We start from the raw sequence: 63,143 nt of genomic DNA on the forward strand, positions 1-63,143 counted from the left end.
CAAGCTACGGTTGCAGAGATGGGTTAATGCATTCCTTTAGGTACGAGTCATGTGAAAACTGGCTCCACATGTGCTCCATTATTCACTTGATCAATAAAAGACAGCAGGTGACTATTTTACAAGGAGGGAGAAACATTACAGAGCTATAAAGAAAACCACAATTGTGATTTAAAGGGTGAAAGTAAATTTGTGAGGAAGCCTCCAACAGGCAATCTCTGACACCTAATACAATGAGCTCATCAAAAGTTACCAAGAGGTTGTTCGATTAATTAGCTTGGGGGGTAGGTAGAGTAGGAAAAGGCTCTTTGATCTGGCAGGGAGATAAATGTAGAAATAAAATCAATGGCTGGGGGCTGCCCAGAAAATGTGTTCTTGTCAAAAAAGCTCTGCTCACTCCAGAAGAGAAGGGGAACTCACGCGCTACGTGGGATGCCAGAACAGAGCCGGTGGTCTCTCTAAGCTGGGCACTGCAAGTCCTCCAGGAGCAGGCTCCACCACACCCCTGACGCTTGGCGCTGCAGCCAGTTCAGGCCAGGCTAGTTAGTGATGCTGAAGAAACCACGTCATCTGACATCTAAAAATCCTGCAGGATTTCCCACAAGGCACGCAGGAGAGAAAGCAGCAGCAGAAGGAACACAGACCAACAGTGCACTGCATCCCGGACAAGGCAGCACGCTGCCCAGAGCCCGCATCACACCTCATCCATTACCCTCGAGGCAACTCGCTGCAGCTGGTGTACACCAAACCTTGCGAACAGCAGCAACAGCAAGTTTACTCAACTTCCCTTCTTTGCTAAGAATTTAGGTTTTTAATTAAAAACTGGAGGAAATCAGTCTTGTCCTTTTAAGTCCACAGTCCCAACAACACCGTACTTTTAAGGCTAACCTCACTTGAGGTACACTCAAGCAGAGAAGTGCACGTCCTCCCACATGCGTGCCACTGGAAACTGCTGCCGCAACACAAGCCCCGGCCCTTCGCCACCCTGGCCCAAGCCAGGACACTCCTCTGGTGAGAGGCTCCTGTATTTAAGGGCAATAGATATGTTAAAACTCCAGGAGCAGATCTAAATCCAACCCTCTTGTTTAAAAACGTGCCTCTGGTGCCTGTAGCTTAGACAAATCCAAACCAAGAATTTGTGGGTTTCCAGAACAATTTATTTATCTAAGTCAGGTCCTCTGATAGCAGTAGTGTATACGTGGTGATAAACCGACACTGAGAAGATTTAACAATTTCTTCATTTAATAAGTGATTTTTCACTACATGGTATTGTACACTGTTATCTGTTCAAAAAAGATTAACAGTTTTTAAAAAACAAGGTTCTGTGAGAGATTTATATAAACCGGCGACAGAGACCAACACCTCTGGCTGGCTTACCAAGCTATGTTCCAGGTTTCTTTGTAGAACAAAGTCTTTAGGCTAAAACACACAAAACTGTCCGGGCAGACCTAGAACCACCGCCGCAACTTCCAGCTTCGACACTGGCTGCCACTGGGTTGATGCCGCCGGAGAACGGTCCCCTTGAGTGACCGTACGGAAACTGTACAAAAATGTGTGTTTACTTTGACTATGAATAAAATAAACAGCACAGCATTTCTACTTGCTATTTCAAGTCAGGACTTCCTTTTATCTCCAAGAGGAAGGCGTCAGTGGAAGGCCCTGCCAACTCAGTATGGTGGGTCGTGTACAAACAGTTTTCTAAGCGAACTTTGGCTTCAGGAAAGAGACACAAACACTTAAAATAATGGCTTTAATTGTCATTTGAAGTATACGGAGGGGGATGTGTCTGAATTAAATATACATCATACCAGTGATGCTGGCGGGGCTGAAGGTTATTTCTAATGCTGACAGCAATAAAACCAACGTGTACATGACAAGACATTAAAGGAAAAGCAATCCCTTTTAAACAAAATTTAACGTAAAAAAAGTTCACAGTGGTTTGTATAAACAGTATGTAATTTCTGACAGTACAAATTTCTACTCTCACAGCACACTAGTGCCCTCTTTAGATCCTAAAGAAGAAAACAAGCATTTACACTACTCATTGTACAGATTCCGAAAGTCAGTTGTACAATTACCCAGAACAACAGGATAAGATGCTGTGGAGTGTACAGCTGTAACACCAACGAAAGGTAAGTTTAAAACTCTTTTCCTGGGAGTGAGAAAAGTCTGTCATTCGCTGTTACAACCAGCAAATGCCATTCATCAAATCAAAAGGAAAACCACAAACACATTATCTATTTTGAGCAAGCTGAACAGTACACATTACAGTTTTAAAAATGGAGGTTATATACTATAATACAAGTCCCAACAAGGCAGCGCCAAAGCGACTATTTCTTTGCTTGTTTTGTGATCATACCCCTGGGAGGCGTTACAGGTCTGCTGGAATTGGGCTTCTTTTTCTCTGCAGGTTTCAAAATCTGAAAAGATAGTTCCGTCATTTAGCAAAAAGTTTTAGCTTTCTTCCAATTAATTCACTAGTGAAGGTATTATACAGGTCATCTGGACGAGTCACCAATGTGCCAAGAAATAAATGTGTTTCCTACTCAGAGCTATGACAGAGCAGCTGATCTGAGCACCCATGCCAGTGGGAGCAGGCTAACAGCTAGTAGCTCTGCTCGGATGATTTAATTCCAGGGTAAACCAGCTCATCTACTCACACCAGCACGGGCTTATCAGATTTTTGAAGACCTGAGCGCACTCACAGAACCCTGTCTGCATACAGTATCTGTAAATACCTGAAACAAGCATTATGGCTTTGTAATAGTCAAGCATCCATTCAAAACAGAGCAAATTTAAAGTATGACTACTCTTAACTAGGAGGTGAAACCTTCAGATACCATACCTGAAAGGAGCACATTAGAGTTTCATCCACACTCATCATGGCACCCGCATTATCAAATTCTCCACAGTAATTTGGGGCAGAAAAGAGAGTTACCAATTGCCTTTTTGCAAAAAACTCGTATCCATCTTCAACAACCTTTAGAGAGGAAGCAGAAACATTAGACTGGACAACTTCTTCCTGCCAAGGTGCAAAGCAGCTTTAACAGAGCCAGCAGCTGAAAAACTGGCTCCATCTAAGGAACAAAAGTTCCAAACTTTTACACCAAAACAGGAAGACCATCGCAGGATCCAGTTCAGCAACAGAGCCCATTAGCAATGAGAAAACCAGGATTCTGCAAGGTTCAAGACAATCTTGTTCTGGAATCAGAGCCACAATTTTTATGTCTTAAGAAAAATAACGGTCATTACATGGCTTGTTGAACATTGGAACAAGCTGTTCAGAGATAGTGTAACCTCAGTCCTTGCAGATGTTTAAGACTTAGCTGGACAAGATCCTCAGCAACTCAGGCTTACACTGGTTTGTCTGGTGTTGAGTACACGTGTGTAGGGTTGAACCAGACAACCACCTCCGGTCCCTCCAAACCTAAATCATTCTATGGTTTACCATACAAAATTGAAATACCTGATGAGCTCTACATATGAGATCCAGGTCATGTTTATGGAGAAACTTAGCAACCACTTCAGCTCCAAATGTGAAGGACACTCCTCTATCATTTTCACCCCAGCCTAAGACATCCTTGTCAGGGTCAGACCACAAGAGATCACAAAGTAGACCTTGATCTGGTACATCAGTGGGGCGCATAATTCGTCTTATCTGTTCCATTGACTGAAGGTCTGGTGACAAACCTGTTCAAAGTTAAGACATGGGCAGTTCACGTTTTAGCCCAACTTTGCTCTCCAAGACTGAGGTATTAATTAAAGACAAAACAATTTGTATTCAAACTGATTCACCATTGCAATTTTGCATAGTTCAATAGCAATATTAACTGACATTTTTTTAATCCAGCATTTGTTTTAAAGCTTTTGTAACAGAAGACAAGTCACTTTCTAGAAGATTTACTGGAAGCAAGATAAGCAAAGCCATTTCCACATTTTACAGGATTACAAGAATCTCACTAATATTTTGCAAGTGCCTGTTAAAAGAGCTGTTAAGTAAAAGAAGCAATAATACTAGAAATCACAGGGTATGTTTATTTTAACAATCAGGCCTAGCAAAATGAAATACAGTATCAAACAGACTTCATACTATTTTTCACTGATAGGTCTCCTCAGGCAACTGTAATTACTTGCAAGTGATAAAACATTTAAAGTGCAGTTTGTATTTTCTTACTTCGAAAAGTTGCACAAAGCAGGTATCACAGAGTAAGAGAGCCAGTTTCTACAACTGAAACTCCAAACTCCTCATGTTGGATGGGGCTTTGAGCAACCTGATCTAGTGAAAGATGTCCCTGCCCATGGCAGTGGGGGATTCTACTAAGCAATCTTTAAAGGTGCCTTCCAACCCAAACCATTCTATGATTCTATGAAAACATGAATGTTTTCAGAATGTACATAAAACTCCTAGTCATGTAAGCCTCAAAAAAACCTCTACAAGGATTCTGTACACAAAAGGAAAGGCTATTCAATAGGCCTTCTGGTACTGAAGTTACAAAGCTGCCAGCTCAACAGTTCATAGAACTGATAGTCATCAAACTCAACCCTACCTCACAGAGGAACCAAGGCAGAGAAAAATCCCTACAGTTTTGAAGCCTCAGCAACATAAACATGAAATTGCCCTGACAGATACTAGAGTATTACAGTTTCTCAGATATCAACTAAGGAACTGTTACTTACCTCCGTGACAGCAGAATATTTTCTCGTCCACAATAGCTGCGATTGGTAAACAGTTAAAACAGTCTGTGAAGGTTTTCCACAGCTTAATATTGTATCTTCTCTTACCTAGAAGACATTTTGGAGAAAAAACAATCAATATGCTTTTCTAACACAACTATAACCAAGCTAACACGGCTGCCTTAAGTCTGCTAAGTCTTGCAAAAAGTTAGCATTAAAGCCTAGATACAGTTTATCTTCTATGATACCCACTGACATACTTTATTGCCTCTAACAAAGTCGCAAAGGTCTCTTCCAGTGTTGCAGAGTACTCTGAGGTGGCTCTGAGGACAGCACAGGTCTGTTCAACAGAATGATATTCCACTGTTGGCAGCCAGACTCTCCAGTCTCAACTTTACTTTGGAAAATTACCTCTTGGAGAAGTTGATCCATTTCAGAAAATCTTGCCATTTGCTGTTGTCTTCAGGGGAAGACAGCAATTCTTAGAAAGCATATTTTCTGTGAAGTTCTGCTAGTGCTTTACCACATAAAGTCTCTCTAGGCAAAGAAACAGGACTGAAAAATGAAAGCGCTGCAGTTTTACTTTCAAAGGGACTCTCCCAACAGATATGAACCTTGAACATTTGTGATATATGACTAAACCTGTGATTAATCTCCAAGGAGTCAACTCTGAAATACCACACATCTTTGTTTCCTCATTGAAGGGGAACAAGACATGGAGAGTACATCTTGTAAGCTACAAGCCAAGTATGTCCCACAACACAAGTTGTGGGAATGCTTCAGAGCACAAATTAACAGTTTAATAAATCCCGATAATGTAGAAGAGATTAAGTCACATCCTTTGAAACATGAACATACACTTCCACTTCACAGCAAAATTACTTGCTCTGTTAGTGTAAGGTCTACATATAGTCTGTCATAACAGACCTTAACGCACTCCACAGTGACTGAGCGGACACATTAACTACCTACTAACACTGTGTTTGTTCTAAAGACATGCTCATGGTGCCACATGAATACACGCACATTTCTTCATTAAAAGGCTGATGCACTGGTTCAAGTAACAACTTCTGCAGCTGAAGCCACCTACTGAAAGAACAAGTATCTGGTGCTCAACCCAAGCACACATCACATGAAGGCTTCACACACTTTGCCCCATTTGTGAAAGGAAGTTTCTGCCAAAGTAACAGCACACAATACAGCAGGACTGCACCCAGAGAAGGGCAAAGTTGGTTTTTTTGGTTTTTTTTTTTTTTTTTTAAATTACAGAGTTACAGGTCTTAATATGAAGTAGGCTGGAAGCACTGTAACATAACCACAGTAAAGACCAGCCCATTCACCAAGTTCAGTTACAACAGAGGTGAACTTCTGTAAAGCACATCAAGTAAAATCTCCTATGAGATGACCTTATCTTAAGAACTTCAACAACAGGAACCAGTGAGAACTGTTAGTTAACACAGCAGCCAATAAACAAAACTACCCACTTACATGCTGCTTTGTACTGTGAGGATCAGACTCCAACAGGATCAGGGAAGGGACACGTTTCCCTTCCTAAAATAGGCCAAGGGCCCCCTGAAGTGCACAAAGGGAACTGTGAGGGAAGAATCCCCTAACACTGCAACACTAGCACCTCCTACAATGCTTTCCCAGGCCAAATATGCACACATCTGTATTACTTACATTCATCATAAAACCCATAAATTCTGTTGATGCTGGCACACTCATGGTTCCCTCTGAGAAGGAAAAAATTCTCTGGGTATTTAATTTTGTAGGCCAATAGAAGACATATAGTTTCTAAAGACTGCTTTCCTCTGTCAACATAATCACCAAGGAACAGGTAGTTGCTTTCTGGTGGAAAACCTCCATATTCAAAGAGTCGAAGCAAGTCATAGTACTGTCCGTGGATGTCACCTGTAAAGAGTAGTCAGAAACAACATGTAAGTGACCCTTTGCTACATTCTTTGATTGATGTGAGAGAAAAAACAAATGAATGATGCTTCAGAAAGTAAGAGACTTGTTAGATACTGCCTACAACATACTTAAAAATTAGTTCATGTATATAAAATTATCACATTCTCAAGTTTGATGTCTATGTAAAGCAACGGTTAACTGCACTAATATGAAAGTATGTAGCTACTTAAAAATACTGACACATGTAAAACAAAACCAAGATGCCAAGAAACCAACTGCATATTCAAATGAAAATCTGACATCCAGTTAAATCCTTTACTTGACTAGTGGCTCTGAGATCAGGAACCTTTACCTCATTCTTCAAATTTCCACACAGCATTAGTAATACTGACGGAAAACTGGCCACTTGGGGAACGTGCTCTCCTTTGTACCAGCTGCGGTGTTTTCTTGAAACACTCAGTAATTCAAATTCTAGCAGTAGTCGTATTGAAAATGAAGTTGGTATTTCTGCCCTAGGTTTAAATCATGGTTTTGTTTCTGACAAGCAGAACACTGCATCATGATTTTAGACTACCAATGTTATAAATATTGAACAAGGTACTTCAATTTGAAGTAAATCCTCAGTGTTAGAGGAGGATAAAATACTGTTTGCTGGAAGCTTTTAGAAGTGCATTTATTGAGGCTTTTATTTTGACAAAACTAGACATGTACACGTGTGCAAAATGAGCATCACTGCATACAAGTACGGTGAAACCAAACTAGAGAGCAATTCCAAGAAACTGGGGAGAAATTTAAGTTTCCAGCAGGATTATTTTAAAATACTGTCAAACCACTGTTCAACTCTGAACAGCAGCTACAATAAACTACTGTAGTTCTCCTTTGTTTCCTGTTGTTCACAGTCATGACTGGCCCAAATATTTCACTGATTCAAAAATTCCTTTCCAAAACTTTGTATGAATCACCTCCCCGAGACAGCTAACAAAACTAGGCCAGTTACTTTTTGGGTTTGCATAATTTTGGTCCCCACTTCAATTCCTACATTTGTTACCTCCTCCCAGTCCTCTGCCCTAAGCATCCAGCAAGGTTTTATTTTTCCTTTTGCTACAATAATTTATTAGTTCCACTCTTAATAAGTGAAAGCAGCATCTGGCATTTGTTCTCTGCTTAAGGTCTGCATTTATCTGACACCCACCCTTAGAGCATTCAAATCAAAATCACAGTACTCACCGCATATTTTCAGTGGAGCTTCAAGTTCTAGTAGAATAGGCTGACTCAGAAAGATTTCCCTGGATTTTAAGCACAGTCCCTCTAATTTCATGTTTCTTGCAGTTGGACATTTTTGCCTGGTTTTGATCCTCGCACTGTCAGAAGGAGCCAGAAGTCAGTTACCAAAATCAACAATATCCCTGGTGTTCTTTTAAGAGCCTGACTAAATGCCAGTTTAATACAGAATGAGAAGATAACAGGGTAGTATCAGTCTGCTGAGGTAAAACTGCACTGCTGTTACCAGAGAAAGGGTGGCATGTTCTGTTTCAGTTGTATGTTACTTTCATTTAACAGAAGTCATGGCTTAACACTTCCCCCATTAAATGTCACATTTAAAATAGCATCCATTTAGTTCTATTTAGTTATAAAACCCATCTTGGACAATGTGACTGGATTTTTTTGATTTTTTTTTTTTAAATGAAGCAGCTCTACACTTGTTCTCTGGAAAGCTGTCTGAACTTGAGAAAAGGAAGTCCCCCATTTAATCATCAATATCATAGCTCAAACATGTCGGCTTCCCTAAACTATCACATAACCTTGCCCGACAGATTATCTAAAACAAGACTACAGTCCCAATAAATACTGTGCTGCCCCCCATCCTACACTGCAGTTCGCACACATGGAAGAAAAATAAGCCTATGATTGGCAGGTCAGAACTATACGTAAGGAAACATTTTTGGATCACAACAAAACAGCTCTGATCATTGCCTCTGAGCATAGCAAAAACAAGCTAGTAAGAGAGCTACACCTCCCAGTCTCAGACCATTTCCCTGCCCCACCATCACCACTTCAATCTCCCCCACTGCAACAACTCACAGTAATGGGTTCCGTTAAACATCCATCAAAGTTTTCTTTCCCAGCCTGGACAAGGACACCAGCTTGGCTTGAACAAGTTCCTACAGCTACCAGCACAGCTTTCCCTCCACTTATCTATCACTTTCCGATTTATGTTGTCCAGAAATACAAAGCACATTTCTATAGCAGCAATGCTGTAACTATGACTAAATTGCATGCAACAGCATTTAACAGGGTTAGAATAAGACTAAATTAAAAATTGTGACTATGCCATTATTGGTGAGGCTTATTATATTTTTATTTGGTGTCAAAACCAGTGACAACATGCAGCCATCTACAACATAACCCATTTGTTAGCCATATCAAAGCCTCAGAACTTTAGCCTCAGATACCTGGAAACACTCTGGCAACACCTCCAGAAACAGAATCACTACACCGGTAGTTGCCTAGTTAGGTAACTTACTGTATACAACTCATATGGCACTGAGACTTAAGAATCTATACTCTTACCCACAACGGCTTGATCTTTAGTTTCAAAAAAGCAAGCAACAAGCCCCAAATGCTTTCAAATACAAGAACCTTCCTGAATTCCTAAAGAACCTTTTAGATACCATTTCAGTCTAATTCCCTTGACACTGTTTAACCTTAGAGTGAGAAATGTGGAAGCCACCAATGACTCAAATCTCTGTACTGTCACTGTGGGACTTATATGAAATCAAGTGAGAACTGCAGTAGGAAAGGCTGGGGGTGGGTCGGACAGGGGGAATCCTTTGGGAAGGGAAGAAAAAGGTTGTGTTCCAAAGGGATTACAATTTCTCGTTAGTACAGAAGACTCCTACTTTTGTGCAAGCTTCTGATCCAAGAGTGGGAAACACTGTTCAGTTACAGTGAATCTGATCTAGACCAAGAATAAAACAATGATTGGGTAACATCCATCCACAAAATCAAGTGACACTGGATGCAATTTCTGCCAGCACTTACAGTGTCACTACCAAAACAATTCTACCCTGCACACTGACTCCCAGAGACCCTAGCCATGGCAGCACAGGCTGCCCAACAAAATAATTGACAATATCCTAAACCACACAACCTTTCCTCAAACAAGCTTCAAAATTAAACTTCAGTTCAAATTACAATGTATACTGACTGTGACATTAAGTTAATGGTAGGTCAAAAGTCATGGCTTTAACAATGTTATCTTTCAAACAGTACATGCTCCTTTATTATTCACTGCCTACGTATTATTACTCAAGACTGACATTACATGGCAACACTGGAAATACCACTAAACTTCATGTCTTCCATTAAAATATTCGAAGTAATGAAGCATATAAACGAAAGTTAAATCTTTGTCACAGCAGTTTATCATGCATGAGGCTTTTCATCCACACAGTAATTTTTTCATCCATACAGTAATTTTCCAAACGCTCCTGAGCAATGAGCAAGTTACTCGAAATACCAAATACCCCAAAGCAATAAAGAACAGCAACTTATAGAATAAAGCTATCAGCTGGCTGAATTATAAATGTTAAATTTTCCCTTACTCTTAAATTTTACAATTCACCTTTGTTTTTGAGATAATATATTTGTATTTAGTTTTCTGAGAAGCCAAAAATCTAACCTTCCACGATTTGGTCTTGTTAGAAATTGCTAAAACCAAACCCAGTATCTTGCATCCATAAATTAAAAAGTATTAAATATTATACAGCCTATGTAATGCACTGAGTCACTAAAGCTCATGAATAAAGCATGAGCATTCATTTTTGCTGAAGATTAAATTAAAATCTGAAAACTGACTGTTTCATATACAAGCTTCCTATGTTTCTCCAATGTATTTTCATTGAACCAGTATAATCTCCATGCAGTTTTAGTCATCCGCTTGTAGAAAAAACAGATGAAAGTGCTTTGGTGCTCACAAACTCACTTGCACAGACACCAGAAGGATGAAGGAACAGGACAATTTGATTCAATTCCATGGCACGCTGCTGGCCAATGACATTTTGACTACTTTCGTCCAACATGGAATGAGCACAGAATAAATGGGTGTGTCTGGAGTCTTCTAACACTGACCTATATATCCTGAAAAGCTAGAAATATTATTTTTAGCTTAAGAAGAATCAATATGCAGAAGTGCATGTTGGTTTGAGAAATCTGTGTTTTTAGTGCAAGGATTTTCTCATCCATGATGAAAGAGCTGGCAAGGAAACACAAGATGTTCAGTCTGAATGACTTCTTAAAAGGTTTCTCCGAGTCTTCAAGTTACTTAGGCCCACTAAGAAAGGCAAAAATAATCTACTTTGAAAAATATGTTGTGTCTACAGTTTTTCCCTGCTTTGGGCCAAACCAAGGCAGCCTGTAGATACCAGACAGTATAATATTAATTGGCAGCATGGTCTTCCAAAGAGGGTCCCCCGTGGAGAGTCGGCCAAGTCACGACAATCACACCAATATCAATATGGCTACATGCCGTGCTCACTTTATTAAACAGGTCATATTTATAACTTAAACCAACCGCTCACCCGACTTTACACACAGGTGATCGGATAAAAGTCTCTGGGCCATGTGGGGGTCCGTGTCGCTGATTGGTGGGCATGCTGCAGGCGCCTGATCAGAGTGTGCCGATGAGAGTGTGTTGATTTCGTGGTTCCCAGGACTTGCTCTGCACCTGGTTTCTTGTTTGTGCATAGCTTATTTCCTTCTCCCACTGCTTGTTCCCAGGACAATTTAAAGATGCTTTGCAGCTTCAACTAACAGGCCTGGGTTGTCCAACCCGGACAATGGTAACATATGTGCTCAGTCCTTTAAAAATCCCTCTACAGTCTTAAAAGTCAAGAGAGCAGCCCGATAGCACTGTACATGCCCATTTGTTCTTTCAATGTGTAAAGAACATAACCTCTCTCAGAAATGACAGCCTGAAACTGACAGTGGAACAAGCTAAAGATTAACCAGCTGAGGAAAAATATAATTTGAAATGGGCAGACTTTTATTTGTGTTTTGCCTCAACATACTGCTGCACTATTTTCAGACAGTAATATATTCCCACCCTTTTTAACACAGAGATACTCCCATTCTTAAATAATTTTTTGAGAGCCTGAATTTCAATGTCCAGTCTGGGCAGTCTTCTAACAAGGAAAATCATCTCCACTGTACAAGCATGAGAAGTTTTGGAAAAATTAAGTTCTCCACTGGATGGGCACGAGTACAGCAACAGTACTCCCTCCCTGGAGCCCGGATTATCTCTGCAGAGGTACTGACGTGAAAACATGTTGCAACTATGAAAATTAACATTGCTTTCCAAGACAAGGAGGAGAACTGCTGGAAAGCAACAACAGATACCAAGTCTAAACCGAAAGTGTATTATTAACAGAGGTGAGTGCAGTATGACAGCCGCCCAGCAGAGGGGGAAAAGGAAGTAAAAGGAAGGAGAGCAAGAACTTAACCTGTCATTTTGGTCAAGAAAACAGAGCTACTACAAGGCATAGCTGCAGCAGCCAGGAGTTAAAGCACTGCTTGGCATCTAGGATAATTTCTATACATTCCTCTGTGAAGGATAAACGGGTCAAGAACTGTGGGGTCAAGAACATACAACAGTCAGAAGACCACATGCATATAGACTACAACAGACTTCTACACCGCATCCCATCACCTGCGTTTTCCAATATTCAGTTTGATGCCAAACAATCCTTTACCAAAGGCAAATGCTACTGCAAAACTGAGTATATTCCTCATTCAAGGCTAATATGAAAGGGACAGATACTTCAGAAAGCATTCAGAAATAGCAGAAAATCCAAACTACTAGAAATTTCAGTGATCCAAACATCTCATTTTCCTTCAGTGCTACATTAAAAGAAGCAGTTGAAATGGTGTCAACTGAAGCGCTAGAATCAAGTTCTCATACAGAAAATGTTTTAAAGAAAATAGGCTGTCAGCAGGTCAGTTCATGTTTTGGCTTATTAAACAAGTCTCTCAGTTTTACCGTATTTTACATTAAGATGTTCACAATCCTAGAGACATGTCCAAAAATACTGCAGGTTGTTTTTAGTCTTGTTTTTAGCAGTTCCTGACAACAGTTTCACATTCAGTTTTGCACCACAGACACAAAGGGAATAAATAACTTGAAAGTGGTTGATGTAAAAAAGGTTTTACTTTACTGCAGGCACTACCAACTTTGATCAGATCATTTCAAATTCAAAATTGAAACTGAAAAGCAACTGCTCAGTGCCTGAGCCTCTAAAAACAAAAAGTTCTAGTCTACTTTTAGTACGACAAAAGTTCACAACAGCATTACCAAAGAGAAGATTCTGCATGACTGCAAAACTGGAATGAAAAAATTTCATCTTTTAACATGCTTCCACACTGGACAGAGCTATTAGCAACATGTACTCTTGCCGATCACAAATACTCAGACATGACAAATTCCTCCACTTTGCTGACTGAGCAAACACAGAATTTAACTGACTTATCTGAATCCATGGCAGTGATAGGGATCTAGTCCTTGCCTTCCAAATGCAGAGGTATTTCCCATTATTAGAACCACAGCAGAAAACAATTAACATTAAGCTACACAAACTATGGAAAATTAATAGTTTGAGGTCAAAAAGTGCTTCTTGTCTATTAGAAGCTTTGTCATACCATCCCAACTCATCAAGGGAAATCTGACATTTCAGATTAACATCTGTGAGAATCAGACAAGACGCTTAGCACAGTACATGCAGCTAAACAGCAAGCAAACCTTTAGACCCAATTGGTGCTGTATTTAGCAGAAAGGTGAAAAAAATAAAATCAGAGAACTGCACTTGTAAGAAACTGTCTTCTCTGTTGTCAGCAAAAGTTTATTCACACTCTAGCTCAACTATTTTTAATAATGGAATGACCCCCTTTCCCCATTCAAAGCAAATTAGAAAGAATATTTCTTTGACAGCTATACAACAGGCTTTACTGGGAATAGAAATCTGTGGGTGTATAAACAGAAAAGTCTGGAGGATTTACAGTATTTTTGCCGATTTTTGTGCACAAAGCAGGATTTCAGCTTTAAGAATGGCTACCACCATACTAGCCTCACAAGGCTTTAGCCGAAGCAGCTTTCATTCATTACTTAGCTTCTTCCTTAATAGCATCTGCAGAGGCTGCAGCACAAAAAAGATTTTCAGAAACTTCTTTCAACTTGGGTTCCACTTTCGTATGTTGAAATTGCATTATTTCACTCTGCCATTTATTGTTACCATAAGATTAATACATTTCAATCTTGTTTTCTAGATGTTACTATGGGCTCTATTGTCAAACTAGACCCTACCTATCTGTGAAAAGCTGCCAACACACTAGATGAAGGAAACTGATAAGGGGCTCAAGTAATGGGAACGTCATCTGACATGACACAGAAACAAAGTCATGCTCACAGGTAGGGAATCCTGGAATTTGTCACTCATTCTTCACCTGGACCCGAGCAAGAATTCTGCCATCTCCTGGAACTCTATCCATGACCATACAGATGCCACCGATTTTTCATCTTACAGGGATCTTTTCTATTACTTTCTTGTCTACGGGCAGTATTGACTTAGCAGACACGCAATGGCAAAAGCTCAGAACCACAAAGTTACTTACTACAGTACTCCTCCTAGAAGGAAAGTAATTCATTCCCATGTTTGCCCCTTCTTATTCCTCAATAAAATTAGTTCCATAAATATTTGAGCCTTTATCGACTATTAAGAACATTCAGGACATATTTCAATACTCAGTGCAGGATATTGTCATTTACTATACTTTAGAAGCCCTACTCTTATGAAAATTATTGTTAGTACAGTTATTAAAAGTGACAAAATTAGACAACCTGTACCCATGAAATTGTTCCTAGCAGAACACAACCCTCATTAGTAAAGAAGTAAAAATATAAATTCAATTACAGCAAAAAAAGATCAGTATGTTCAGTGTTCTCATTGAACAGTCTTCCAAGGTTCAGAATAATGTTACTGAAAAATGGTTTTTGTGATATTTCAATGCCAAATGGCTCTGTACTATAAGCCTCTGGCACAAGACTGACTCTTCAAATAGTTACCTTAGAATGAGAAGGTGAATATATACTTCCAGATCTTTAAATAACAAACTAATGATTTCAGCTAACTAGTCTAATGTGGGTTAGTAAAACGAACTATTTGGGGGAAAGTAACAATAAGACCATTTGGTCAGAGAAATCAGGATAGACAGCAAGTAAAAGCCCCTCATAAATACATTATTAATACCCTATATTAAGAACAAAAGTGAGAGTAATTTATTATTTACCCTTCACTTTATCTCGACCATTAGATTAGATTCACTACTGGCATAGCTCTCTTGGTCTATTCCAACAGTGTAATGCTAAGGCATATTACAAAACACAAATACCGGCTTAACTGTATTTTCTCTCTGATTTGAATTATTTGATCAAGCATCTCCTTAACACTCAGGTTTGTTATCTTTAAAAAGGAACGGATAAAGCCCCTGTTCATATCCTTTGCATTTTAGTAGTAAAATCACCTAAAGTTTAGCTGTTACAAAAATATGTTAAGTATACAGTTGAAAGACAGCTGCAATGAAATACCAAATTGTTCTAAAAATTAAAGCTTGCACAAGGATTTGGGCAACTCAGTTTGTTAGTAAGCTGATTATTAAAACAGATTTTGCAGTGTTTTCATGCTTGAGCATGATTTTTAATCTGTGTGCAACCCTGTCTGAAAAGGATCACTTGAAACAGAGTTCTGGCACAGGCACATCAGACTTCATATAAGTAACATTATGTGCTTGTTCTAGCAGAACCACACTGAAAAAAGAATTTATTGTTTGCTCCAAATCTATATAGTATGTGAATCCTCACACATACTTCAGCTTTTTTTCCCCCTCCATTTAATACTATGCAGATCTCCACCTTGGAAGTTCAGGCCTGTCACCAATCTAGCCGGACCTTAGTAATTTCAGGGTAAAGAAGAATCAAATTTTAAACAACCTAAGAGAATGGCATTTACACAGTAATTCACACAATTTAGCACTATAATTTGATAAAATGCAGTATCATTTTGCCTCTTCCGGGGGAAAAAAGTATACAAATGACAGACTGCCACAAAGGTCAATCATTACTCTGTCTGGCAAAGATGTTTGCAACAAATATTTAATAAACAACAAAACCAGCACTAGCATAGGTTACTAACACTGGTAATTGTTTTAAATATTGAAAGACAATCATTGCCTGAAGGAATCCAAAATCCCAGCTGAAATGTCAATAAAGGAAAAAGATTAATTTCAGTGCTGGCAGCTGATGCAACCTCAGGTAACATCTTTAGTTGCGTGAACTGTCTTCTTAAAAGATCTTGTCAGTAAACCTTCCAAAGCCCAATTTACAAACTCTCCTTCAAATGTTTTATACTGATATAAGCTGGGTATGAACATAACATATTGACATAGTACATCTTACTAGTTTTTGAAACTTAAACAAGAGAAATAATTCAACATCATTCAGGTCTCTTTCTAGGATTATCTTATTCCATGTTTTTGATATTAAGAACTTACACTTGGAGAAAACTGCGTTAGTAACACTGGGGGAAATCAACTAAGAATTGTAACTAATACTTGCAGTAAAACTGATCATGTATTATTAACATGTCACCAAACATAAGACATACAAGACCTGACACCTGCAAACTGCACTACTGGAGTTTCAGGAAAATCCTGGTCTGAATTTATAAAGTAAAAACTTTAAATGATTTAAACCAGAACAGCTCAAATTGGTAACAGACAAAACCAAAAACAGAGAAAAAACCCTATTTAATTTTACTTACTATAGTTCAACAATCCTGTAACGCAGCTAAAGGATTTGTAACTCCAAATAATTTCTAAAGTAGCACAATAGTTCCTCTGCCTGATCTTCTGCTATCCAAACCATTACACAAGCAAAATATTTTAAGGGTGCAATACAGCTGAAAGACGTTTCTTCACCATTTGCCTCAGCAACATCTCAGATGACTTCGTGCCAAATAGAAAAGTTTAATCCCTGACCAAGCTCTTCAAGTGCAAGTCCAGATAAGGCGCCTGCCCTGACATACATGAAATGAAGCTGGATCAAGCTAGCTTCGTTTCTGAATAATTATTATTTTCCCTGATGCCTGGAAGAAAATGTATCATTAGCTACTTCTCAGCCTTTTGCCCTAAGAAAGATTAGTCCAAAATCCTAGTCCGGTGCTGACCCGTGCAACTGAAGGGATGATGCTGAAGGTAGCCCCTGCAACTTCTAGGTTTTCCTTTGATTTATAAACTCTCAAGCAACTCTTTTCAACCCAAAGCACTGACAACACAAGAAAATAAGCTCTTCCACAGACCGTCTGAAAGGCCGAAACCCGACCCTCTACTCACACCTGAAAAGTCACCATATGCTACGAACGATGAGCCAAAGTCCTATGGTAGCATTAATGCAAGCAGCTAATCAAAGCTAAACCCACGATATCCTCAAGTCTCCTCCCGACTTTCTGAAAAGCTGCCTCAACAGACCCTTTAAACACGCTAGGTCTTATTTCCAGAGCCCCACGACTACTCAGCCAAGCACAGAGCCCTCGTACATGTGCGGAAGCTAAGAGAAAACTCCAGGTTTTTTTTAAACAGTGCCCTACGTAAACACTCCTAAATGAAGCACCTCCTTAGAGCTGCAGGGGAGGAGGAGGGCAGGCGGCTGGTCCAAACACTGCACCGGGCGCACAGAGGGGACCGGAGGGCACAAACAGCTCGGAAACACAAGGGCTGAAGGAAAAGTTCGGACTGACAGGCACAGCCGCCCGGGGCGGCGGCGGAGGCGAGCCCCGGCGAGACAAAGCGCCTCGGCGCCCCTCCATTTTGCCCCCCCGACCTCACCGGGCAGGCAGGACGCCGTGCATCACCCGCGGCGGCGGCTGAGGCGGGACCCCGAGGCGCCGCACCGGCGGGCTCCCGGGCACCGGCTCGGCCGCCCCCCGCCCCCCTCCCACCATGGCCCCCCGCCCCGTGCCGTCCCCGACCCTCACCCTCCAGCAGCCGTTGGATGATGCTGTCGATGTTGAGCTTGTCTATATCCGCCATCGCCTCTCAGCGGCAAGGCGGACCCCTCCCCGAGGCTCCCCCTCCCTCCGCTCGCTGCTTGGCCGGCACGTCTCCCCTTGTTCTGGCTCGTTTCTCCCCTTCCTCCTCTCCTCCCCGCTCTCCTTCTTCCCTCTCGCTCTTCCCCCTCGGCTCCCCCGCTCGACCGCTGCTCTCGGCAGAGACCCAGCCCTGAACAAAATGGCCGCCGTCTCCTCAGCGAGCTCGGCCGGCGCACGGATACTGCGAGGGGGAGGCGGCTCACCGGGAACCCTTTACAGGCCGGGCGGGAAGCGCGGGGCGGGAAGCGACTCGCAGGCGTGCCGCTCTCGCGGAATCCTTCCGCTCACGGGAGGTGAAATAGTGCGGCACTGCCGCCACACGGTACCGGGGCGGTCACAGGGTTCGGCCCGGCCTGGCGAAGCGCGACCGTGAGCAGGGCCAGAAGGGCGTTTGGCGTCTGCTGACGGCGGGGGGCGGCGGCTGGGGTCGGCCTTCTGTCAGTACAGCCTCCTCCGGGCACCCGCACGGAGGCTGAGCTGTGAGGCGACGGCAGCTTGGCAGGAGGCCGCGGGCGTGAGGGGTGCGCTCCCTCTCTGGGGATCCACCGCTTCCCCAGCCCTAGAATAGGGCCAACAGCACCAAAATTACACCTGTGGCCGCCATCTGCCTCACGGGTGCTGCGGCCTGAGGAGCCATGGCCTGCGGGGTGAGTGGTGGGACCTGGGAAGGCAGTGGCGGCCCCTTCCTGCTCCCTGCGAGCCCTTGGCCTGGTTGACCTGTGGCCTGGCTCGCAGGGTGCCCGCTGCTGGGTGCCCGTGGCCAGCTCGCAGGGTGAGCCCGGTGGCCAGCTCGCAGGGTGAGCCCGGTGGCCCGGCTCGGAAGGTGAGCCCGGTGGCCAGCTCGCAGGGTGAGCCCGGTGGCCAGCTCGGAAGGTGAGCCTGGTGGCCAGCTCGCAGGGTGAGCCCGGTGGCCCGGTTCAGAAGGTGAGCCCGTGGCCCGGCTCGGAAGGTGAGCTTGTGGCCAGCTCGCAGGGTGAGCCCGTGGCCAGCTCGCCTCGGGGCCACAAGCTCCCGGCCCCGCTCACCCACTGCAGTTTGTGCAGCCTGAGCAAGCCCTTCGGCTCCTGAGCGCCTTCAGATACGTGGGTCTCCCCCTGCAAAGGCTTCAAGAAGTGCACAGCACTTTGAAATACTTAAGGACAGAGAAACAGCCTGCACCTTCCAGAGTGTCTTGCTCTTTTGTTTCATGCTTCTGCTGTTACTTTATCCCGTATGTAGCTGCACCTTGGCTACCAACGGGTAAATGAGGTTCTGCTCATAAATTGGATGGCATGGGGAAGAGAGATGGGCTGTGTGGGCCCTCCTCACAGTTCCGTTTGCTTCTCTGAAATCTTGTTTAATTGCTTATTGACTCCTACTTTAATTTGAATGGCTGGCTGTGACAACCTCTTTCTTCCTCCCCTCCCTTCCCCGCGTGAATTGCTCCCACTATGCGTGCCAGATTCCCCCTGCCGGCAGTTATACAGTACTCATAAAAGCTTGTTACCGCGGTGGGGCCCAAGCAGAGTTCAGCTTCGTGAGGGCGATAAAGCAAAGGACTTGCAGCCTCAGCACCCTTAGATCTGGCGGGAGGAAGGAGAGAAGAGGATGCAGAGTCTACCTGAAAGGCAGGCGCTTGCCCGTTGCAAGACGCAGCTGCAATGCTTGACTTCCCCGAGCGAACACTTATTGTAATGAGCATGCCCAAGCTGAGACGCTGATCTTAGTCACGATGGTGTAAGCCCAAAGTAACCCCGTTGAAGACAATAGAGTTACTTCAGATGTACTTCATTGTGACAGCCTTTGCAGATTTACATCTATTTTTGTTCTGCACCTTCCCAGGGAACAACACCCACCCCCACACCCACCCACCCCAGCTCTTTTGCACCAAATCCTTTCTCATTGTGTGGGCCAAGTTCTCTTGGACTTAACTGAGTTATTTGAAAAGGGGAATTGGTCCAGTGTTTCCAGAGGAACCTTCCTGCCCTTGTTTTCTTTGCTGGAAATATCTTCTTAACCTTCAGCTGTTACCCCCTCTCCAGGGCCAAGTCCTTTGAGGGTCTGAGCACCTTTAGTGGGGTGCCTTTCACTCCTGTTAATGCTGGGGAAAATGAGGTGGAAGGGGAGAGCTCAGCACCTTCTAGGGTGCAAACTTCACTGGGAACACCCTACTTCTGGAAGGAAGGATCCGGCCCTTCAAAAGACAGTGGACAGGGCAAAGAATATATCTCACTTGCTGAACTGTATTAGGCAAGGTCCAAAGCACCGTCAATTCTTGTTAGAAGAGGCTTAACCAAGAGGAAAGGAGAGAAGTGACAGATAAAGGTGAATCTGTCCAGGCCCCATCATCACCTTGATAACCAACGTGCCTTGCCACAGCTCCACATCTTAACAGAGGCGGCCAGTGCTTGGTGTCCTGTTTGGAGGGGGCTGTATTTTTGCACAGTCTTTTGCTCTTCCATTTTTGCTATGTTACCATAAAAAGTAAGGACCCCCAAACAGCAGTAAACTCCATGACGAGCCAGAGATATTAAAATGCCATCGCAAAATTATCTTTCTAATAAGCTAACTTTTCTCTGCTGGAAATAACAAGCCTCACCCCACACCAGCTTCTCTGATTAGAAAAGGGACCCAGCCAAGGTGTTATAAATATCCTGAAATTGTTTTGTTCTCCAGTGTTGCTCACAGCAATGATTTATTTCTAGAGGGGGAACAGTCAGGGAAATCCCTTTGTCCTTAAATTCTGCACACAGGCTTGAAGCGTTCCATAATTTTGAACCTTATGGTTCATGTATTCCCCCTCTTTCTATTTGTCAACCATTTGCGTTCTAGTTTGCTAAATACATCATGATGTACGGTTGATCTTGCTCAAAGCTCTGAGGCCTTTGTGGATTTTCCTCACCACCACCACCCCCCGCCCCCTTCCCGAAATGCCACAAAGAAATCACCGCTTTGGTCACATTCCTTGGAAGCCTCCATGTAAAATATTTTCCCCGCTGATTTGTCCTCACTATCTCATGCACATGCCACTTTGTTTATTGTACAGTTGCTCATAATCTGGCTATGTTTAAAAATATATGTTATATATAAATACCCACCTACATACAGGAGCAAAATAAGGAGCGTTTGTTTCATTATTGTTCTGTACATATATATATATACCTAATATATGCACACACATACATCTATCGTGTGTATAATATGATACATATATACACTATATACACACACATGCACATATATATATGCAGATAATAATGAAATTATTTTATTAAATAATTATTTTATCCCTGTATGTAGGCGGATCCTAAGAAATGCGAGTCACCCACACTTCCCCTTGCCTTAGATTACATATTTACTAAGCCCATGAAATTCAACGTGTTTGTGTACATTTCAAACAAAGATCTACACGGGCTGTTCAAACACTGCAAAAACAAGAGTAGGTGACTTGTGGGTCTAATATTATTTTTCCAAACTCAATACCCAGGCAGGATTTAGATGTTTTCGTAACTCCTACTGTTTGCATCCAGATTTCCTTGTGTTACAATCAAGATAAAGCTTTTATGCATGCTTCTTGCTTCTGATGACGAAAATATTTTGCTGACCCCCAAATTTCAGATGCTGCGGAGTCTGGGGGTTAGACGGTGCCAATTTGTGAGGCAAAAGAAGAGCAGCTGGAACATGTTGCGAGGCTGATCTGGAGATGTAGGGGTTCCTGTCCTGTTCAGAAGGGAGCTGATGACGCACAGGCAGATGTTTTCTTGGTATCATATTTTATTTACAAAACATACAGTGCAATGATCTCCCTCCACCAACAAAACCTGCCAGCTGCAGGCAGGCAGATGCATTGTGTGCGACCTGGCGAGGAGGCTGGCTGCTGCTCCTGAGCCTCTGGCTTCACCTTGGGGCTCACCAAGGGCTCAAACCATGTGCAGAAGCCGAATGCAGCTCCATTCCCAGACAGCCAGCAGCGCGATGCCTGTTGGAGATTTTGTCGTGCTCTCTCTTCTCACTGGTGTACCCTGCACACCCCAGCCAGGACTTGATTTCCACCGAGCCAAAGGTTTCAGTCTCAACGGCTGGCCTCTGTCTGAAATCTCCCACCAACAGTTGCTGTCAACAACGGGAACAAGTCCATCTCAAGTTTGTTCAAGTGACATGTTTGACAAAAAATGGTAAAAGATTTCTGCTTCAAAATTTTTGAGACAGGCTATTTGGACACGGGCGAAATGTGATTTGCCATTCCGTCCTTCCTCCTTTTTTTTTTTTTTTTTTTTAATAAAGTAGGTGTACTTTATGGGTTTCTGATGAAAGGTATTTTCAAATGGAAAAATGTTCTGTTGCTGAGTTTTGGAAGGTTCATACTTGCAAAAATACTTCTAGTAAAATTCTTCTGATATAAAAATGTCCTAAGCCACTTTTTTCTAATGTAGCAGTGACCACAACAGGATTTTTCCTGCTATAGCTACTTGGATTAAGAAAACACAGCACATTCCACCCTCTTGGTGAATTTCTTACATGAATCCGACTTTTAAGGCTAGTCCAGGCACAAGAGCCATTATGATGTGTCCTGTCTGTGGTCGAGCATCCCTGGGCAAGCGTGGTGGTCATCTGCTGCGTCGCTTAGAAAAAGAGAAGAAACAGCGCGAAAGGAGGCTTTGTCTTACTTTAAGTGGAGAGCAGCAGTAGCAGATCAGTTGACATTGCTTTGGGAAGGAGTGGAGCCCCCGTCTTCCCCTCTTTGGTCAGGAATCTCTATGCTCCGCCAAAACCTGAGTTTCATAACCGGCTAGAAAGTTCTTGCGGGTTTCCATGGGGCTCAGCTGAGCTGTTCACGGGGTGGGAAAAGGAAAAACTGGTGTCAGCCAGTGCTATACATCCAGCAAAGGGATTTTCAGCCCTTCTTCAGCTGGTTTATGGTGGGATGAGCATATTTTTTGCCTTTTCTCTTTGTTGTGCAAGGGGAGAGGCACTGGGGAGCAGGGTGGCTCCCTGCATAGCTCACCTCAGGCTGCCTGGATGTGGTTACAGAGGGATGTGAATTGACCCATGGTGTGGAGCAGACCTTGCAAGACAAGCAGAGGCAACTGCTTCTCAGAAAGATGAAGTGGGATATTTTTGTGTAGCTTCAGCTTCACACGGCTTGAAGAAAACACTTTGTGGATGTTCCTCAGTGCATTGGCCAGAAATGCACATTAGCAGCCTGGGACGCGGCTGGTTTCTTTGCTTCCTTTGATTTTACCCCAGCATAACTCTGCTTCATGGATGACCTGCTTCTCTAATTAAAACCAATGAAAAAGGAGCACCAGGAGGGCTGCCAGAGGAGTGGAAAGTGGAAATAAGATGAAGGTCTGTTGGTTTGCTGTTGGTCCAAAGGCTGCTCTGCCTGTGTGGACCCCAGTGGGAGGCGTATCACTGAACACAAGATGTGGGAGCGAGAAAGAGATCTTCCACCCACCCTGGGATTCCTTTGTTCTGCTGGGGATTTTGAAATGCAGATGCAATATGTGGGAAATCCCCCATGCAGGTACTTGCAGGCTTCCCAAAGGCTGCTGCACCAAAGCCTTCCCAGCCCTGGGACAGGTAACAAGTGTTCAGAGAGCGGTGGCTATGCTGATCCAGGTTTTATTTCCCCTTACGCTCCTGAAAATGCAGGACAATCCCACTGACAGCTCTTGGACACCTGGAGTTTCTGCTTACACGCAGCATTTGAAAACGTGGTCCACTGTGGAGGTAGCTGCCACGTGTGCTGATTTATTTGTTTCTATTCTCACCTCCTCCTTGCTGCTCACTGCTCGTGAGCCTGGCAGATTTTCAGGAGCCGAGCTCCTCTTACATAACGTTGCGCCAAAATTGGTATGACAGGATTCGGAGGGATCTGTGGCTGGAATCACCCTTGATCCCTGCATTCCCTTCTGGTTTGTCTGCACAGCTTGGGCATGCCATTGTGAGCTGCTGCTTTGCCCTGGGGCATCCTTTGCCTTGGGCATCCCTCTGGACCAGGGGTGATGTGGAGGATGAGGTCTCTAGCCCTGCTGCTCGGTGAGGGATGCCTTTGCCGCAGCCACCTGACAGCAGATGTGGTCCTGTGCTGGCTCTCCTGGGCACGCAGCTGCTTACAAGCACAGCATCTCCCAGGTCCCCGAGAGAGCGTAGCCAGAGTTCAAGCCTGTATAATTAATGGTAATTATCCAGTTGAGAGAGTGGGTACGAAATGGATTTAACTCATCTGAAATCCTCTGAGTCACACTGAGCTGTGCTCTTCGGTCAACAGACCTGCACCTGCATCCAGAAGATGCCTTAAGTGACTTGATGAAAGCCTCTTTCTCCTGGGACAGTCTCTCCTCCATGTCACGGGCAGCTTCAGCTGGGCAAAGCCCACAGCACCCCTTGGAGATGACACAGGGGCTCAGCCCAGCAGCAGAGAGGGAGACCTTGTAGATCTCCAGCACGCTGGAGGGCTTGTGGAGTGCTCTGGGGTACACCCAGTGGAAAGGTGCTCGCCATAGCACCCGTGTGCTTTGGGTGCTGCTGTGAGCCCTGATTTAAAGCAAATGTGACCTGTGTAGATTCTATCCTGCTCTGGGTCACAGCACAGACAGACCCAAAGTTCTCTCCCACGCCAGTCTCCTGCCAGCTGCCTTTGGTGATAAATCATCAGTGTTTCAGATTGGATGTGGTGATAAATTTAAGGGCTGCAAATGACAGTGTACGCAATAGTGTTTTTTAGCCAATAAATTGGGCATTTATGTAAATGCTTCCATACATATGTACGCTGTCAGGCGGCAGGTGAGACAGGAGAGTCAGAAACATTAATCTGTGGAGAAAAGAGAGCCTTGGAAACTTGCCACTTTTGTTCCAGTCTCTGTTCTCTGGGAACTCGATTTTTCCCTTCTTTCCCTCCATGTTTTACTTCACGTGATTTTTTGCCTTTTAAAAATAGATGCCTCGTTTGCAGTAAGAACACCCTGTGTGTGTTTGTGCGGCGAATGAGATTCAGCCCAGTGCAAGACTGGGATCGGGTGAGGCTTCAGCATTGCATCAGCTTGGGGTCAGCCAGCTGGACATGGGGGCTGACGTGAAACTTCTGCCTCAGAGTGAATGGCTGTGGGCACGGGCAGTCTGTTTCTTCCATATAAAAAGAAGAAGAAAAAAAAAAAAGGTTAGAGGAGACATTCACTCTGAAGCCGGAACAGCTTTGGTTATTCAAGGGTGAATTTAAGGTTCAGATGTTTCATTACATATTGTTACTGAATTCCTATCTGGCCCTCCCGTTCCCTTCCAGAGGATGCTCGTCACCGAGTTTGGTGGGTTTGGGTTTATTATAAAGGGGGGCTGCAGAAATTAATGTGCTTTGTGGGAAAGGGAGAGGAGTACGAAGGCAAACTATGGGCAGAGGCTGAAACCTGAGCGTGTGTTGCCTTGGACAATCATGGCATATAGGAAAAGGGGACACATGTTGTAAAGCAGAGAGGGCTCTACCGGTCAGCTCAAGCGCTCAGCGCTGTTGTGTCCGATCCGGCTGTGGCAGAGGGACTGGCCTCACACTTCCATTCAGACACACATCATGCAGGACTCACAGCCAGCTGCTGAGAGACACCCCCGCTCGGCCCATCGCCGCTGAGCTGGTGCAAGCCAGGATGCGCCCAGTGACAGCAGCCATTACATCAAAGCTGGAGCAGGGAAGAGACACCTCATGCGGGGCTCTGTGTTCCCAGTGAGGATCAGACCGAACCTTCTCATGGTACCCCCTGACACTCTCCTTGATTCAGCACATGCAACTTGGCCAAACCAGCTATGGGGACAGGCCCCCTCCTGTTGCACACAAACAGGAAAAGTGTATTTTGAGGCCAAGAGGCAGTGTTTTAGAAGGAAAGTAGTTCGTGTAAGTGTGCATGCCTGAAGGTTTATCTGATGATAACTTGCACCACCATAGCTTCTCCTGTATACCTCCTCGTGGGACACTTCTCAACACAACAGCTTCTTCCCAGGTAGTTCAGCCTGAAACACAAGTGTCTGGAGATGAAGCAGGAACATCTCCAGAGATGGAGAAACCCTGCTGGGGGTCAGAGAAACCCCGTGCACCCACACTGCCTGCTTCTCTACAGCCTCCACTGAAGGCAAAAGCCTTGGTGGCCTTGGGCTCAACTTGCACTCCTTTTCCGATACCGTTTGACTTCCCTGCAAAGAGTTCCCTCCCTCCTGATCTTGCTGTGAATTTAACTTCCCTGACATGGGGTGAGGAAGGGACCAGTGAGAGCTGGGTACTCCTGGGTAACTCCATGCACCGCTGGATTCACACCACAAGCTCCCCAGGAGAGGGGCTTTGCTCTGGGCAGTGCCTACATGGGGGATGCTTCACCCCAGCTCCTGGCTCGGTGATCCCACTCTGCTGAGACATGCTACCTGTGCCGCTTCTCCCAACACAACCTCAAACAAGCACTGAGTATTTTTTTTTCTTGGTAGCATGTAGGTCACTGCAGAGCCTTAGGGACCTGACAGCTGACATTCATCCTTGGTTTTGAATCCATGTGTCAAGCTTTCTGGAGGCAATAGAAGTGCAGTTGCTGGTGAGACCGACTGCCTTTTGTGTGGCTTCAATTAAATGTCTTTCTTGGCATGGGATAGTTGCCAGGGCTCTTTTTTTTGTTGTTGTTGAAAGAAAGAGTTTTATTTATATATATATATATATGTATAAAGTCCCACCTGTTTTTTTGGAAGGGTTTCAGCTGGAATGTAACGGATCCCATCTTCTTCTATAGAAAGGTGAGCTGTATTTTTCAGCTGAACTTTTCTCCCTTTTATAGCCGTGATTTGGCACATGTGAGGCATAAACAGCGGCAAGGTCACTGCCCTTCCCCAGCCGAGGAAGGAAAGCCATGGCACGTGCCCGGGCCAGTGATACAGGGGCAGCTGCTGAGGACAAGTCTGGGGGAGACGTGAGCTGTGGGCTGACCCGCAAGACCTGTTCACTGTTGGAGTTTGTGCAGGAGCCCTGGAGTGGCTCGAAGACACCGGGAGACACGTGTCCTAGCTGCTGCGGGGACTGCCTTGCTGATGAGATGCCTTCACAGCTGTGACCTCTGGAGAGGACCCATGGGGATGGTCATGGCAGAGCACGTGCTTCTTCTTCCAGCCTTTATTTGCTTTGTCTTCGCTGCTCTTTCAACCGAGGTTAAAAACAGCTCTCTCTCTAGCAACAGTGTGTGGGCAACTGGTTAAAACAAGGCAAGCAGCCACCATTGTCTCTTTCTTTCTTGCTGCACCATTTTAAACTTTGGTTGCTCAAATGACTGTTTCCAAACCTGGGTTTCCCCCTCCCTTGCAAGCCATGCTGCCTGGTGAACCTTGCATTGTATCTGGGTGCTTTGATACCCACTGCCGTCTGCAGAGGATGAGGCGGTACAAGTCAGCAGCTCTTCACTACAGTGTTACATTGCTTGACCACAGATGCATTTAAATTAATTTACTTAATTATTTTTTTATCAGTATTGCACTTATTTTTATTATGCATTTACCTATTACCAAGTGTGCATATAGCAGTCTCAGCCCCAGCTGGTGAAGTGACCTGCCCTGTCTCACCTAGATGCGCTCCTTCCAGCAGCAGCAGGTGATGCCAGAAATGCAGGAGCCACAGCACCTTGGCTCAGTTTGACATTGGCATGAGCAAGGAGATGAAGCCCAAAGGTGTGAGTCACTTGGTGAAACTGCAGTACCAGTACCGCTGTGAATTCCCCAGTGACTTAAAACTGGGGCAGAAGGAGGGATTGGAAATCCCAGGGGTGTGAGCAGCCAGGATGATGAGAACACAATCCTTGTGTGCCAGGAGCTTGGCCATGCCAATGAGCTCATTTCTGTTTGGTGTTTTTTTATTGTGCTCTGATTAATATGGAAATTGTCATATATGCTCAGGCTGGGTGACAACACATCCTCATGCATTTGCTGATGCTGCTCTGGAAATGCCTTTTGGGCTGCAGGGTGTCCCTGGCTCCCCTGGGTTGCAGTGGGAGCATGAAGTGATACTTTAAATCCTCTGCTTGCTGCTCCAAAGTTCTCCCAAGCATGGCCTTTAAAGGTTGTGCCATCAACTGTGTGATTAATTAGCGCTCTTCTGTTTCACTTGTTTGCTGATGATATTCAGTGATGTGACTGAAACTCACCTCCCAGGCTGGAGACAGTCTCAGGCACTGAAACAGGCTGGACATGTATTTTTAGTAAAGTAGTATTTTCAGCTCAGGATTTGAATTTTCTGGTGATTTCCTCATCCCTCTCTGAGTCACACCCCAAGTCCTTTCTGTTGTTTATTGCAGATGTTGAATGTTACAATCATCCGGGAGTTAAGTGCTCATTTTTTGGAGGAAGAAGGAAGCGAGCAGCAGGATGAGCGCTCACTGCTCATCGGCACCTGGCATCCAACATTATGGCAAAACTTCCAGCGAGCTCCAGTTTATATATATTATTATAGAGGTAATGTATTGGAAAAGGCACATAGCAGGCTTTAAGGCCATTCCACGTTACTGCTTGGCTCAGCTGGAAGCGGTGAGGGATCAGCCCCGGTGCCCTGACCTGGAGATGAGCACAGCAGGGCTGGCTGTCCGTCCGTCTGTCCAGCCAGGGTCCTGCGGGCTTATCCCAGACCCCAGAAGCAGCAGGCTCATGTACCGGGGGCTGCAGCACTGGGTAGTGAGCCAGGGTGCCCTCCTCTACTGCCACTTCAGCTAATATTCCTTAACGTGGTTTCTTGCCTCAGCCTGCAGGCAAGGATTTAAGCCAGAAACACCGTCAATCAGTTTGCCCTGCCAGCATCAACTCACCTTGGAGGTGTCAGCCCTGCAACGGTGCTTAACTCACGATGCGCCTCCCCAGCTGGATGCTGGCACCCGTCAGGGCTGCATCCTAAAAGCTGGTACCCTGGGGTTTCCCTCCTTGCCTTTACACTTTACACAGATTTCCAAACTCTGCACCAGTCAACAGACATTCAGAGCACCGAGAAGCTTCAACACAGGGATGGAGCAGGGGTCTGTGGGCTGCCGGCACACCGGGCTTGTGCCACAGTGCCAAAAGGGAGCAATGCTGTTGTGGTTTCCTATTTGCCTTCTCTACTCTGTGCCGGGGCAGACTTGTGTCCCCTGGCAGGACCACCTGTGTCCGGGGAGGATGCTCGCTGCCGGAGCAGAGGAGCTGCTGGAAAATCTCTCTTGGAAGCCCAGCAGTACCAGTTTACTGCAGGCAGAGGAGAGCAGGCTGAGCCCTCACCATTAAGCAACACGCTCTTCCCGCTGCGGTGCGTCCGTGCTTAACTTGCCATCGGTCAGAGAAAGACAACACACGTGGGGACGAGTGTGTGTGGCAATGCGGGGCCTTCCCAAAGCGTCGGCTCTTGCGCTGGACTGGAGCGGCAGATCTGGAGAGGGCCAGACGGGCTGTCGGGAGCACTGAGCATCAGACACCGTGTGGCCTCTGGAGCTTCAGGGCTGGGTTGCTTCTCCCTGGGGGGTGCATCCCAGGACGTAAAGCCCCCATTCCTGAAGCATGGGTGTCCACAGTCCTCCTGGCGTGCCCGGGGTGAGAGCAGCAGGGATACAGGGACTGTCTGGCAGCAGGGCCATCCCTGCACGGTGCTGACTGCTGGTTGCATCGTCTCACTCAGCCCCAGCTTTGGGGACACCAGTTTTTGCCAGAGAAATGGGTGGGACTCCCTGCAGAGCCCAGCTGGGCAAAGGTGCCTGGGTGCTGTCCCTTCCCACCTCCTCCTGGGGACTTCAGAGCCCGTTGGGCCATTTTGCAACCCAGCAGAGGATTTCCCGCTGGCGAGGGCTACGCCTGCCCTCTGAGAGCAGTGTGTCCAGCTACGTCCTTTCCTCCTCCTGCAGGAGCAAGAAATTGGACAATGAAAATGGAGCTGATTGCTTGAGAGACGGCACGGCGGCCTGGGGCCAGGGGATGGCACAGCGCAGCATTTTAAAACTGCAGGTAAGTGCCCAGTGGGATATTTTGCCAGCTCAGAAGGAGGTGGGAGAAGGCTCTGCGCTGCGCCGGGGAATACGCTGCACAGGCGGGTTTCGAGAAGCAGCACAGGTTGAGCTGGTAAATTATGAAATGCCACACTTGAGGTCTGTTATATAATGTCCCTTTACAGAACCTGGGAGCTAAATATAAAAGAGACTTATGTTTGGGGCTGGTGTAAAGCGATGCTCCAGAATGGGGTTGTGTGGGAAGGAGCGCTCTGCAGCGCTGCGAGAAGCGGAAAGGCTTTCGAGACCCTGGTTTCACTCCCAGCTTCCATAGCTTGTTTTCTCTGCAACCTTGCGAAAAGCATTTACTCCCTGGGTCTCAGTTTCCCTCCCTTTAAATCAGGAACAGTAAAACCTCCATTTCCTTGCAGCTGCATTGTCAAGATTAATTCATGTTTGCAAAGTGACCTGAGAATCTATAAAGCCCAACAGTACATCATTATCCCGATCTAATCTTGGCATATAATATCAGCGGGCCAAGTTCCCCTCCCACACTGGAGGAGAAGGGGTTGTGCCAGCGTAGGTGAGGGGAAAATTCCAGCTGAGACCATTTTGTTTTCTTTGAGGAAATTCCCCTCTTGGTTAGCTCTGAACAGAAGGATCAGCTCCCACACAAATCGGCTCATGCCGAAGTGCAGAGGGGTGGCTCGTCCTGCCTCTCCAGGATGCTGATGGTGATGCTGAGCTCCCGCAGGACCTGCTGCTGCCTCGCTGGCTCCTGCTGCTCCCAGGTGACAAGGCTGGGAGCATCTCCCATGGGAAATGCAAGCAGGAGCAGAGCAAAATGCCCTAAGTGCCAGGATCCAGCCTGCTTGGCAGTGATCTGGGGCTGTTTCACACTCCCTCAGCTCCTGCCCTCTTCCGCTGTATTTCCACCACTGAGCCCAGCGTGGCCCCCAGCATCCTGCTTTGCTCGGAGGATGCTCCCTCCTGTCCCTGTTCTCCATGAAATGCTGGGAACAGCCTGGCCTATCTTCCTTCTTCCTCTCTGCACGCAGAGAGAAGACCGCAGATGCTGGACAGTCACGGAGGAGCTAGACTGGTTTTCAGGTCAGGTGTGACTGTTGGATTTGGGGGCTCAAGGAAGCCAGGCGCAGACTGAAGGAGAGCTAAAGCACGGGATGTCAGAGGAAAGCCTGGCGAGGGTGAGCAGGGGATGGTGCTGCCACAGCCTAGTTCCTGCAGTGATGGAGGGATGCAGAGATGGAACTAGGATCAGCCTCGTTCAGCTTCTCTGCCAGCGCAGAGACACCAAGGGGCAGCTAACAGAGGGCCTGCCCCAGCCCGCAGGACCGGGGAGCAGCTCACCTGAGCTCACAGCGCTGCTCATTTCCCCCCGGAGGTGGCTGACATCCCATTCATGGGTTACCTGCAGACGGGAGAGCGAGAGACTGCTCCATCCCTTGTCTTTTGCTGGGACAGGGATGATGCAGAGCATCGTGGTCCCTGAGCGGAGGCTGAAATGGGGGTGTAGGAGCCCCAGGAAGCCTTGTCACCCCCCTTGCAGCCCTCCCCGCTGTGCAGTGCCCATTGGGAGCCGCATTTCACAGCCCGTGTCTGGCTGCATGGCTGGGACCTGGCCAAAGTGGATGCGCGGCCCCTCCAGGTACGATGTGTGGTTTCTTAAAACCACCTGATCAGCCAGGCCTGATCCTGCACCTGTGAAACCCATCCGAATTGCTGGAAAAAAATGTTTTCTGACAGGATGGAGATTTGCAGGGGTGTTGCCAAGCAACTGGCTCAGCTCTGCTGCCTCCTGCTCCTCTCCTCCTCCTGAAGAGTGAGCAGGCAGGGGATGGCTGCATCCCTGCATCCCTCTGCCCTGCCTGGCCAGGGCAGCCTGCCTCTGCCTGCCTGGGGAGGTACCACTGGGGAAGGCAAGGACCACTTGTGGCTGGTGCGCCGGGGTGCTGCTGGCCGGTGGGGGTGACCGCTCCTGCACGCCCAACCCATGGCAAATCTCCATCAGCAGCAGGGTTAGAAACAGGCTCTCTCTTCCAGCCCTTCTCTGAGCTGTGCAGCTTCCCTTTGAACTAGTCCCAGGAATGTGTGCTGACACACCGAGCAAAACGCTCAGGAGGACTCATTATAACCCGACTTTGATTAGTGCCACCTCTGCATTTCTTTGGGAGTTGCTTCGCATTTACCCTAAGAGAAGTTGGCAGCCCGAACCCTTGGGATCTTCTTTTCTAAAGCTTTAATTTAAATCAACTCTTGGGCAATAAACTGCCGGTTACAAAACTCAGCTGATGTCCCTTGTAAGGCCTTGGACCTGCAGCCAGGGCCATGAAGCAACGGCTGGCAGGAGGGGAGGCAACTGATAGCTGCGATCTTGCAAAAGATCAGTTGCTGAGTGAGTGGCAATAAAGAGCAAATCCAGCCAGCTTGTAGAAATGGCAAATGGGCCAGACTGCTGAGAACAATCTGTTCCTTCTCTAGAGAAGGGCTGTGGTGCTGGCGATGGGCTGGGCAAGGGGCTATTCTCAGTGTGAGCTGCTCTGAAATTCTGCTTCAGAAAAACGGCAGGGCCGAGACAGGCTAATTACCAGGAGACATGTCCTAAATCAAATAAAAAGGCTGCAAGTGGCTTTGCCAGGCTGACTCTTCACCAGGGAGGTTTGTGCTGAAGGAGCCCTGCTCTGCCTCGTCCCACAGACCCGCTCGCTGCTGTGTCCAAAGCTTTCTGCTCCAGCAGCACAGCTGCCAGGCTGATGCTGGGGCAGGGAAACCCTGCTGATCCACCTCAGGTCATCCGCCGGCCTTTGACTGTGCACTTTACTGTCTCGTTCCATCACCTACTTAATCAGGCATTAACGTCACAGAAGGAGAGCAGTTGGTGCACCCAGTTTCTTGCCCAGTGCTGCAATTGCTGTTGGAAGGGGATGCCCCAGAGTGCCCAAACCTCTCCCATCAAGGCAAAACCGGGGCGACAGAAAGGTCTGGGACTGTCTATATCAGCATCGTGCTGGGCTGGACCTGGGGTGCGCTTCCTCCAGGCAGATTTCTTTCGCTTGTCCTGCTTTCCTTGGGGCTTGTGGGCTCCCCCAGGATGCTTGCCTCCTGCGCCCAACCCAGAGATCAAGTGGCCTTCATTTGATTTGGAAAAGAAGAGTAAAAGGAGATAAAGTGAATAGAGATGGTACAGAACACCCATACAGCAGTTGAATTAATTGCCTTTAAATGTTAATTCAAAATAGTTTCCCTGAGTGATACATAGGCAAATCCTCAGTTGCTTTAAGCCACTTGTGGAGCGTGTTCCACTAATCAGGTGTTCTTAGCCCCGATCAAGAGCATTGCACGGGATGGTCATCAGGAATGATTAATTGGAAACAGCTCTTCTAAAACAGGCTGTACCTGCTGTGCTCTCCCATGCTGCCCAGCTCTGCCCAGAGCTGACACGGAGCCGTTGGGGTCTGTGGGGAAGGGGCTTTCCTTCCCGACTCCCCCTGTGATGTGCTGCTGTCTCCATGACAAATCAGTCTCCCACCCCTTCTCCCAGCGCTCTCCAGCTTGATCCGGCACGGGGGGCTTCCAGCACAGCATCTAGATTTGCCAACAGACTTCCCTGGGGAAGAATGGGATCTGGGAGGGCACAGCGGGGATTTATTAGCTTGGCTTAGCCATAGCCAAGTGCCCTGCCGGACTTTCAGGCCTGTTGCATGGCACATCCCACGCCTGAGCAAAACCCCTGCCTCCTGCTTGGGTTTGATGCTGTAAAATGGCCGTGTCCCTCCAAATCTGCTGAGGGAACGCCAGCCCTGCTAAGAGCGTTACTTTGTGCAGTTTTGCTTACATCACAGGCAAAAACCCCCCACGTCCACACAGAGAGCCCCGTTCCTGGCCAGGCAAGACCCCGCGTGACAGCAGCTTCTGCCGCGGCTTTGTCCTTGAGTCCGTTCTCTTCTCTTGCTTTAGCTAAAATCTTCCCACAGACAGGAGTGCTTGCTGTGTGCCAGGTTTGACCTGAGGCCAGTGAAATTTTCAGAGTTCTTTTCTTGCTTTCAGGCAGTGGCGCATCCTCAGCTATTTTGCTTCTGTGTTTTCCCACCCGTGGCGGCAGCTTTGGAGCAGTAACTCAGCACGGTGTACCTGCCGCAGTCGGAGGCGTCTCTAAGTTAGCACAGAGAGGGGAAGGAAATCCATGTTATTAGGCTCCACTGGAGGGGCTGAACCTGCAGTGGGAAGAAGTTTTGCTTTCCCAAAGTCAAGGGCTGGGAAACTTGCTCCTAAAATGACCCTTTAAAAAATAGCGAGTAATGCCACAAAGGAGTCAGTTCACTGCTGGCAATCACATTTTGCTTGGTGTTAGCAATTCAGAAGAAGCCCATCTGCAGGAAATTACCATGACAATTTCCTCTTTGGAATTACAGCTGTAACTCCTTTTCACTGTAATGGAGGAGGCAACCAACATCCTCCTCTCCCCTCACTTAATGCCAATTACTCTTAAAACTTGAAGCCAGGTACCCATACAGAGCCACCTCTACCCCATCCTGCTGCCCAGAGGCCGTCGCTGCTGCACTTGCAGGCTGTCGGGAAAAACACCCCGGAGGTGAAAACCAGCTACTTTTGTGCTATTTTGTCATCTCTAACGATGGATAGGCACTTGTTATTTTCACACTGTAAACTTTCAGTGTGAGAAGGCTGTTCTGCTGCATGGTTGTAGAGTGTCCGGCATATTTGGCTCTGATTTTGTTGAGGTTTAAAGTGTTAAATCAGGTAAATAGCATCAGATGTTTGCAGTGTTGTTTCAGATGCCGGGTGTGAAAGCCTTCTCTCCTGGAAGGGTGTGTGCCGAGGAAGGGCAGGCGAGAAGAAGTGATACTGTGCAGGGAGAGAACGACTCAGCGTGTGACGACTAGATGGCGTGTATTTTGAAAGAAACATTTTCTCTAAGAAACACGTGGAGCAAAACATGCCAGCTCCAAAAGCTGCAGGTCTGCAGCTCTCAATGTGTTTGCAATTCTTTTAGGACCAAAATTGGTCTTGCCCATTGCAGGCTGGTGTGGTTCATGTAGATATTAAGACAGCCATTCACCAGAGGAAAGAAGGAAAAACCTGAGTAGAAAATGTGCTCCTGGGAGGCCATTCACAAGCCAAGCCTTGGTAAGGTGGCACCACGAGGCCAAGGTATCACTCCAGGTCCATGGGACGATGCTTAGCAGAGATGGACCTAGCGTGTGACTGAATTCAGGACCTCTTCTGCGAGGTTTTGCCATCATGCTGCTGCTTGAGAAGACCTTACTCCATCACCAGCTGCCTTAGTGCTTGTCAGCACCTTCCTGCTCCTCCCAGCGCTGCTGCTGGTGCTGGCGGGAGTTTGATTCTGATTTAATCCAGGATTTTAGAGGAGGGAAAAAATAAAGTTTTGACAGTTCCGTATATAGTCCTCTGACTCACAGATTTCACGTGTCAAACGCTGAAGACGGGTTAAGTAGAACTAAGTTCTGGATTTGTTATAAATAGGCATTAAGTAACATGAGTGTATTACATTTGCATGAAAATATGGGCCTGATCCTCTAGCTTACCCCAGAGATGTTCTGTGACATCGATGGGACGCTCCAGGTTGGTGAGCGGAGATCGGAGCCAGCCCAGCTCTGGCCGTTCCCTGCAGCCTCTATTAAACTGGACCCAGTGAAAAAGCGACGTTGTTGCTGAAATTAGGAAGGATATGCGCTGCTTGCACAGACAGATTAAAATCTGGCCCTTAAAACAGTACAAGCAGTTTAATTAGACCCCAAATCTGCAGCTGAAGGAATAATTTCTCCGTGTCAATCGGCGCTTAAATGTACCTGTTAAATCGGGGAAGACGGGTTAAGGTGAAAATTGCATAGAAAGTCACTTTTCTTTTGTTTCTCCCCGAAGATGGAGATTTGTTGGATTCAGACGTTACAGACGATCTCATCCTGCTCCGCTTACCATCACAGACAACGAAGTCACCCTCATTTGGAGCAAGACTGACAGTTGAGTATTGTTTGGGTGAAAATGGCCCCCTTTAATATAATAAATGCTTGTGCAACAAGTGTGATGGCCACTGACTACCAAATCAGATCCTTCCTCAACAGTTTAATTTACTGACTTCTTCTTTGCTAAACAATTGAGAATTGGTCCATGGAGAAGGAACACAAAAAGGACAGGCGCTGTGGACTGTCTTTTGAGGCTGGACTAGTCCAAGCGAAGGGAGAGCAGGCTTTTGAGTCACCCAGTGGCATTGTTTCTGGAAAAATAATGTCCGCCCCTGCATCTCTACCTTTATTCTGAACTGGAGCTTGGGCCCTATTTCTGCTGAGGGTGAAGAGAAGCGAACCAGAGAGGAGGGATCTGCAGTATGAGGCAGTCAGGGCCACCGAGACAGAGTGACAACCTCATCCCTGGAGAGGTGGTGGTTATTATCCCACGGAGCTGTTGATCATGCAGGAATGGGATGAAAATCCCTGGGAGCTTCCCCCAGCCCCGCCGGGAGCCTCAGGCTTCAGTGCCTTCCCAGCATCGCTCTGCCCTCGGTTGTGATTTTTCTTACCTAGTGCCACATTCTGCTTTCTGCCATGAAAATCATTTCCAAGTAAATGCATCCTCAGAGCCTGTCTGTCTGGCTGTGAATTAGCCTGGAACTGGATGGCTGGCTTGTTAGCTCATCAGAGTCTCCGGGATAACGGCAAAGCGCAACCTCAGGAGCGATGTGCTGGCTGGGGATTTTGCTCATCGCCTTGAACTGGCCGCACCCTGCAACCTGGGCCGCAGATGCCCTTTGCTCACCTTCAGCACCTCCTCTGTTCCCCTTCACCCCAGAGCTGAGTAAGCAACACCAGGTCTACAAAACACAGCCCTGCTGCAGCCTCCAGCGCTGTCTCGTGCTTCTGCCCTCCAGGGATCTCTGGGTTTGCCGAGTCCCTGGGAAGGAGCTGGCCACGCACTCCAGCTTATGAGGAAGGGATTATCACAGCTCTTGTGACTCAGCCCGTGGCTCCCGTGTGCTTCCCTGCACGGAAGGGAGAGAAGCAGGCAGGAATCCTCAGTTTGTCCCCTCTGCCGGGCTGCCTGAAGAGTCTCTGTCCCCAGGGACATTCCCCAGGCCGGCAGTGCCAACCATTGGTGCTGTCCCGACGGCAGGCATCTTGAGGGTGTCTGGATGCTGAGGGCAATGGCAGTGATGTGGTGATTGCAGCCTCTCCACAAGGAAGACAGGTAGGAAGGCCAGGGAGCCGGCTGTGGGGCCGGCAAGGAAGGGAAAGCAGCTCTGTGGCCCCAAAGTGCTGCTGGGGATGGTGAAGCCCTGGGTGCTGCTTTCCAGTTGGAGCAAAAGGCTTCCAAGTCCCAAATTACGGGCTGATTCAAACACCGCAAAGGGAAGCAAGAACGGGTAAAATGTGGGTTTCTGCTTGCTGTGGACATGCAGCCAGGGAGATGCTGGAGCACATGCTTCAGGGCTGGCTGTGGGACACGGAAACCACTTGGGTCTGTTTCGCGTGGGCTCCCAGCGCTGCCCATGGGGTGGGTGGGGGTGCCCCGGCCGCCCCCTTGGTGACAGTCACAATGGAGACCCCATCCATGCTGCGGTGGGACCTGGCAACGGGGCCAGTGCCTGTTCCACAGAGCCTGGGGCAGGGAGCAGGGCTGGCTCCCTGCCAGGCTCTCCTCTCTCCTGCACTTCCCGTGGGAGGCAGGGGGCTGCTCTTTGGGAATATCTGACTGCCACCGTGGTCCCATCCCCTGGCTGGAGAGGAACCGCAGCACCCTGCGGTGGGGTGAGCAGCGCTGGGGGCAAGAGGGGAGCCCGGGGGGCTGCAGCAGGGCTGGGGGGGACCAGCGGTGGGGGTGAGGGCTGCGTGGTCAGCCCCAGCGCCTTCCCTGCCTGCGGCGGGACAGGGGCTGAATCCAGGCGATATCCCCCACTTACGCTCCCCGGGGGCTCTGCCCGCCGGCATGGGGGGCCTTGGCCTCGCCGGGATTTCTGTGGAAACCCAGGTACTGGACAGGGTGGAACAGCTCAAACCATCTGTTCTTCCCCTACTTATAAACTCAACAGGAGGAGTGTGTTTTGCGATGACATCACTACGGATGCTCTCCTTTTATTCATCGCGCAGCCGTCTGTGATGGTTTCCTCATGTGCCAAACACGCGAGCGGGTGCTGAGGGGCGGGCAGGGGGACACAAACACCCCCTTAACCAGCGTTTCATTTCTCCCCTTGGGAAGCAGGTCTGTCCCCGCAGAGGCTCCATCATCCCCTTCCCGAGGCGTCTGCAGAGCAACCAGCAGAGTTAGCTGGAAGAAACGATGGACTCCAAGGTATAAAGTGAAGCACAAACCCAAGGTGAACTTCTCTGCAGGTGCAGGTCTGCCACGGGGACCTCCCCTGCAGAAATAAACGTGGCGGTGCGGTCAGCCGGGCAGGCGGTGGGGAGCCAGGCTTGCTTTGGCCAGCAGTGTTGGGTGGTGGGGGGACTAATTCTGCAGCCCTCCTGTGCTGGGCACGAAGCTGTGAGGCGGCTCGGCAGCTCTCATGGAGTTGGTTTGGATGACTCAGTGTTTTGGGTGGTCAGGCATATTGTGACGTCATGAATACTGGGTGGCAGCGAAGAGCTGAAGGTGGTGACAAACGGCTGGAGGTGGTGGTGCCATCCACCCGCTCCCCAGTGTCCAGCTCTGCTGTCTACCGCTGCTGGTCGTGTTTGCTCAAGTGACCAAGCTCTCCCTCCCTGTGGCAGTGGGGAGAGCCCTCTCTGGAGCAGAAGGTTTTGGACGTGCCCGCGATGGAGAAAAAAAAGGTGTCTGAAGCCGAGTTCAGGAGACTGCAGAGAGAGTTTCAGAGAGCAGCGGAGAAGAGGAAATCTTACGGTGCCAACGTGAGGCAGCAAATGCAGGCTCAGGAGTGAGTGCAGCTTTGTGTTTGGAAAGTTCCTCCATGCCGAGATCTGGGGACCCCGGTGCTGAAGTGAGGAGGGGTGAGGACTTGCTCCGGTATTGCAGGTGGGATGTGCTAAAGGTCATTTGTTGTCGTTGTGTTTTTACAGAAAAGAAATAGCGTCGCTGACTCAAGAACGCAAAGTGGTGTTATTAACGCCGAGCCAGATCCCATCCCCAAGAAATAGGATGCGGGATGAGAGGAATTGTACGGGGCTCCAAGGCCTTTTGCAGACCAAATATCAGTGTGATTCCCTGATTAAAGACAGAAAAGCCCTGTTAGCGGAGCTGGACAAGGAGGTAAGAGCATCTGGAGCGTTCCCTGGCTGAGCACGGTAGAGCAGTGCAGAGTCACAGAGTCAACCCTATGTAAAACGCACTTGGTTCAGGCTTTGGAATATAATGCTGCCTCCTGGCAAAAACCACAAGACAATGCCAAGCGGGCAGAGCCAGGCTCCCATTCAAGTCAGCACTGGCTGGAAACGTAAGGTCTGACTCTCAACCACCTTCTTGTCCCACGGGTCTCTGCAGCTGCTCTTTGACGGCACGCGCCTGCCTGGGGTCACACAACATCCCTCTGCTTGTCCCTTGAGGGGTTTTTTTTTCCTCATGTAAAAAAAAAAAAGACAAAACTGGAACAGTCAGTTGTGCTGCCTGAGACATGGGAAATAGAGGAGCAGCAACATCTAAGGGATGTCCCATCACTTCTCCTGAGGACAGTCTGGTTGGGTTTGGTCAGTGGTGGGGTGGCATGCCCAGGGCAACCCAGGGCTACAGAAGTGACAGGTCCCTGCAGCTTTCTGCTCTGGACAAGCCACCCATGACGGAAGCCAGGGAACATGCTCAGGTGGTTTGCAGGTGCTAGATGTGCTGTAGAGTTTTCCGCAACAGGGTTAGCTTTCAATCAGGGATCTCTTGGCTGAGTCATACCTCTCCCACCTGCCCCCGGCTTCGTTGTTCTCCAACTACTTCGCTCTTCTCATGGATTTATTTCCTCTGGCAGCTGCCCACTTCTGACAAAAGTTTTCCTCCACTCATTCCCAGGGAGTGCTGCGCAGACCCCTGTCTGGCCAGCACTCTACCCCTACCAAAAAGCCACCCTCCTTGCCTCTTCTGCTCGGCACAGAGTGCTGCTGTGCCGCCTTCAGCACCTGCTGAATTTCCCTCCAGAGGCAGCTGCGTTTCCTTTGCCACACGAAAATAAACCCATTCCTAGTTACAGCGTATGTTTCTTGAGTGTGCAGGGTGGGATCCCTTGGGATTAAAGCTGCCGCTGTAACTGTGAGCTCCTTAATGACATGGTTGCTGTAGTTCAGGTCAACAGGGTATTTTCTTTGGCTAAGTGTCCTGCCAAGAGTCCAGAACGTAGGGGTGGAGATTATACTGACTTTTTTTTCCCCTCTCTTTCTTTTTTCTAACCTGTACGTGCAGATACTAGAGCTGGAAAAAAAGATGGCGAGGCAAAACCGGGCGGCAGTGAAGGCGAAGCAAGCAAACAGTAGCAAACAGCTGCAAAAGCAGATTGAGACACTGGAGCTGCATCTAAACAACGTAAGCAAACATTTTGCAGACCTCCGGAGACCATGTGTGGGGCCACACTGGGGCCTGTGTGCAACCCCCTTTTTGGCCAGGACCAAGTGTAATGCTGCAGATGCATTTGGTTGAGACAAACTGCATAAAGGAGGAGCTGGCTCGTTCCTCTGGCCTGCTTGCTCCCAGAGTATCTCAAAGGCTCCTTCAAGCTTGGTGAGCCAAATGCAGCACTTGGGCCATGCCAAGAAGCCTGAAGGTCTGCACCTGTTTAGTGATAAACCTGAGCTGCCTGCAGCCACCTTGCCTTGGACACCACCAGCTCCTGGTCTGTGCCATGATCAGCCTAGCCTGCTGTTACCTCCCCTGTCTTGGGGAGGGGGATAGTACAGGAGCAACTTCAGAGAAGAGATTTGTCCCAGCTGTGGTCAAGGTCTTTCAGCAGAAACCTGACGCCCCCAAGTCCCGCACCAGCTTCAAACCTTTTGCTTGCCTCTCCCCAGGTCACCGTCCATTTCCATACCATCCTGTCCAGAAACAAAGAGCTCCGAGAAGAGATTGAAAAGCTGCAAATCCAGAAAGCTCTTTTGGGCAAGCTCTCCTTGAAGCTCCATAAGAAGCTGGCTCAGCAGAGGAGAAGGATGAACACTGCCGCTGAGCAGTGCACACAAGGCTACAAGCAGCGGTACGTGGCCTTGTGAACCCTCTGTGGCAAACTTGGCGCTGGTGGGCAATGCCAGCGACGGGTGTCGATGTAAAGAGAGGCCATCTGCAACTTCAGAGAGAGGATGCACCCGCTGTTGTCTAGAGCTGGGTGCTAAGGCTTTGGTGCTTGGTCAGTGCAGGGAGACCGGTACCTCCAGGGGGGTTTACTCCGCCTATGCCAGATGTTTCTCAGGATGTGGTGAACTGCCCTATGGAGCAGCCTCTTTCCCCCCCGAGTCCCATCTCAGCCTGCATGGGAGGGTGCAGCAGACCTGGAGCAGAGACCAGCCAGCTCCAGGCAAAGTGAGCTTGGCTGCCACAGCTGGGTGCTGTGTCCGAGTACAAACCCCCAGCCAGAGCTGTGTTAGCTGCTGCTGGCCTCGGGCTAACGCAGCTGCATCTGCATGGGAGCCGGCCAGCGTGCACAGCATCACGGGGGTTTTGCTCGGCCAGGCACAGAGATGCATGGGAATGGGCAGGACTACAAATCCTTATACCTTCCCGTGGTGTAACCTGCTGCTCTCTGTGCTCAGGATGGGGGCTCTGGCAAGGATTGCAGCCTTGAACAAAAGACACATAGAAGACACAGTCCAGCGCAATGTTGAGCTGCAGGAGCAGAAGCGTGCCCTAGAAAAGGAGAACAAACTGAAAAACTTCATGCTGACCAAGTGCAGAGATCGCTCGGAATTGGAGGAAGTGGCCAAAAAGAGAAAAGGTACCAGATGAGAGAGAATACCTGCAACTGGTAGCACAAGCCAGGAGTTGGCAGAGTTGCCCAAGGGGGTTGCGTATAGAAGCTTATGGCTCTGCACCCCAAAGGCGGGACCTCTCCCCATAGCTCTGCACCCCAAAGGCGGGACCTGTCCCCTGCCTGCAGGCTCCTTCACCCAGCCTTCAGCCTACAAGTGGAAAGGATGAAGAGTGATAACCAAGTGAAAGCACCCAGCATCATGTGTCTTGGGGTGCCCTTGGGGCAGAGGGAGGGGTGGGGAGGCAGGGAGCTGCCCCTATGGCTCCTTTTGTCCTCTTGGGGAAGGATCCCACCGTGTTTGCCCCGTTCCCATGAGGACAGGGAGCTCCCTGCTTAGTTTTGGGTGAAATAAAGACACTCTCTGCCCCTCTGGCCCCAGGCCCCACGCCAAACCTCAGGGCACCTGCAGGGAAAGGCTCTGCAAAGGGAGCCCTGCAGGGACACGCACAGCCAGGCCTCTTTTTCCATCTCTCCCTCAGCCCTGAAGGCAGCCCAGTGGGCCAAGCAGAGCCAAATGGAGAGCTTCGAGAGCCAGGAGGTGGCTTACAGGCGCCTGCTGGAGCTGGCAGAGGACGGGAACTTTGACCGCCTGGTGGATAACTTGATCGAAAAGGAGGGGAAGAACTTTGCCTCCTTCATCTACATCACTGAGCTGAAGAACGAGATGGAGAAGATGAAGCAGAGGATCAAGGATGTCCAGGTCTCTTCCAAGCTCTTCATGTCTGCCCTTTCTCAGCTGGTGCTTTGGGGCTGGCGTGGGTTTTTTTCCTCTCCCATGTGTCCGGCCTCGCTGCTCACAGCGGAGCCCAGCTCACAGCCTGCCACACGGGTGGGATTAGGGGAATGCAAAGCGGTAGCCCAAAATAGAACTCCCACAGACAGAAGGCTGTGTTCTCAGAGCTAAAAGTGTCTCAGTGCTGCCACCGTGTACCCAGCAGTATGCAGGAGGGCCAAGAGCTGCCTCGGCCTTGAGTGGGGCTGGCTGGAGTGAGAAGGGGGGTCATGACTTGTCCTCCTGCCCTGGGGACAGTGGTCCCCAGAGGGGTCAAGTGGGATGTCCCTGCTCCCAGGGTGGAGGGATGGTCCCCAGCCTCTCTTGGGCACATCTGGTGAGCATTCAGCCAGTATGCCCTCCATGTGCTTGTGTTTACACAGGACGAAATTACGACCCTTATGATGGACCGGGAGGACGCAGAGACGGGCAACTTCCATGTCCTGCAGGAGCTGGAGGTATGGCAGCCGGGATTTCCCTCTGCCAGGGCAGCAGAAGCCTGTGTGTCCCGGCATGTGTCCTAGCGAGTGTGGTCCCGTCAACACCGCTCTGGGCAACGGCTGGAGAGGCATGGGCAGAAAAGGGCCCTGCATTGGCTTTGGCAGCCCTGTCTCCCAGTGCATGATGAGAGGGTGACTGCAGGGCTTCTGCCAGCCCTGGTTCTCTGGCACCTGGGGCCTGGGCTGTGGCATGGGGAGCTTGGGATCCCCTTCACAGAGCCTTTCCCCTGCAGGGATGGGAGCATCCCACAGCCCCTCCTGGGCCGCCTCCAGTGTCCGGACTGGACTTGGCCAGGACTTGGGGGTGGGGGGGCGCGAGCAGGGGGCTGTTGTGACACCTGGCAAAACCTTTGCGGATAGGAAAAACTAGCGGAAACCACGAGGGAAGCCAACTGGTGCGAAGAGAGATGCAAAGAGAGCAGCAGAGTCCTGGGCCAGATCAAATGTGGCGTGGAGGCCCTTTTGGAAGTAATCGGTGGCGATGCTACGAAGACAACGGAGCAGCTTGGAGAAAATGGGCAGATCACGGATGGGAATCTGACGCGGATTTTAGGTGGGTCAGGGCTGCCCGCCTTCGCTTGCCACATGGCCCAGACCTTGTCTGTCCACCCCCTGCTTGCCCCGTGTTTAGATTGAGCTGGTTTCCTGCCCCCACCCCGTCATGCACGGGTGTCCCTAATGGGAATTTGCGATGCCAAATCCCCAGGAAATTGAGGAGCCAACCGGGACGTAGAACCACCCCGGTGGACCCCCCAGGCCCCCATGTTGGCTCTGGGTGTGGGACCCAGCCTTGACCCCTCGCCCCTGGGGAGCCTGACGGCACTGCCTGGGGGGAATCCATGGGTCCTGTGCCCAGCAGACCGCCGGGGCGGCGTTTGGGCAGGGCCCGGTGGAGGGGCCCTGTGGGACAGCATTCCCTCCCACCCAGGTCTCGTGGAGAAGGAGACCAACGAGCTCCTGCTGATGGAGAGCGTCCTGCGCTACACGCGGGCTGAGGGCTCGCAGCCGGCCCAGCCCTTCGCCAGCCCGCTCCTGGGCACCACCAGCCTCCCGTGGGTGATGGATCGGGCCCGGCTCTGCCCGCCGCCCCCCGCCCTGGACAGCACCCCCGCCGACATCGCCGCCTGTGAGTGAGGTGGGAGGGAGGGGCTACGGCCAGGCAGACAGCCAATCCACAACCCCCTCATGGCCGCCTGGCCAATCCCCCGCTGCCACCTCTCCTCCCCAGCCAATCCCCACCGGCCTGTCCCACCCCACCACATCTATAAGGCCTGTGCCGGCAGACACGGGTGTCCTTTTCTTGGGCAGGGGAGGTGCCGCTGGGCCACGGGCAGCTGCACCAGCTGGTCCTCCAGAGCTGCGAGAAGGAGCTGGGCCACGCTGCCGCTGCCGCCAAGAAGGGGAGCAAGAGCCTCAAGGAGTGAGAGCCCGGCACGGAGGGATGAAATAAACAGTTCCGCTCCTCAGCTGCCCCTCTGCTTCTGCGCCCTGGACATCCTTCCATCTCCCAACACCTTCTGCGGGCTTCAAAAGCTTGCCGGCTGATATTTCGGCACGGCTTGGCCCACTGCTGACAGCAGCCATGGCCGGGGGTGGGAACAGCTGCTCTCCGGCGGGGGGGCCGTTGCCGTTGCTCAACGCCACGCGCTTCCCGCAGCTGGGCATCGCGGGAGTGGTGCACCGGGGACATGGTGACCACAGTCCCGGTCCTGCACCATGCCTGCCCGAGGGGCTTGGTGAGGCCACGGGGGGATGCAGAGCGGGCTCGCGGGGCTTTGCCTGCTAAGCTGGGAGAAGCCGGCAGCTCTCTGCTGCCTGAAGGAAAGCTGAGCTCAGCGCTGGTCCTGGGCTGGTGGGACCAGGTGGCTGCTAGCCACCAGCCCTGCGTGAAACAGCCTGTTTGGGTCTGGGAGCTGGGCCACGCTGGGAACCGAGGAGGCAAGGGGAGGAGAGGGCACGCGAGGGTGATGTGCAGGGGCCGGGAGGCTGGGGCAGGGGGGTCTGGGAGGGCGCGGGGGCTCCCGCCGGGCACAGCCGCACTGCGCAGACACACTAGAAACTGGAGCTTTGGCCCTATTTCTGCTGAGGGTGAAGAGAAGCGAACCAGAGAGGAGGGATCTGCAGTATGAGACAGTCAGGGCCACCGAGACAGTGACAGCTTCATCCCTGGAGAGGTGGGGGTTATTATCCCACGGAGCTGTTGATCATGCAGGAATGGGATGAAAATCCCTGGGAGCTTCCCCCAGCCCCGCCGGGAGCCTCAGGCTTCAGTGCCTTCCCAGCATCGCTCTGCCCTCGGTTGTGATTTTTCTTACCTAGTGCCACATTCTGCTTTCTGCCATGAAAATCATTTCCAAGTAAATGCATCCTCAGAGCCTGTCCGTCTGGCTGTGAATTAGCCTGGAACTGGATGGCTGGCTTGTTAGCTCATCAGAGTCTCCGGGATAACGGCAAAGAGCAACCTCAGGAGCGATGTGCTGGCTGGGGATTTTGCTCATCGCCTTGAACTGGCCGCACCCTGCAACCTGGGCCGCAGATGCCCTTTGCTCACCTTCAGCACCTCCTCTGTTCCCCTTCACCCCAGAGCTGAGTAAGCAACACCAGGTCTACAAAACACAGCCCTGCTGCAGCCTCCAGCGCTGTCTCGTGCTTCTGCCCTCCAGGGATCTCTGGGTTTGCCGAGTCCCTGGGAAGGAGCTGGCCACGTACTCCAGCTTATGAGGAAGGGATTATCACAGCTCTTGTGACTCAGCCCGTGGCTCCCGTGTGCTTCCCTGCACGGAAGGGAGAGAAGCAGGCAGGAATCCTCAGTTTGTCCCCTCTACCGGGCTGCCTGAAGAGTCTCTGTCCCCAGGGACATTCCTGGGGCAGGGGGTTCTGGGAGGGCACGGGGGCTCCCGCCGGGCACAGCCACACTGCGCAGACACACCACGCCAGCCCAAGCACCGCTCACACCAGCGGCTGGGTTTCCTCTTGCCAAGGGCAGTTTAATGTGGATGCCATTGACGCATTCCCCAAGGGGAGAGGTAAAGGGTCCCCCCGCCCCCCGTGCACCCCAGACAGAGGTGATCCTGCCAGCCCCAGTGCCGAGCGTGGGCTAGTCCTCTTCACCGTGCGTAATGATGTGGACAAGGTTTTATAGTCCAGGTTGCCAGAAATGTCCGGAGGGAAGGCTGCGAACATCTGATCGACCTGCCGGGAAACAAACGGGTTGAAAAGGCAGCGCAGAAGGGCTTTGTGGCTGGGGGTCTGTCGGGGTGGAGGGCACAGGAGGCTGGCGGAGGGTGGGAAGGAGCTCGTACCTCTTCCTGGGAAAACCTCTCGCCCTGCGTCATCAGCATTTCTTTGATGCTGCAAACAAGAGCACGGTGAGCACCAGGGAGGCCTCGGTGAGGACACCCCCCTGCCCCCCGTCGAGGCACCCCTTACTCACTAGGCAGATTTCAGGCCTTTCCCCTCTGGATCGAACACCTTGAATGCATTCAGGATTGTCTCCTCCGGGTCAGCACCTGCGGGTGACATGGCCACAGCCGTTGGAGGTGGCGGTGGAGGAAGCCAGCTGCAGCCTCCTGCTTCTCCCAGCCTTTGGGGAGAAGGTGAGGGCCAGGCTGGGAAGTGGGGGGCCCACAGGAATGCTGACCCTGCAGCTGGGACCTCGACCGTGGGTGGTGGCATGTAGAGGAGCAGACATAGTGTCATGGTGTGCCCACAGAGCAGGCGGTGTCACCACCGCCCTGGCGTCCGGCAGCTATCTAATCTTTTGGGTGTATTTATAGAGCTCCAGGCACAGACTCGTGGGGCCTCGTAGCCTTCTGCAGATCTGCCGGGGGGCTGCGTGCCTTGGCTTGTGTAAGTGATACAGGGTGCAGCTGGATGGGCCCCTTGGGTCAAACCCATGCTGTAGGTAGGGCCCTTGCCAGGGTGGCACTTGGTGGCACCGTTGCTGTCAGCAGGCTCAGAGGCACTGCAAGATCTCCTGGCCCCTTTTTTCTGGAGGGACAGCAGCAGCACAGCCTGTTGGTTTTTTTAAACGGCTGTGGAAACTGAGGCATGGGGACCTGCTCCTCCCCCGCAAGCGGCTGGGGAGACATGGGATGAGATCCAGCTCTCTGCATGGGCAGCCCCAGCCCTGCCTTTGGGACTGTTGGTATGGCAGGTTGGCACGAGTTTTGGGGTGCAGGGACCTGCCTGGGGACAGCTGCTCAGGGTACATGGCGCTGAGTTTGTCCTAGCTGTGGTGCCTTGGGATGGGGAGGCGGGGGTAGTGCCCAAGGCCACGATTTGGAGGACAAAGACTGGAGCTCTTGGGGAGAGGGGTTCTTGCTGGTTATGGTCCCAACAAAGCCTCTCTCTCTGGGGGGGGTCCCTGTGTTGCAACTGGGAGAAGGTGGCACTAAAGGGTGTGGGAGGGGTGGGTGAGGGAGATCATTTCACAGGTATCCCCGGGTTGTCCCTAGGTGTCACCTCTTGGCCGTGGCGTGGGAGGCATCTTTGCTCTGACCCACTCCCCAAGCTCTGCACACCGCAGCATGGCAGTCGGTGCCACCTGCCTTTCCTTGAGCAGCTCCCATCTGAGGCCTCCAAGGAGTCTCTGATGGGTCTCGCCTGGAATGGTGATGGAGATCCTGGGAGCTGGGTGGCCTCCCCACGTGGGACGGGATATTAGTGATGGTGTGGGTGCCCACCAACCCCGCCAGCTTCCCGGGTGCCCCCTCACCTTTCAGTTTCTCTCCAAACATGGTGAGGAACACAGTGAAGTTGATGGGGCCGGGTGCCTCCTTGATCATCTCATCGATCTCCTCGTTTTTCACATTCAGGCGTCCTAGGGGAGAGCAGCGTTGGGCGACTTGTGTGTCCACGTCCTGCTGCAAATTCATGCAGACCTCTGCGCTCCGCTCTACATACTGGGGGCTAGAAGACACAGCACAGGAGCCTTCCCCTGGAGGATTTTGCCCCCAGCCGAGGGAAGCGGCACAGCCCTGGGGAGCCACCTTTGATAAGGAATGGCAGTAGCAGAAGCGATGATGGGAGAATCAACGTGCTGGCTGAGGGTGGGTGGGCTGGACATGTCCAGCTCTGGTTTCTCGGGCTGCAGGATCACAGCAAAGAAGGCTGCAAAGGACTGAGCTGTGCCGCTTCCCTCCTGCACGGCCCCATGGATCAGCCTCCTTCAGCCCTCCTCAGAAGCTGTTTTGGGTCAAACCCACCAGCACTGTGGTTCCCCCTGGCCCCCAGTGCCAGAAACGAACAGGACTGAATGCCTGCGTCCTCTTCCCTGAGCTTGGGGTGTCTTTGGGACTCCCCAGCCCCATCGCTGCTTCGTGCTGACCTCCACGACGGGAGAGCCAAGGTTGCAACTTCAGAGCTTCCTACAAACCCCGTCAATCCCTGTAACGCCCGTACACCCAGGGATGCTGTGGGACGGGCACAGCCAGGCAGGGAGCATTTGGCTGTGTGACCCAGGAGCTGGCTCTCTCTGGTACCTACGGGATAAACCACCCGCTGCTGCAGGAGCTGCTCCGAGTCACCCGGCGTGGGATCTCACTCCCTAACAGAACTGGGTTTGGATCAGGCAGTTTCCAGCAAAACAGGAGATCCAGTTAACTGCCGGGGCTTGGCTAAAGGGGGGCTCACAGCTGGTTTCTCACTTAGTAAGTCTAACGTTGTTGAAGCTCCTGGGGAAGGTCCTAAAAGGGGGCTCACCGAGTGCAGCAAACGTGTCTCTCAGATCTGCCTTGTTGACGAAGCCATCCCGGTTCTGATCCATGATGTTTTAAAGCTGGTGCCGGTGGCCACCCTGTCCCTGGAGTTCACGCCAAGGGGGCTTGTGGGGTTGGCCCATGTGTCCCAGTGCTGGCTGGTGGCCGGAGGCCATCTCCTCTGCCACAGACGGCTTCTGTGCCCTCAGCCACGTCCCTGCACCTCAGGCTGCCATTGCAGGGGGGCTTGGGGGCATCCTTCCCTTTCCTTGCACTCCCTCCCTGCATCCCCCTTCTGCTGGCAGCATCTTTGGGAGCTCTGGGAGGGTTTTATCCATCTCTCCTTCGTGTTCAGAAGGTTTGCATGTTTAACAGCTTGTTCCAAACAGACTTAATTTAGCATCTTTGCCTGATTGAGCTCCATTTTCACTCGGACTGCGGCAATAACCAGGAGGATCTGCCCAGCTCAGGGGTCTGGGGAAGAGCTGCCACCCACAAAACCAGGGGCTGGCTGGGCCGGGGACAAGGCAGGTCACGGGGACGAGGATGGAGAATACCCCCATCCCTGGGCTGTGGCCTGTCCCAGGGATGTGCCCCGTGCTGGGCGCGGGATGTGGCCCCAGGACGATGCAGCTGTGCTGGCCTCCCGAGCCAGAAATAGCAGCGTTATCTGCCATGCGCACGCCCAGACGCACCGCAGTCGAGATAATGTGGGCAAAGCAGTCAAAAAGGCAAATTAATTAAAGCGCATGTGCTAATTGTAGGGGGCATGTGCCTGAAAATAAGTAGCCGCGGCAGAAGCGTGGCCGGTGGGGGGACCCAGGCACCCGGGGGCACCGAGGGCTGAGGCCAGGCACAGCTCAGTGCACGCGCTGCGGGAGCTGCGGTGGGCACCGAGGGGAGGCGGAGGGGCGCTGTGCCCCCCGAGGCGGCTCAGCCTGCGCTCCTGTGCCCCCCTGCGCCCCCCTGTCCCTTAGTGTCCCGCTCGGGTGCCGCCCCAGCCCCCGCAGTGCCCCCCGTGCGCCCCCGCCCCGGCCCGCTGGGACGCGCTGCAGCGCGGCGGCCGCCGCCAGGTGGCGCCATTGTAGCGGGCGCGGTGCGGGCGCTGCCTGGTCCCCGGCGGGGCAGCGAGAGGGGAGGGGTCGGGGGAGATGGGAGGGCAGGGAGAGGGGAGGGGTCGGGGGAGATGGGAGGGCAGGGAGAGGGGAGGGGGAGGGGGAGAGGGCAGGGCAGGGAGAGGGGAGGGGGCAGGGGGAGATGGGGGAGCAGGGAGAGGGGAGGGGGCAGGGGGAGAGAGGGCAGGGCAGGGAGAGGTGATGGGGCAAGGGGAGAGGGAGGGCAGGGAGAGGGGAAATGAGAAGGCAGGGAGAGGGGAGGGGAGAAGGCAGGGAAGGGAGAAAGCAGGGAGAGGGGTGAGGGCAGGAAGAAATTTGGGGAGAGGGGCAGGGAGAAAGGGGCAGGGGGAGAGGACAGTGTGGGGGGCGAGGGCAGGGAGAGGGGCAGGGGAAGAGGGATGAGGGGAGAGGGCAGGGAATGGGAGGGACAGAAGGGAAAGGAGCAGAAGGGGGAGGTGCAGGGAGGAGCGAGACAGGGAGAAGGGTAGGAGGGAGAGGGCAGGCTGCCATGAAGTTACAGCAGCCGCGGTGATGGGCTGCCGTGCTGTGCAACACTTCAAACCATTTGGGAGAGCACGGCACAGAGGCTGGAACAGCTGGTGCCCCGCTACGGAGCATGGCTCCTGCCTCCCTGGGCCAGGCAGAGCCGGGCATCGCTGGCATCGCTGGGCTGACCCTGGCCTCTCGGCTGCAGGAGGCAGAGACCCTGCTGCAGGGGGCACGGGGTAGGCAGGGGAGCCCCTGCCAGGGTCTTCCAGACCCCAGGACCCAGCTCCGCTTGGTGACAGCTGACAGGGCCATGCTGCTTCATGGGATGGGAGCAGGGCTCCGGCAGTGGCCCTCTGGGTCCCCATGAGGGTCTTTCTGCTCTGTGCCCCGGGCTGAAGCTGGGCCCCAGCTCCTGGCCAGCCCCAGGACCTGATGGCGCTGCTGTCCCTTGGTGTGGCGCCTGCCATCCCCCTGCCCATCCTTGGGATAAGGCTCACCGTCACCGTCACCGCTGGCCCGTCACCGCTGGCCTGCGCCAGCATCACCCCTCGGCCACCTACCGGGGCCAGATCACCGCACAAAGGACCTACCATGTGGATCGCAGATGTCAGGAAGGAGAGAATAAATGCCTGAAATGGGAGTATGCTGAAATCCTTTTCTTTTTTTTTGTTTAAAGTACACAGAAAAGCCCCTTCCATATTTTAATGAAAAGCCTTTCAGAAGAGGAGGCAAGAGGCTGCCATTTACAACGGGCTATTGTCAGGCGCACAAAGCAAACCCTTCTGGAGACAAACTGATTTATTAACCCGCACCTCGCAGCCCTCCCCCGGGCGGGCGAGCCCTTAGGGGCGGTGGGCGGTGGGGCCGGGCTCCCCTGCTCCCCCGGGGTTCCCCGGGGTCCAGAGGGACGCTGCCCAAGGGGACACGGGGACACAGGGGGAGCAGGGATGGAGGGTGCTGCCCTGCACCTCTCCATCCCTCTGTGTGGCACAGGGCACAGCCCCTCTCCTCTTCCTTACGGCTCCCATCGATTTAATAGTGATTTGGCCAAACAGAAACATTCCTCCAAAGCCCACAATTTAATTTGCTCACCAAAGATGCCGTTAGATCTATTTCTGACTTACGAGCAGGCTCCCCTGTTCCCTCAGCAGCAGAGTGGGGCAGTGATGTATGGGCATAAGATCAGCTTTGTGGGTGCGGGGAGAAGGTCCCCTTGGTGCGACCTGTCTCTGATGGTGCCCAACAGCAGATACCTGGAACATCTTGGTCATGAACAGATTGAGCCATCCCCAAGGGGAGGACACCTTGACACCTTGGCATCAAACAGCAGAAACCAACTCTCACCTCAGCTAAGAGCATCCATCCCACCTGGGTTTATTGACCCACCTGTAACCACCCACCACCACCACCACCACCAGCACCACCACCACCAGCACCACCCCCCAAGCCCAAGCCCAAGCCCAAGCCCAAGCCCCACCCCCACCCCCCGCCCTGTGCAGGGCCCTGAGAGAGGGATGGAGGGATGGAAATGAATTCCCCTGGAGGGATCCCCGCCTTGCACAGCTGGTGCTCTCACTGCTGGCTAATTGCAGCCTCATTAAGCCAAAGGTGAGACACTTGCCTGGCACCACCAGCAGACCCAACCTCATTACAAATCTCAGTGCCTTCCAGGGGGCTCAGGTTTTCTGGTTTTTGTGGTTGTGGGGGCTGAGAGAGGATCTATTTATTTCCAGAGCAAAGCTGGGTGCTTGACTTGGGTGTACTCCAGCAGGGACAGTGCAGAGGCTGGTGATGGTTGGGGTCTTGGTGCATCCATGGAGTTTGCTGTTGATGCCAGTGGTGCTGAGGTTTCAGCTGAGTGTTGCAACTGCGTTGGGCTTCACCAGTTCCAGGCGGGCCGGGTGCTTTTGTTGCTGCACTGTGAGCAGGACCTGCCGCGGGAGCCCACTTCTCCAGCCAGCTCTGGAGGTGGGGAAGGAGCTGGAGCGGGGGTCTTGGGAGCGTCCAGGCTCTCTCTAACACAAGCCGTCTTGGCTCTTGCAAATCCTTTCTTTGAACTTTGATTTTCTGTTCACTCGTTCTTCTGCCTGAGGCGTTTTGCAATTGTGGGATTGTGAGCAGCTCTGAGTTTCTCTGACTGGAAGAGATGAGAAAGAAGAGATCATTTCCTAGCCGCTTGTGCTACAGCGTGGTACCAAGGTCACTTTGGGTGTCTGCCTTACCCTTTTGGACAGTTTTCCTGGTGCCGGTGAGCTTCAGATGGCGAGAAGGGAAGGAGCAGACCTGTCAGAAGCACCCGCAGAGCCGGGTGCGGTTTGAAGGCTACTCCTCTTCTTCAGTATCTTCTGAACTCCAGCTATACTTTTTATTGGAATTCCAAGGGTTCTGCAAAATGCAAGTAACGTCAGCAGGATGATACCTGAGCTGCCAGGTGGGCCAAGCCCCGGGATGGGGGGGATGCTGTTCTCTCCCCAGCCATGTGCAGGGAGAGGCTCCAGTGCCACAAGAGCCACGGCAGTGAGAGGAGCCAAGAGCTTTGGGGCTGGGATGGTGGAAGACCCCGAGTGACAGCTGCAGGAGTGCTTGTCCTGGCTTTGCTGGCATCCATGTGCACGGGTAGTGGAGGCTGCCGGGATGGCTGACCATCTTCCTCCAGCCCCTCCAACTCCTCCACTGGGATCTCCGCCGTGGCAAGCGGTGACGGGTAAGATGGGAGGAGCAGCACGCTGGTGAGCCAGGGGGCTACTGCGTGCTGCCCTCAGCCTCCCCGCAGCTTCAGAGGCAAAGCAGTGCCCGGGGCTGGTGAGCCTGGGCCAACGCTGCAAGGCTGCATCCCCCTCCATGGGGGGGGTGGGGGGTGGGCAGCTTGCCCCACGCTGGGCCTTGGGGACCAGAGAAGGGCTGTGGGTTTGTGTCACCACCTGGCAGGAGCCCTGGGCTCTTCCATGCGCAGAGGCGTGCACGTGTCTGCACAACAGCTTGGGGTGTTACCTGCTCCTTAGCAGGAATATTAAAACGCTGCACTTGCTTGGTCTGCAAAATACCCGCTGCAAAACGTACCCGAAGGGGCAGCTCAGCCCTTCTCCGCTGAAAAGCGAGTCACGGCCGGTGATGCTGGGGTCCCTCTGGTGCAAGCACGGCGGGAGGTGGGTGGGGTGGGGTGGCTGCTTGCCCCTGGGCAAAGGGAATTAACACTCAAAGCTCAATTAACATTGCATAGTTGGTTTGACAGGCTGTGGGGCAGAGGTGGGAAGTTATTCGGGTTGTTTTGGGGTAGGAAAGCCACGGGGGTATTTCTTGGCCAGGTTTTGGTAGTGCCCAGGCGCTGCTGGCTGCTCTCCGATGAAGTTGGTCAAATTCTTCCGTGCCCAGGCACGTTAATTTAAAAACAGAGCCCGAACGTGGCCTGGACGTTGGGATTTTTCCTGGAGCGCGTTTGCTGGAGCAACTCCCACCAGGGTCAAAGGTGCTGGATGTGTCAGGTTAAGGGAGGGCAAGAGAAAAACCCAGCCCCCGCTGAAAAGTTTGACGGGTGGCTGCTGGGTGGCCGTTTCCCACCTTCCTGCGGCACTGGGTGTCACGGAGCCAATTGCGGCTGGGAAAGACCTTGGAGACCCTCAAGCCCAACCGCTGAGCCGGGTTCTTAAAGCGCTGCTTTAAGAAAATACTGATTTATTGGGGGGGGGGCGGGGGGGGGGGGATCGTTGCGCCGAGGTGCTGCGCCCCTTCCCCGGCGAGGTCCGGCGGGATCCCGGAGCCGGGGGGGGGAGTGTTCCGGTGCCGGGGAGGGGGGCGGCCCGTCCCTCCCCGCGGGGCGCGGCGGCGGGCGCTGCGCTGCGCTGCGCTGTGCTGCGCTCCCCTCCGCGCCGCTCCGCGCCCCTCCGCGCCGCCGGGCTCCCCCAAGATGGCCGCCGACGTGGGATCGATGTTTCGGTACCGGACGCGGTTTGATGTCCGCCGGCTCCAGGTTGGTGGCGGCGGCGGCGGCCGCGGGGCTGGCGGGGGGGGGGGGATCCGGGCGGCCGCCCCCCCCCGCCCGCTCCCGCCCTCCCTCCGCCCGCCCTTCCCCATCGATAGGTATCAGAAATTGATCCCCGCCGCCGCCGCTCTTTGTTCGGCGCCGCCCGGGAGCATGGAGCAGCGCTAGCGGCGATGGAGCCGCCCGGCCCCCGCCCCGCCGCCCCCGAGGTGACAGCGGGGCCGGGGGGGCGGCCGCCGCTCCGCCCCGGCGGGAGGGAGGGAAGTTGCGCGGGATGAAGTTGCGGGGAGCGCGGCCCCCCGCGCCGCTCCGCCAAGTTTGTGGCGGTGCCCGCCCGCGGAGCGCAGCCGCAGGTGCCCGCGGGCCGCCAAGTGTCCCCGCCGCCTGTCGCCCCCCCGCCGCGGCGGGGCCGGCCCGCTCCCCGCTGCCCGGGGCCGGCGGGGGCGCGGTAGCCCGGGGCGGGCGGAGCGGCGCCGGCCGGAGCCCCGCCGCGCTGCCATTGTTACCGCGGGCCGGGGCCGGCCGGCGGCGTGCGGGACCGGGGCGGGCTGCGGCGCGGGGGCGGGGGGCGCCTTTGTGGCGCTGGGCAGGTCCCGGCCGCCGTGCCCCGCCGTGGTGCCCTCGGCGGTAACGGTAAGTCCTTTGTTAACGCGGGCGGGGGGAGGCTGGTCGGGGGGTGCTGGCAGCCCGTGACCTTAAATAGGCACCGCGGTCGCGGGGAGGCGGCTAATTAACACAATAGCTCGCCCAGCGTCATGGGATGAAACCCAGCCTGGCTCTACTACAGAAGCCGAAAGGCTGGTTGACACGGACATGAAATGGGTTCATCCCTGTAGGATATTACGGAGTTTAAGACGTAGCACGCTTCGTAGGGGAGTAAACAAATGGGAGTGCGATTTCTGGGGCTCCGGTGCTGCAGCAACAGTTCCAGCCTTTCATACATTTTGGCTTTGAAGCGGATCCCGTGCCGCATCTGTGCTAGGCGACCCGAAAAGTACCGCAGGTAGCGCGGCCGGCCGGCTGGCCACGACTGCTCAGCTCGGGCATTGTGGCTGGGCAGGATTAGGGCGCTCGGCGCCGGGGCTGGGCAGCGTTCCCCGCTACGGCACGCTGGGGACCTGCGGGTGCGCGCAGACCGTTATGGAAAGGCAAAACGCTGGCGGCTACTTTTCCGTGGGTCTGTGGCAGGGGGAACTTTGCCGGCGGGGCCGGGCGGTGGGCAGCCCTCCATCCCGGTGGGGGGGGTGGGGGTCGGTGGGCAGGCTCCGTCCCTGCCGTTCTGCTGGACCAGGTGGCTGTGGCTGGGTGCAGAGCGGGAGAGGGAGCGGTGGGGATTGACTTCTGGGCAGGCTTCGTCGCCTCGCCGGGATGATGGTGGGAAAGGTGACCTTGTGCCAGCTTGGCCTAATGCCCTCTACTTAAAAAAAAATAAATAAAAAAAATGGGGGGGGGGGGAAACGAATTAAAAAAGAGGAAACAATCCATTCATATTTTCCAAGGAGTTTTTCCTTATTTTTCTTTCCTCCTTTTTTTTTTTTTTTTCTCCTTCCTTATTAATGCATGTGTCTAAGCAGCTCTGCTGGCCTGGGGCTGGCTGGGAAAGGCAGAGTTTGAGCAACCCTGATGAATTGGTAGGCATATATGAAACATGTAGATAATGTGCTACTCGGCAGCACTTTGATTGAAACGACTTGTTTGCTGATGATATTCAGTGGTGTGACTGAAACTCGCCTCCCAGGGTGGAGACAGTCTCAGGCACTGAAACAGGCTGGACGTGTATTTTTAGTAAAGTAGTATTTTCAGCTCAGGATTTGAATTTTGTGGCGATTTCCTCATCCCTCTCTGAGTCACACCCCAAGTCCTTTCTGTTGTTTATTGCAGATGTTGAATGCTACAATCATCCGGGAGTTAAGTGCTTGTTTTTTGGAGGAAGAAGCTAATATTCCTTAACGTGGTTTCTTGCCTCAGCCTGCAGGCAAGGATTTAAGCCAGAAACACCGTCAATCGAGTTTGCCCTGCCAGCATCAACTCACCTTGGAGGTGTCAGCCCTGCAACGGTGCTTAACTCACGATGCGCCTCCCCAGCTGGATGCTGGCACCCGTCAGGGCTGCATCCTAAAAGCTGGTACCCTGGGGTTTCCCTCCTTGCCTTTACACTTTACACACATTTCCAAACTCTGCACCAGTCAACAGACATTCAGAGCACCGAGAAGCTTCAACACAGGGATGGAGCAGGGGTCTGTGGGCTGCCGGCACACCGGGCTTGTGCCACAGTGCCAAAAGGGAGCAATGCTGTTGTGGTTTCCTATTTGCCTTCTCTACTCTGTGCCGGGGCAGACTTGTGTCCCCTGGCAGGACCACCTGTGTCCGGGGAGGATGCTCGCTGCCGGAGCAGAGGAGCTGCTGGAAAATCTCTCTTGGAAGCCCAGCAGTACCAGTTTACTGCAGGCAGAGGAGAGCAGGCTGAGCCCTCACCATTAAGCAACACGCTCTTCCCGCTGCGGTGCGTCCGTGCTTAACTTGCCATCGGTCAGAGAAAGACAACACACGTGGGGACGAGTGTGTGTGGCAATGCGGGGCCTTCCCAAAGCGTCGGCTCTTGCGCTGGACTGGAGCGGCAGATCTGGAGAGGGCCAGACGGGCTGTCGGGAGCACTGAGCATCAGACACCGTGTGGCCTCTGGAGCTTCAGGGCTGGGTTGCTTCTCCCTGGGGGGTGCATCCCAGGACGTAAAGCCCCCATTCCTGAAGCATGGGTGTCCACAGTCCTCCTGGCGTGCCCGGGGTGAGAGCAGCAGGGATACAGGGACTGTCTGGCAGCAGGGCCATCCCTGCACGGTGCTGACTGCTGGTTGCATCGTCTCACTCAGCCCCAGCTTTGGGGACACCAGTTTTTGCCAGAGAAATGGGTGGGACTCCCTGCAGAGCCCAGCTGGGCAAAGGTGCCTGGGTGCTGTCCCTTCCCACCTCCTCCTGGGGACTTCAGAGCCCGTTGGGCCATTTTGCAACCCAGCAGAGGATTTCCCGCTGGCGAGGGCTACGCCTGCCCTCTGAGAGCAGTGTGTCCAGCTACGTCCTTTCCTCCTCCTGCAGGAGCAAGAAATTGGACAATGAAAATGGAGCTGATTGCTTGAGAGACGGCACGGCGGCCTGGGGCCAGGGGATGGCACAGCGCAGCATTTTAAAACTGCAGGTAAGTGCCCAGTGGGATATTTTGCCAGCTCAGAAGGAGGTGGGAGAAGGCTCTGCGCTGCGCCGGGGAATACGCTGCACAGGCGGGTTTCGAGAAGCAGCACAGATTGAGCTGGTAAATTATGAAATGCCACACTTGAGGTCTGTTATATAATGTCCCTTTACAGAACCTGGGAGCTAAATATAAAAGAGACTTACGTTTGGGGCTGGTGTAAAGCGATGCTCCAGAATGGGGTTGTGTGGGAAGGAGCGCTCTGCAGCGCTGCGAGAAGCGGAAAGGCTTTCGAGACCCTGGTTTCGAGACTCCCAGCTTCCATAGCTTGTTTTCTCTGCAACCTTGCGAAAAGCATTTACTCCCTGGGTCTCAGTTTCCCTCCCTTTAAATCAGGAACAGTAAAACCTCCATTTCCTTGCAGCTGCATTGTCAAGATTAATTCATGTTTGCAAAGTGACCTGAGAATCTATAGAAAGCCCAACAGTACATCATTATCCCGATCTAATCTTGGCATATAATATCAGCGGGCCAAGTTCCCCTCCCACACTGGAGGAGAAGGGGTTGTGCCAGCGTAGGTGAGGGGAAAATTCCAGCTGAGACCATTTTGTTTTCTTTGAGGAAATTCCCCTCTTGGTTAGCTCTGAACAGAAGGATCAGCTCCCACACAAATCGGCTCATGCCGAAGTGCAGAGGGGTTAATGGCACTTTTGGATGGCTCGTCCTGCCTCTCCAGGATGCTGATGGTGATGCTGAGCTCCCGCAGGACCTGCTGCTGCCTCGCTGGCTCCTGCTGCTCCCAGGTGACAAGGCTGGGAGCATCTCCCATGGGAAATGCAAGCAGGAGCAGAGCAAAATGCCCTAAGTGCCAGGATCCAGCCTGCTTGGCAGTGATCTGGGGCTGTTTCACACTCCCTCAGCTCCTGCCCTCTTCCGCTGTATTTCCACCACTGAGCCCAGCGTGGCCCCCAGCATCCTGCTTTGCTTGGAGGATGCTCCCTCCTGTCCCTGTTCTCCATGAAATGCTGGGAACAGCCTGGCCTACCTTCCTTCTTCCTCTCTGCATGCAGAGAGAAGACCGCAGATGCTGGACGGTCACAGGGGAGATAGACTGGTTTTCAGGTCAGGTGTGACTGTTGGATTTGGGGGCTCAAGGAAGCCAGGCGCAGACTGAAGGAGAGCTAAAGCACGGGATGTCAGAGGAAAGGTGAGGGTGAGCAGGGGATGGTGCTGCCACAGCCTAGTTGCTGCAGTGATGGAGGGATGCAGAGATGGAACTAGGATCAGCCTCGTTCAGCTTCTCTGCCAGCGCAGAGACACCAAGGGGCAGCTAACAGAGGGCCTGCCCCAGCCCGCAGGACCGGGGAGCAGCTCACCTGAGCTCACAGCGCTGCTCATTTCCCCCCGGAGGTGGCTGACATCCCATTCATGGGTTACCTGCAGACGGGAGAGCGAGAGACTGCTCCATCCCTTGTCTTTTGCTGGGACAGGGATGATGCAGAGCATCGTGGTCCCTGAGCGGAGGCTGAAATGGGGGTGTAGGAGCCCCAGGAAGCCTTGTCACCCCCCTTGCAGCCCTCCCCGCTGTGCAGTGCCCATTGGGAGCCGCATTTCACAGCCCGTGTCTGGCTGCATGGCTGGGACCTGGCCAAAGTGGATGCGCGGCCCCTCCAGGTACGATGTGTGGTTTCTTAAAACCACCTGATCAGCCAGGCCTGATCCTGCACCTGTGAAACCCATCCGAATTGCTGGAAAAAAATGTTTTCTGACAGGATGGAGATTTGCAGGGGTGTTGCCAAGCAACTGACTCAGCTCTGCTGCCTCCTGCTCCTCTCCTCCTCCTGAAGAGTGGGATGCAGCCATCCCCTGCCTGCTCTGCATCCCTCTGCCCTGCCTGGCCAGGGCAGCCTGCCTCTGCCTGCCTGGGGAGGTACCACTGGGGAAGGCAAGGACCACTGGTGCGCCGGGGTGCTGCTGGCCGGTGGGTGTGAGCGCTGCTGCACGCCCAACCCATGGCAAATCTCCATCAGCAGCAGGGTTAGAAACAGGCTCTCTCTTCCAGCCCTTCTCTGAGCTGTGCAGCTTCCCTTTGAACTAGTCCCAGGAATGTGTGCTGACACACCGAGCAAAACGCTCAGGAGGACTCATTATAACCCGACTTTGATTAGTGCCACCTCTGCATTTCTTTGGGAGTTGCTTCGCATTTACCCTAAGAGAAGTTGGCAGCCCGAACCCTTGGGATTTTCTTTTCTAAAGCTTTAATTTAAATCAACTCTTGGGCAATAAACTGCCGGTTACAAAACTCAGCTGATGTCCCTTGTAAGGCCTTGGACCTGCAGCCAGGGCCATGAAGCAACGGCTGGCAGGAGGGGAGGCAACTGATAGCTGCGATCTTGCAAAAGATCAGTTGCTGAGTGAGTGGCAATAAAGAGCAAATCCAGCCAGCTTGTAGAAATGGCAAATGGGCCAGACTGCTGAGAACAATCTGTTCCTTCTCTAGAGAAGGGCTGTGGTGCTGGCGATGGGCTGGGCAAGGGGCTATTCTCAGTGTGAGCTGCTCTGAAATTCTGCTTCAGAAAAACGGCAGAGCCGAGACAGGCTAATTACCAGGAGACATGTCCTAAATCAAATAAAAAGGCTGCAAGTGGCTTTGCCAGGCTGACTCTTCACCAGGGAGGTTTGTGCTGAAGGAGCCCTGCTCTGCCTCGTCCCACAGACCCGCTCGCTGCTGTGTCCAAAGCTTTCTGCTCCAGCAGCACAGCTGCCAGGCTGATGCTGGGGCAGGGAAACCCTGCTGATCCACCTCAGGTCATCCGCCGGCCTTTGACTGTGCACTTTACTGTCTCGTTCCATCACCTACTTAATCGGGCATTAACGTCACAGAAGGAGAGCAGTTGGTGCACCCAGTTTCTTGCCCAGTGCTGCAATTGCTGTTGGAAGGGGATGCCCCAGAGTGCCCAAACCTCTCCCATCAAGGCAAAACCGGGGCGACAGAAAGGTCTGGGACTGTCTATATCAGCATCGTGCTGGGCTGGACCTGGGGTGCGCTTCCTCCAGGCAGATTTCTTTCGCTTGTCCTGCTTTCCTTGGGGCTTGTGGGCTCCCCCAGGATGCTTGCCTCCTGCGCCCAACCCAGAGATCAAGTGGCCTTCATTTGATTTGGAAAAGAAGAGTAAAAGGAGATAAAGTGAATAGAGATGGTACAGAACACCCATACAGCAGTTGAATTAATTGCCTTTAAATGTTAATTCAAAATAGTTTCCCTGAGTGATACATAGGCAAATCCTCAGTTGCTTTAAGCCACTTGTGGAGCGTGTTCCACTAATCAGGTGTTCTTAGCCCCGATCAAGAGCATTGCACGGGATGGTCATCAGGAATGATTAATTGGAAACAGCTCTTCTAAAACAGGCTGTACCTGCTGTGCTCTCCCATGCTGCCCAGCTCTGCCCAGAGCTGACACGGAGCCGTTGGGGTCTGTGGGGAAGGGGCTTTCCTTCCCGACTCCCCCTGTGATGTGCTGCTGTCTCCATGACAAATCAGTCTCCCACCCCTTCTCCCAGCGCTCTCCAGCTTGATCCGGCACGGGGGGCTTCCAGCACAGCATCTAGATTTGCCAACAGACTTCCCTGGGGAAGAATGGGATCTGGGAGGGCACAGCGGGGATTTATTAGCTTGGCTTAGCCATAGCCAAGTGCCCTGCCGGACTTTCAGGCCTGTTGCATGGCACATCCCACGCCTGAGCAAAACCCCTGCCTCCTGCTTGGGTTTGATGCTGTAAAATGGCCGTGTCCCTCCAAATCTGCTGAGGGAACGCCAGCCCTGCTAAGAGCGTTACTTTGTGCAGTTTTGCTTACATCACAGGCAAAAACCCCCCACGTCCACACAGAGAGCCCCGTTCCTGGCCAGGCAAGACCCCGCGTGACAGCAGCTTCTGCCGCGGCTTTGTCCTTGAGTCCATTCTCTTCTCTTGCTTTAGCTAAAATCTTCCCACAGACAGGAGTGCTTGCTGTGTGCCAGGTTTGACCTGAGGCCAGTGAAATTTTCAGAGTTCTTTTCTTGCTTTCAGGCAGTGGCGCATCCTCAGCTATTTTGCTTCTGTGTTTTCCCACCCGTGGCGGCAGCTTTGGAGCAGTAACTCAGCACGGTGTACCTGCCGCAGTCGGAGGCGTCTCTAAGTTAGCACAGAGAGGGGAAGGAAATCCATGTTATTAGGCTCCACTGGAGGGGCTGAACCTGCAGTGGGAAGAAGTTTTGCTTTCCCAAAGTCAAGGGCTGGGAAACTTGCTCCTAAAATGACCCTTTAAAAAATAGCGAGTAATGCCACAAAGGAGTCAGTTCACTGCTGGCAATCACATTTTGCTTGGTGTTAGCAATTCAGAAGAAGCCCATCTGCAGGAAATTACCATGACAATTTCCTCTTTGGAATTACAGCTGTAACTCCTTTTCACTGTAATGGAGGAGGCAACCAACATCCTCCTCTCCCCTCACTTAATGCCAATTACTCTTAAAACTTGAAGCCAGGTACCCATACAGAGCCACCTCTACCCCATCCTGCTGCCCAGAGGCCGTCGCTGCTGCACTTGCAGGCTGTCGGGAAAAAACACCCCGGAGGTGAAAACCAGCTACTTTTGTGCTATTTTGTCATCTCTACGATGGATAGGCACTTGTTATTTTCACACTGTAAACTTTCAGTGTGAGAAGGCTGTTCTGCTGCATGGTTGTAGAGTGTCCGGCATATTTGGCTCTGATTTTGTTGAGGTTTAAAGTGTTAAATCAGGTAAATAGCATCAGATGTTTGCAGTGTTGTTTCAGATGCCGGGTGTGAAAGCCTTCTCTCCTGGAAGGGTGTGTGCCGAGGAAGGGCAGGCGAGAAGAAGTGATACTGTGCAGGGAGAGAACGACTCAGCGTGTGACGACTAGATGGCGTGTATTTTGAAAGAAACATTTTCTCTAAGAAACACGTGGAGCAAAACATGCCAGCTCCAAAAGCTGCAGGTCTGCAGCTCTCAATGTGTTTGCAATTCTTTTAGGACCAAAATTGGTCTTGCCCATTGCAGGCTGGTGTGGTTCATGTAGATATTAAGACAGCCATTCACCAGAGGAAAGAAGGAAAAACCTGAGTAGAAAATGTGCTCCTGGGAGGCCATTCACAAGCCAAGCCTTGGTAAGGTGGCACCACGAGGCCAAGGTATCACTCCAGGTCCATGGGACGATGCTTAGCAGAGATGGACCTAGCGTGTGACTGAATTCAGGACCTCTTCTGCGAGGTTTTGCCATCATGCTGCTGCTTGAGAAGACCTTACTCCATCACCAGCTGCCTTAGTGCTTGTCAGCACCTTCCTGCTCCTCCCAGCGCTGCTGCTGGTGCTGGCGGGAGTTTGATTCTGATTTAATCCAGGATTTTAGAGGAGGGAAAAAATAAAGTTTTGACAGTTCCGTATATAGTCCTCTGACTCACAGATTTCACGTGTCAAACGCTGAAGACGGGTTAAGTAGAACTAAGTTCTGGATTTGTTATAAATAGGCATTAAGTAACATGAGTGTATTACATTTGCATGAAAATATGGGCCTGATCCTCTAGCTTACCCCAGAGATGTTCTGTGACATCGATGGGACGCTCCAGGTTGGTGAGCGGAGATCGGAGCCAGCCCAGCTCTGGCCGTTCCCTGCAGCCTCTATTAAACTGGACCCAGTGAAAAAGCGACGTTGTTGCTGAAATTAGGAAGGATATGCGCTGCTTGCACAGACAGATTAA

The 63,143-nt window shown here is 51.3% G+C and overlaps 2 protein-coding genes and 1 pseudogene across 3 annotated transcripts; 1 reads left to right on the top strand and 2 right to left on the bottom strand.

Annotated features, from left to right (window-relative positions):
• Positions 1 to 1,217: 1,217 nt before the first annotated feature.
• PPP1CC (protein phosphatase 1 catalytic subunit gamma) lies at positions 1,218 to 17,951 on the bottom strand. The gene is given in 8 exon segments (XM_037375539.1): positions 1,218 to 2,417; positions 2,843 to 2,977; positions 3,464 to 3,687; positions 4,675 to 4,779; positions 6,352 to 6,582; positions 7,810 to 7,897; positions 7,900 to 7,943; positions 17,661 to 17,951. Coding segments are annotated over 8 exon segments (972 nt in total). The 5' UTR covers positions 17,716 to 17,951; the 3' UTR covers positions 1,218 to 2,327.
• Positions 17,952 to 35,873: 17,922 nt separating this feature from the next.
• Positions 35,874 to 44,389, top strand: LOC119142499 (coiled-coil domain-containing protein 63-like). Of its 2 annotated transcripts, XM_037375538.1 has the most exons (12): positions 36,802 to 36,949; positions 37,961 to 38,050; positions 38,470 to 38,633; positions 38,776 to 38,965; positions 40,097 to 40,216; positions 40,699 to 40,880; positions 41,434 to 41,615; positions 42,131 to 42,351; positions 42,807 to 42,881; positions 43,284 to 43,476; positions 43,852 to 44,049; positions 44,232 to 44,389. In XM_037375538.1, exons 2-12 carry the CDS (start codon positions 38,039 to 38,041, stop codon positions 44,345 to 44,347), a joined length of 1,653 nt encoding a protein of 550 aa, XP_037231435.1. In that variant the 5' UTR covers positions 36,802 to 36,949; positions 37,961 to 38,038; the 3' UTR covers positions 44,348 to 44,389. The 2 variants fall into 2 exon arrangements, with proteins under 2 accessions (XP_037231434.1, XP_037231435.1); XM_037375537.1 differs by lacking the exon at positions 38,470 to 38,633 and having other exon boundaries at positions 35,874 to 37,124.
• A 1,631-nt stretch (positions 44,390 to 46,020) lies between these two features.
• On the bottom strand, positions 46,021 to 48,834 carry LOC119154266 (annotated as a pseudogene).
• Positions 48,835 to 63,143: the final 14,309 nt, after the last annotated feature.

Source organism: Falco rusticolus, chromosome 1 (genome assembly GCF_015220075.1).
Source record: "Falco rusticolus isolate bFalRus1 chromosome 1, bFalRus1.pri, whole genome shotgun sequence".
Taxonomy (NCBI): Eukaryota; Metazoa; Chordata; class Aves; order Falconiformes; family Falconidae; genus Falco; species Falco rusticolus.

Excerpts from the sequence above, each read along its gene's own strand:
- LOC119142499 (XM_037375537.1), top strand. The coding sequence starts at position 37,027 with ATGGTGAAGCCCTGGGTGCTGCTTTCCAGTTGGAGCAAAAGGCTTCCA. Across the intron at positions 38,966-40,096 it reads TAGCGGAGCTGGACAAGGAG|ATACTAGAGCTGGAAAAAAA; the intron begins GTAAGAGCATCT and ends CTGTACGTGCAG. Across the intron at positions 42,882-43,283 it reads ATGTCCTGCAGGAGCTGGAG|GAAAAACTAGCGGAAACCAC; the intron begins GTATGGCAGCCG and ends CTTTGCGGATAG.